Raw genomic sequence first — 72089 nt, forward strand, 5'->3', positions numbered from 1 at the left:
ATACTTGCAACAAAGATATTGACCTCTACTGGTTGAAGAACATGCTTACTACATTACATCTTTAGTTCATTTCCAAATAACATAAAAGAAAACAAAGATTCATCAAGTTTCAGTGATTATGATTATGACTCATCTGTTAGGGTTTTAGTTATTTTAATTTGGGGGAAACATATAGAGATTCAAATTATTGTTTATCGTCAAATGTACTATATTTCGGATTTGGGATAGAGTTTTTAGTAAAAATTGAAATTTGGTTGACACGGAGCTATTTTATTTTAGTTGACCTTTTGGTCAGAGTTGACCAAAAAAATCAAAGGTGGGGTATAATATGGGTAAGAGCAATGAATATAGCTGGATCACTAGGAGGAGTTTGCTATATAATGGAATGAAACGTTATGCTTGGACTCAACCTAAGTGGATGATGATTACATTATTGCCCGGTTAGTTACACAGGTTGTATGAAATTTTATAATTTGTATTATGATATCAAACAAAGGTGTTTTTCATCTTTCTAAAAAAATGTAAGTAATCTGTAGAAAATGTCAATGTATATATCCTCTGCATTATTGAATTGTGTTTTTTCTAGGGGTGAGTGAGAATAGGGTTGGAACCATTAGAATCGACTAGGAAGAGTAGGGTCTATTCAGTATTACGATTTTTTTGCTGCATCTTGATGTTATAAAAGTGTTTTTTTTGTTGCATTTATAGGCTTTCAAAATAGCTGCATTTTAATATTGTGAAAAGTGCAGTTTTTGTTGTATTCTAAACACTTTTTGTCGAATCTTTAATTATGTTTCAAGATAAAAACATAGCCTAAATCGACCTATTGATATATGAACGAGTCAAAATCTCTACCTATGTTCTATTAAACTTTCGAGTTTCTAATCTATTTGTTATCGTTTTGGTGGTATAATTCCACTAGACATGCAGGTCATTCTTATCCGGGTTGTGCAACGGCCTTTGCATTCGGAAGCATTGATCCAGCTAACATGTAAGCCTGTTTTTTTATGACATTAACGGTTACAGTAAGAAAATTGTGAAACATTTGAGTGAATAATTTACGTTTTTACAATTTTACCCCCTTTTTATAGGCGTGTAGTGAAAGTTGTTCCTATCATGATTGGTGTTGCAAGTGCTGAAAACGAAGCCATGTATACTCCTATTGTTAAAATATATCGACTTTTATGTCTGCATTTATTAGGTCATCCAAATATATATTATCTCTTTTTAATTCATGTTAGAAGATTTAATTAATATTTATTGTTATGATTAGATATAGGTTTAACTACATGCATTATGAAAAAAAAACATGGACCGATTTATAAATCGATCGAGGCATTGGACAAAATGGGGATGGAGGCTATAGAAACCGGAGATGAATTTAAAAAGTATTTGTTGGAAACTGATAATACTATTTGTGGACATCATCCCATCAATGTTTTTCTCCATGTATGTAATGTTATTCACTTAACTACTTAAGTGCTCCTTGCTTAAATTTCATGCATTCTTTTGTTAAAAGAGTACAGTACAAAGGATTAAATTTCATAATAAATCGAAAATGAAACGAAAGAATCAAGAAACCTGTGAATTGTGAATTTTATGGTGAATTATGGTTTTATTTCAGAGCCGACCCATGAGAGATTCAAATCTTTTTAGTTTGATTGTGTGATAATCAACGTGTATTATTTGACTTCGTATAACCATATTCGTTTTCATGGTAATCTTATGTCATGTTAGTTCAGAGATGACCCATGAGAGATTCAAATCTTTTAAATTGGAAGAATGTCGTGTCCTTAGACTAACAGGAAACCTAAGGTTAACAATTGGTCAACCATCTCCTGATATAGAGGAAACAAAAAACTTTGCACAATGGTTACTAGACATCGGAGAAGGTAAAGTCGGCGAGCCTAATGACAGTACAACAAAACTAGAGAGACCAAATGATCTACATGTCGAAAAATGTAATGACCCTATCACAAAGCTAATTCAGTTTGTGTATCAAGACATTTTAAACAACGAAGACCCTAACTACTTTCAACAAAGATCATTACTTGCACCAACAAATGAGGTCGTCCATGAAATGAACGACTGTCTAATCGAAAGCTTCCCTGGTGAACCAGTTGAGTACTTAAGCTCATATTCTGTATCGAAGTCTGACTATATAGATGGAAATATTGATCTAAATTTATACTTCATTGAGCTATTATACGGTCTAAAAATAGTTGGACTACCAAACCATAGCCTTATACTAAAAGTGGGTGGCAAACAAACTAACAAGGCAACAAATGGTGCCTTCAAGGAGATCTTTTCTTACTTGAAGGAAATTTATTTGTAAGTTTGATTTCAATATTTGATAAACTATTTTGAGTTCATAATTGTTATTGATTGATTTCTACACTAAACTCTACAATAATATGTAACATAAAAATATATTAAGTGACCCTAACACGCGGGCTAAAAACTAGTATATATATAAAAAGGAAGTTTTTTATATTATTTTATTTTTTCTGATTCATTTGTTTGTACATTTATCTTATTATATTTATTAAAGTTTAAATGATTTTTCGTTTTTTTCTGTAAATCTGAATAACAAATTTTATTGTATAGAAATATCATTTATAAAAATATTTACAAAAGTATAAATATATAATATACTAAATACAAAATTAAAGTTATGTTAAAAGAAGTTGAAAATCGTTCTAGTGTGAATGGAGAATGGTTCTACTGTGACATTGGTTGTTAGAAAGAGAGGTCGACATATAATTATGAAAAGACATGATTTGGTTAGGCATGTTATGTGTGATGTTCTTAAATGGGTAGGAATTTCTGCTAAAAAGGAGACACCCGTTAACTTTTTCACGGCTCCTCTTGAAGAGAGGTCTACTTTACGACCAGCTGATATTCTTGTATTCGGGTGGGCAGGGGAAAAGCACGCCTGTGTGGATCTTACAAGAGTGTCTCCTCTTGTTGGGCTCAGGGACCGTGGGTTGGTTGTGGGTCAGGCTGCGTTGAAGGCTGAATCGGCCAAGTTGTTAAACACGAGAAAACTTGTTTAAAGAATCAACATGTCTTTCTCTCATTTGCTTTTGGTACATTGGGTTTCTGGCCCCAGAGGCTGTGACTTTTTTTAGTAGGGTTCGACGTGTCGTACATGGGACATCTTCGGCTCCTAAGTCCTAAAGCTACATTTTTATTAGGAATAATTGTTATTCAAAAAGAGGTTGCGACGCAACTTGTTGCCCGTTTGCCCAAAGCTACTGTAATCGTTTTGTACTTATAATATAAAAATGAAAATCAAGGATTTATTATGAACGTAAAACAAAATTTATTTTGGATCCTATATATAAAGTTTCCTGGTTCCGTCATCGTATGGATCGAGGCCTGTACAACTTCGTCACTGGAGTTTAATTATTGTAATCTTATATTTTGGTTTTAAACTACGTTTTTATTAATTTTCATAGTTTATATTATATTTTCATACGGAGATATATTCAAGAGTAGGCAAAGAGAAAGAATTGTTATTATGTTTGGTCTGACATGTATCTTCCACTCAGCCTCTTTTATTTCTTGTTTCTGCATTCTCATATGCACACTCCACCGTCCAAACCACAATTTCCATACTCCTTGTGGGGTTTTTGGTGGGGATTTAATATTTAAAAACACCCCACTTTGGAAAGAAAATGGTACTTTGGTTGATGATGTCATAATTACTTTATAAGCTTTTCGGTCTTAATTTAACAAATAAAAATGGATCTCAACTAATTTTATAACGATTATGAGTTAGACTAAGGTGCTGTTTGATTTTTAAGAGCTAAAATGTCTGCGGTCTGCGGACCACATCTGCAGACATATGTAGCAGAAGAGGTGGACCAAATCTCTGCAGTCTGCAAGAAGAATAATGTTTGTTTTTTAACGTCTGCAAACTGCTAAAATTATCCAACAACAATTAAAAATACATAAATCTAATATTTATACAAAATAATACAAATTGTCCATAATTAAAAATAATAACATCAAAATACATCATCCAAGTTTAACATGTATGAGAATCGTTAGGCTCTTACAAACAATCTATAAAAAAAATTTCTGACATTAATCTCGTAATCAAACTGTCAAGTCCCATAAGTGTAGCCGTTGTCGAGTCTCGTCAAATCTATATAAATAAACAAATAAATACATGTTAGAATAACCCGAACAACCTAAAATAACACGTACTAACACAAACAAAAACCAAACAACATGACACAAACTAACCCAATCACGACTCAAACTATCCCAAACCCGATAATTAGAATAAACCAAACATTTTTTTAATTAATTTGTCACACCCCGACAAAAGGCGGCGGAACATGCTGGGGTGCAACGATTGCTCATAAGCGCATGACACTATTTAAAGCGACAATATTTAACAAACTCATTTCATTTCACAACATCGAAAATGTCACATAACCAAATATTCATAACTCAAATACAACAAAATATAACAAAATATAGCAAATCAAATATTGTTCATTTTTGCTAATATCCTAACGGTATTTGTGACGTTTTCTTCACCGAACTCCATAATCAACCTAGATGCAAACCTGTAACATTTCATAAAATAAAGTTTATCAACACAAAGGTTGGTGAGCAATTCATAAGTTTGAACAATAGATATATAGTATGAAAAGCCACAAAACTAGTATACAAAACCATAAATAATAGCTATAAACTTGGATAAATAGTTATCGCTAACAAGTTAGCGACACCCAACTATAAGGGGTTGCCAAATAGTTTAGGATTTTATAGTTATCGTTAATTGCATTACGTTAACGACACCTTGCCATGAGGGGTTGCCAAATGGTCTAGGATTAATAGTTCCACCATCCAAAAGAGATAAACACATAGTCAACTAAGCATAGAACACCAAATCGAGCAATTATTCAAGTAAGGTATACAACAACGTTTGTGGTTTAAGACCCAAGTATAAAACATTTAGTTTAGATAAGTTGAAATGTCACCCCAAAATAAAAGATAGAAAACGGGGTATGAAGTTACTCACATTCAAGTAACAAACTTGAAAGATTGATTATTTGGAGATTTACCGGAACGACGAGTTTAACGTATGAAGCCTAAATAAAAGAAAGTCTTGGATTTATAAAGGTTGTCTTGAAGATCTTTAAATAAAATAATTGTTGCAAAAACTAATCAATTAAAGTTCAAGGTTTAAAATGTAACTATTTAAGAATTTATAATAATAACCCTTTTAAAAAATGTAAGTTTGCTCAAAACCGGGTTAAAGTATCTAACCTTAATATTTACTTAACCAGTGTTAAGTAATAAGGTGGGGAAAATGCTAAAATGCAAGTTCCATTAGGCTAAAGATACTAAAACGGGTTTTTAATGAGTGTTCGGGTTGTCGGTTCGGGTCTTGACAAATGGTCAAACCCAAAGTCAACTTTCCAAAATATTAATTGTTATGAGATAACTCATTAAAACATACTAACACTTAACCAAGTATGTAGATCTATTGTTTAGAACTAACAACGCATGTTAAGCGAGTGTTCGGTTTTGTCGGTCCAAACTAAGTTATGAGATCAAGTTGGATCCAACTATTCCAAGTACTTAAGAAAATAATTAAAATCAGTTTGTAAACTATTTTTTTTTAAAGAAATATACAAGTCTTGATAGCTAAAAACACACTTGTGTGTCTTAAGCGAGTAAAAGTCGGTATAGTTCGGTTTGGTTTGGTCTCCATCTCACAAATAGTTCATAGATGGTTTCTACATGCCCAAATATCAGAGAACTTGTATATTGGTTTATAAATGAAGAAAACTTAAATTTTACAACAAACAAAGTTAACTACAAGTCTTTTAAGCAAAAGTTTCAGTTTAGTTCGGTTTCCATCTCCCAACGAGTTCATAGATGGATTCCATATGCTTAATATCAAAGAACTTGTAAAAATGATTTTTGAAACTCAAATCTAGCAACAAACATGTTTAAACAATTATTTTAACAAAACTAGTAAACAAAAGTTCGGTTTCCGATTTGGACTAGTTTCGGTTAAACCGAGGTTAGTCTTATACAAACCCACACCATGGAACTTGTAAATAAGATGAACAAACTAAAGGGTTAGAAGTTAGTCATAAGTGATATGTATAATAAGTTATGTGTGTGTAAATATATATCAAGAACACGAAGTCCTCCATGAAGCCTTGCCTTATGACATTCGAAACTTAACCAACCAAAGTCGGTGAAGTAACAAATAAAGGAAACAAGGGGTGTGTATTATATATATGTTGTATCACCATATTCAAGAGTTAGTAATGTTAGATGAACAAGTTAGAATGAAAGACTATAGTTAGTTTGACTTGAGAAGTCAAAACTTCAAGAATACATAAGAAATAACAACCTTGAATCTATGGAGTTTTGAGAGAGTTTTTGGAGATGTAGCAAGAGTAAAATGAAGAAGATGGGTGTGTATATATAGGGAATGAGTGAAGGGTTGGGTATAAAGATTCTTTTATGGTTTGCATAAAAATGGGTATGTTTAAATGGTCAAACAATGCATAATATAAAAAAAAATAATATTTTATATATTTTAAATGACAAGATCCAATATTTTATATATTTGAAATGTTCGGGTTACAAACGGGTCGGGTTTACATAACAAAAGTGACCCGAAATTGACGAATTTCACATTATTCCCTACTTTAGAAAATTTCGTCCCGAAATTAAGATGAAGCGACGATGCAAACAAATGTGGATACTTCTCTTTCATTGTGTCTTCTCGTTCCCAAGTAAACTCCGTGCCACGCCGTGATTCCCAACGAACTTTTACTAACCGAATACGACTACGCTTGGTTTTCTTCTCGTTGCGATCCATAATCTCAACGGGTTGTTCAACCATAATCATAGACTCATCAACATGAACTTCATCGAGGGGTATATGAAGATTACCCTCGGCTAGGCACTTTTTGAGATTCGAAACATGAAATGTAGGATGAACACCGGCAAGTTCTTGCGGTAGTTCAAGTTGATACGCTACTTTCCCAACGCGTTCAAGAATTTTAAAAGGACCAACGAAACGAGGAGCTAGTTTACCCTTCTTTCCAAAACGGACTACCCCCTTCCAAGGAGATACTTTTAGAAGGACAAGATCGTCAACATTAAATTCGATCGGTTTTCGCCGTTTGTCGGCGTAACTCTTTTGACGATTTCTAGCGGTTAGGAGATTTTTACGGATTTGATCAATGACGTCGGTGGCTTCTTGGACCATTTCGGGTCCCGTGATTTGAGCTTCACCGATTTCGTTCCAACAAATCGGGGAACGACATTTACGACCGTAAAGAGCTTGAAAAGGAGCCACATCAATGCTAGAGTGGTAGCTATTGTTGTAGGAGAACTCGATGAACGGAAGATGAGAATCCTAATTCCCACCAAAATCAAGAACACATGCTTGTAGCATATCCTCGAGTGTTTGGATTGTGCGTTCGGATTGACCGTCCGTTTGAGGATGATAAGCGGTGCTAAGATCGAGACGTGTTCCCAAAGCTTCTTGAAGTGAACGCAAAAAATGAGGGGTAAAACGGGCATCGCGGTCGGAGATGATAGACAATGGCAAACCGTGTCGGCACACGATTTCCCGAACATAGATTTGAGCAAGCTGCTCGACAGAATACTTCTCGCGGATCGGAATAAAATGAGCAGATTTGGTTAATCGATCGATGATCACCCAAACCCAACTTGATAGTTCAAACATATAATGTATCTAAAGACATAGAACAATCAATTTACAAATCAATTAAGAATTAACAATCAATTAACAAGAATTAAATTAACAAAAACCCAATACCCTAATTGAACAAATCAAATAACAAAAACCTAAAAAAAACTAATCAATTAACATATCTAATTAACAGTTACTAAACATGGAAAAGGCGTCGGAGCAGGCGGGATGGTGACAGGGTCGTCGGTGACGGGATGGTGTGCAGCGAGGTTGGTGGTCGGTGACAGGGTGGTGTGCAGCAGGGTTGGTGGTTGGCGACGTGGTGTGCAGCGGCGACTGTTGAGGAGTGGAGGCGGCGCGGTGGAGGATTGGAGGCGGCGGTGGAAGAGTGGATGCGGCAGCGGTGGAGTGGTGGAGGAGGAGAAGTTATTTGGGAGTCTCTGATGAATGAAGAAGAAGAACTATGGAATAAAATGGGGTAGAAGAGGTGAGAAGTAACAATACCAACACTTCTAGGAGAAGAGAGCGCACGGACGTTTATTAATGAAACGTCTTTGGGAAAACAAACACACTGCAGAGCCCAACGTCTGCGCGCCTTCTTCTCAGTGCAGACAAAAGAGGTGGAAAAGTGCTTTTGAGGAAAAACAAACAGCACCTAAATGTAATCTCTTCTTAAGTTCTGGTTCAATGTAGCTCATATAATTAACATGTCAGTTTAAATGTAATGATCAACAATAGAGCCTTCTGTGTTTGTTAAATTTAGTTAGTCGCAACTAGGTAGCAACTTTAGGTTGTTAAAATCTGCAAAACTAAAGTCGCTACCTAATGTCGAAAAGGAAATAACCACTGATAACCTAATGTCGTCGAAATCGATCGGGGTGGTCACTATAGGGCTTGTTTCTTGTAGTGGATTGCGAAGTTCGAGAAACCAAAATAGCTATCTATATATACGGCTACTAACCCATTTTTCAAACAATTAAAAAATAAAAAAGTTTTTATCATCATCACTTTTGTAAACAACCAATGGCTTAAAAAATCCACTATTTCCTAAAAGATAATTGATGGTCGGCTCACCCCCTAAGATTAAAAAATAATAATAACTTTTAAGCCACCCTTCCACTTAGAACTACTTCACCTACGTAAGTGGCTAAGTATAAATGAAGAGAACAAACACCTCTTTCCCTATGCAATTCCTTTTGTTCAACTGGTGTGGTGCAACTTGATCGTCCCTTGGTGCCGATTGTGGTCACACCCACACCATCTAAAGTCTTTGTTATCAAGCAAACCATAATTCAACTTCCTACAAACGTGGGTGCCTTCTCTCTTTTGCCATTTTTCAACCATAACCCTATGAAACTGGTTATCTAGGGTGCTATTGATAAGGTTTAGTACCATACAATTGTGATTCCTTTTGTCTACATTTTACCTTTTTCTGTCCTATAAAACCCTAAGCCAACCTCTTATTCTAGCTATAGCTCACCATGGAATTAATAACTTGCTACACTTATGCGCTCTTTTTCATGAGTCTCTACATTTATTGTAGTACTGTCCACTCTCGGTCACTCGACCACATTTCACTAGCACCTTCTCTTGCACCCGAACCATCCCCGTCTCCCAAAACTCTGAACCTTCCAAGGGTTTTTGATGTGAGATCGTTCGGGTCTGTTGGAGACGGTGTGACAGATGATACAGAAGGATTCAAGATGGCGTGGGATTCCGCCTGTCAAAGCGATGAACCATCAATCCTTCTTGTCCCAAGGCATTATAGTTTCTTGATACAGTCCACAATTTTCACTGGAAGTTGTGGAAATAGGGTAGTCTTTCAGGTAATCATGTGAATACATGCATGTCTTCTTTTTTGATGCATGATGTGGTTTTGAGTTTAATAATGATTCTTTTTTATGTTTATAGATTGAAGGAACAATAATGGCACCAGATGGACCAAGTTTGTGGCCTAAAGGTTTGAGCAAGAGACAATGGCTTGTGTTTTATAGGGTAAATGGAATGTCTCTACAAGGTGGTGGAGTTATTGATGGGAGAGGAGAAAAGTGGTGGGATCTTCCTTGCAAACCTCACAAAGTATGGTTCATTTTCTCTTTTCCTGTGTTTCCTATAATATATAAAAAAATAAGAACTTTATCATTAACTAATTTATAAACATACTTATTAAATTGTTTTTGCATAATTAACTAATATTAATGGATAGATTTACGTGCAAATTGCAATATAATATTTCTTAAACTTTTTATGTAGACATCTGATTTTAATCATTATGCAAATAATTGTCTGCTTTTCTAAGTTGATTATGTTAGATAACCGTGCATTACAACGTATTTATAATATATTATATATATTTTTTATAGTGCTACCCATATTTAAGAGCATGCATATAAGCCGTCAGGGCTTGAACCTAGGACCTCGCAGAAGGAAACCTAAAGAAAATTTCCTGACCACCACATAAATTGGTGTGATAGCTTGTAGATTTTACTAATAATGGTTTTGAATTTTGATTATTTGATAGGGACCAAATGGAACAACATTGGCTGGTCCTTGTGATAGCCCCGTTGTAAGTTTAACATATGTGAGCTTACTATTTAAATATACCAGTATAACTTCAAATATATAATAAAAACGCTAATTATCCTCTCAATGAATTGATCATGCAGACGATTAGGTTTTTCATGAGCACAAATGTTACGGTTAAGGGAATTAAAGTGGAAAACAGCCCCCAATTCAACTTCCGATTTGACGGGTGTAACGGAGTACACATCGAGTCACTGAATATTAAAGCTCCTTCGTTGAGCCCCAACACTGACGGAATCCATGTTGAGAACACATATGATGTGACGATATACAATTCACTTATATCCAATGGTAATCTATCTGCTCTAATAGACTAGAATATATGTCGGTCATGTATTGTTTGCATATAACTTGTTTATCATTTTTTTTTTGCAGCTTTACTCTCTTTTTAAGTGCATATTTTTCTTTTAATTCATGATATATATTTTTAAGAAAATCGTAACTATACTAATAAAGCAAACCTTTTTTAAAATACCTTTTATTTTAAAATTTTAAAACCTCATTATGTAACTTGTGTTTCAATTAAATCGTAATTTAATGTATATTTGAAACCTATTATTAACATATTTTGATTTTTTAAGTCGTTATTATGTAATACATTTCCAACCCATAAGATGTACATAAAAAATTAAAAAGTTTATATATTGATATTTTCCAACCCCGTTTACTTCATGTTGTTCTAAGTTAGGTACTAATAAACAATATTAAACATCATTTATTAAATTAAAAGAAAATATATTATTAATAATTAATTTGTTCCTGGTTGTACAATATGTAGGCGACGATTGTGTCTCAATTGGAGCCGGGAGTTATAATATTGACATAAAGAACATAACATGTGGTCCAAGCCATGGGATAAGGTAAACATTCCTCACTTTTGTGCCAAACCCATACTCATTATAAAATTAACTTTCCATGTACAACTAATTTGTCGATTTGTGTAAATAATCATGCATTTTAAAAGAAAACTATATCCAGGATATCTGCTTCTACGCTGTAAACGAATAAAAAAACACGAATAAAAAAACACGAACTATGACATGTTCGTGTTTATTCATTTAACTTTAAACGAATATGAACATCTAGTCAAGCAAATATTTGTGCCCATATTCATTCGTTTAAAAAATGAATGTGTTCGTGTTCGTTTATGTTCATTCATTTAAATCTAAACGAATAGTTAACAAACATACTTGAATAACGATAAAAGGATATATATGAACAAACGTAAACGAATAAACAAGCATAAATAAACCCACTTAAATGAAAACAAATAACAAATATAAACACTACGTAAATCATGTATCCAAAATTTCATTCAAATATGAACATAAACGAACACAAATAAATAACACACAAACCAACCTCATGTCATTTTTGTGTCATTGACTTGTTTATATCGTTTGTTGTAGCATTGGTAGCCTCGGGATACGTAACACACGAGCATGTGTGTCAAACATAACCGTCATGGACTCAGTGATAAGGCATTCTGACAATGGAGTTCGGATTTAGACATGGCAAGGAGGGTTCGGCTCAGTATCAAAAGTGAAGTTTTTCAATATCCATATGGATAGTGTTCGCAACCCGATCATGATTGACCAATACTATTGCCAAACGAAAGGAATGTGCCCAAACCAGACATCGGCTGTACATATTTCTGACATAAATTATGAGAAGATTAGGGGAACATATGATGCTAGAAGTCCAGCAATGCATTTAGGGTGCAGTAGCAGCGTCCCATGTACCAACTTGACATTTTCTGACATCGAATTGGTGCCCTCGCAGGGCCAAATTATGGCAAGTCCATTTTGTTGGAATGCGTATGGGGCTTCGCAGACCGTCACTATCCCACCAGTATTCTGCTTGTTGGAGGGTAACCCTGATTCGGTTCCTGATATCGAGATTGATCAATGTTGAATAATTAATAGCAAACTGTGAAAACTATGATTAAAGTTTGTAAACAATATATGGGTGATGTGTCAATGGGACAAGAGAAGCTCCATCCCCTTATGTTGTAATTTGCGAAATTTATAGAATATAACTGAAGTTGTACTTATCATATATGTGCACGCATCTCACCGCATTTCACATTTCTCCTAACAAGACCCTTAAGTACTATTTGGTCAATAAACATTGTTAGATAATGTCAAAGACTAACGTTCAATGAACTTAAGCCCCGATATACATCTCAATTTAAAAGATACAAAGATACTACCATGTTTTCAAAACACTCAAGACGTTAATGCATGAAGCGTTCTTGAAGGCGGTCACAAACAATATTTACCTTCAAGAAATATTTGTAGTCTTTTGTTACGATTTTACATCCAAACGACCCACGATAGTCTTACCTCAAAGTTACCACCATAAATTTGATCAACTGTGCACTTTAGAAAACCCTAGTCATTCGCAGAGTATAAGCATGCTGCCACAAACCATAGTACGCATTAATGTAAGATAGAACAAGTCAAATCAGATAAAATGATACTACTATATAGTTCGTAAAAAAAGTACAAATTATAGATCGAATTCAATCACTAGACTTATGAAGCCCTATAGAACTGGCATGCGCCTCAAGTTTGACTTGAGGCGTATGCTTTGTGAATTAATTTGCTAAATTCATATATGTACGCACTTTGCTAATGAAGCCATCTCTTTGTTCAACTATTTCCCGAATGTAGCAAACATCCTCTGAATATGCTATGTACTATGATGCGACTATGGCTCTTTAGCTTGAGCATCATCACCTGAATTGAGTATTGTCACAGAAGATATATGTAGGTTTCTCGATGCTCAACAATACCTTGATATTAGTGATGAGATTTTTCATTCAAGCAATATCCTTGGTCGCCTAAAAAGCAACATTGTATTCATACTTTGTTGTGGACTGTGTAACCACCTTTTGCTTGGAGCTTCTCCAATTGATTTCTCCACCATTAAGAGCGAACACGTATCTGATTGTGATCATAAATCATCACGCTTAGTTTGAAAGCTTGCATATGTATAACATCTCACAATAAGTTCTTTTAGCACTCCTTCATACACCAAGATCATATCCTTTGTCCTCCGAATATACTTTAGGATGTTCTAGACCTCAACTAATGAGTCATTCCTAGATTCTATTGATAATGACTTGTCATGCTTAAATCATATTATATGTCTGATCTAGCGCATAACATGTTGTACATGATGGATCCAATTTCCCATGCATATGAAAAGTTCTTCATCTTTTCATTCTGCTCGTATCTGCTAGGGCATTGAGATTTATCAAGTAGTGTGCCATGTGCCATGGATAAGAAACCTCTCTTCGCATCTTGCATCGAGAAACATTTAATCATTGGCGTAGCTTTAGTTTGGCAGGGGTGGCCCGGCCCCTTCCGTTTTTTCGCTCGATAGTGTTTTTCAGCCGAAATTTTTTATACATATTGTAAATTTACTCGTTTTCGACCGAAATTTTGAGCTCGGCCCTCTCAGTTTTTTGCTCGGTAGTGTAAATTTATCCACTTTTTGGCCGAAAATTTTTGTACATAGTGTAAATTTATCCGTTTCCGATCGAAATTTTGAGCCCGACCTCCTTTTTTTCGCTCGACACTGTAAATTTATCATTTTTCAGCCGAAAATTTTTATACATGGTATAAATTCACCCGTTTTCGACCGAAATTCTAGTCTAGGAATTTTTTATACATATTGAGTCTGGCCCCCTCGACATGTATTTTCAAGTTTCGTCACTGCATTTAAATTTAAATTTACATTTTATTCCATGCGAGATTGTTTGACAAGTGTTATCACTTCCATTAAAATTCACGCCAATGTATAACGGGTGCTTGATTCGTTAGAGTAGGGTCACTTGGTCAATGATCACATATCATGCTAATAAAAGCGAAAAACTAAAGGAAAAACTTCCCATTTTTATATGTTTTTTCTAATATGGCAATTTAAATGAGTGTTATGGGTAACACATACTTATCATGTTAAGTTTATAAATGATTCATATGTTAGGCAAAACTGAATTATTACATATTTACCATATTTTTTCTTATTCTTAAATAAATTGAAATAAATACATTACTATGTGTTTTTGATAATTAAATTGAATTTAATATAATTTTAAATTACTTCCAAATCAAATTATTTCTTTATATGTAAATCTTTTCGGCTTTATTTTCTTTTAATTAAATAAGGTGTCAAAACCAGATAATAGTTTTTCAATACAACATGGTTGTAACTTGTATCCGTGTTTGGATTTTAAGGCATGAACTGATCTCACACTTTTTTTAAAACTTGTATCATACATATACTACCAAACTTTATTTGGTTATGAACATTGACATATGTGGTGAATAATAAAATCAAATTTGAAACGTACTGAAGCGGTTAACTTTGTTTTTACTTGGCTAACGATAATTTTGTCACTTTCATTTTTATTTAAGGGCAACCTTATGAAGTTAAATTTTTTGTAACACATTGTATCAGTCGTGACCAGGATTCAATCCGGACCTATAATTATGACCCCGGTGGAAAACAAAGTTAGTTTATCTCTAACTTGGCGTTTATCCGTCATGAGTTTCATTTTCAAAATTGCGTTTGGTATCCTTAAAATTGAGTATCCTCCGGACCCACCTAATCAAATGCGATTAAAAGTCTATAACCATTTTCATCTTTCATGATATCAAAAGCATGCAAGAATGTAGTGCTTTTTAAGTGCAAGCCCACCTTAAAGTTATGTGTTTAAAAGTTATTCTCATGGTGTGCTAGCTTAATGTATTAATATGAATAAACATATGACAAACTTCCATAAGAGTTTTATGGTCACAACAGAATCTCTTTTTAGGCATGGGATTGAAATATAAATAAACATGCGCCACCATGATAAGTTAAAAAGCTCAACCAGGTTGCCCTATATTTAGGTCTTAGGGGTAAATGCACCTTCGATAATTCTAACTAGTAAGGAGAGAGAGGGACGTTTTGTACATTTGTCAATGGTTTTATATAGTTATTATTAGCTAATTTAATATTTCTAAAGATTTTATATTGTTTTATGAAAAATATATACATGGCCAGGGTTGAGTTTAAAAGTAAACAAATTGTTGATCATTGTTAGATCAAGAATTATTGTAGATCATCGAGACATTGGTTGATATTTAAGGGAGTTTATTGGTTTGGTTTCGGTTTATTCTAGTTTAATCAATTTAATTTTATTTGCTGTAACTGAAAACAGAATTTTAAGGATTTCTATACCAAAAGCTAAATTTGAATTTGGTCATGTTTTCGATTTCCATTGAATAAAAAAATAATTATTTTAGTTTTTTTTAATTAATATTTTGTTATTATATGTTATAATTGTGTTGGTTTAAAAATGTAATTGAATTCAACCTGATTACAAAGACTTTAATAACTTTTAGAATTGCTATTTTGGTCATGTGGTTCAATTCAGCATAAAAATTTTCTAAAACCAAAAACTCAATATGCTTTCAATCTTAAACAGAACCAAAACACCGAATATGCAATTCAGTTCCTCTGTAAAAGGTTTTGTTTCGATTCGATGGAATCATTTTGTAACCGTAAAATGAACACCCATATCGTTTTAATCACTTGATTAAAAAAAAAAAGAAATAATAATAATAATAATAATAATAATAATAATAATAATAACAACAACACCCTCTTCTCTCACCAAACACCTAGCAACACCCTTCCCATCCTTACCATTAATGCATTGGTGGGATTTATCATGTTCGTGAGTTAGGGTATGGCAATATGTGTAAGGCTATTTATGTGTTTCGTAAGTCAAAAGAGATGAGTAAAGATTACTAATTACATTAGACCGAGTATTACAAACGTTAACCCACTGCTACATCATATTATTATTTGTGGAAGCCAAACTCCATTACGCATGTAGTAATGGGGCGTCAAAGTAGAAGATGCACTAGGAACTACTACACTAACGATAGTAACAAATGATGGGACCAACAATAAATCCAACCAACTAAAAGACCTCACTCAAACTTTTATTCAAAAATAGATTAAACAAAAATTGTTTTTTGGTTAAAACATCGCCAATTTAAGAAATTGGTTAGTTAATCTCCCTTGAAATGCATGAGAATCATGCGACGAACACTTTTAGTAGGCTTGCCAGCAAGTCGATGTTACTTTCGGCGAAATTGCGGGGAATAAATCATATTAAGAACACGTAAAGGAGTAACTCCTTTTGTATTTAACTAGATTTTCACCCGCCGCGTTGCGCCGGGACAATTGGTAAAACCTCAATGTTGAAATCTGAGTGTTGGTCGAATTCAGTTAATATCATTTACATTTGTTACGGTATAGACATCATTGGTAAAACCTTAGCGTCTAAAAATATATATTTCTCAAATTAATATATAAACAAAATACATTATTTATAACGACGTTTGTTTGGTGGGTAAACCCGGGTGGGTAAAAACCCAAGCGATGTCGGGCCCCAGCATTGAGACTCTAAGTAGACACAAATTCGGTCGGTTTCGGCTACATTTGTTACGGTAAGAAAGGGGGAAATATATAAATTGAGTATACCAATGGGGTGGTGTCGGTCAGTAAACTTGGGCGTTAGTAAAACCGAGCATTGTCAGTCCTGGGCATTGAGATGTTGAGTCTATGAAAATTAGGTCGTTTTCCGTCACGTTCGGTATGATATTGGGATTAAAACAAACTAAAGAAAAGGAAAAAACGTCATTTGGTCAGCTTCCATTATGTTCGTTACAATGCTAGAATGAAAAAACAAAAATAAAAACATAATGTTATGGACAAGTTAGGTGCCGCCAAGTGGCCCAATGGCGACTTAGCGGCACCAAACTAATCATTTATACGTATTTAGATAATTTTCTTTTTAAGTTTTTTAAATTAGGGTAAAAAAGTTATCAAACTTAGCGGCACCAAACTTATCAAATTTTTAATATTAACTAGTAAATTACCTGTGCATTGCACGGCGAATTTGGTCGATAAAATCCAGGTATTGCAGCAAAGTCAACTCGAATTTCTTAAGTATTGACTACGTTCATTACAGTATCAAAATTTATCTAAAAAATGAATTCGTTAAATTGACATATAATAAAAAAATTAGTGGCACTCGTATAATCCTACTCTTCTAATAAAAGAAAATAATTGTGATACGTGTCACTTTGTGGTTATACATCACAACTATTTCCCCTCCAAAACTAATATCATAATTATCATAATATATGTCATAGATAGTTAATTATTCACTTTCCTTTTACACTCTATTTATATTATATCAATACATTTTTATGAAAATATATATTAACATATTATTTTACTATATATTCCCAAATACTTAGTGAAATTCAAAAATCAACAACAAATCATGTTTGTTAAATATTGAAAACAATACAATTTCAAAATGCTATCATTAACATATTATACTACGCATATTGTTGAAGATTGTAAAGAAAAACAAAACTCAAATATGTTTTCATTTTACAAAGCAATTTTTTTAATCATTGAATTATAAAATCATTGAATTATAAATAAATACTTAAAAAAGTCGATCTATTTTTTTAAATCAATCCATTTATCTATTATTATTATTATTATTTATTAATATTATTATTTTTTTATTGTAAATTGTCATATAAATATATAATTTATAAATATATGTTTTAAAATCTATCCATTTATTTTATCGGTTAATTTAGTACACTATATATATGTTAAAATGTAAGGATAATATGCTTATCATATTTAATATCATGGTTCTTTTATCAATGATTGTTTCGGGGTTTTGTAAGACTTAAATTTGATTTTTACGGGTCAAAAGTTGCTAAATAGATTGTTTGATAAAAGTAAACTACATTTGGTTCAAAATTTGTTACGGGTCAAAAATGGAAAATCTAAGTATTTTTAAAAGTTTGATAATGCAAATAGACTTAACGTCAAATTTGTTACATGTTCAAATGTTGACCTGAAAATGTCAAAAGGATGAAAATTAGAATTTTAAATATGATTCGGGTTTCAAATTTATTTTCAATGGTATTTTTAGCTAGAAATAATCAAAAGGTCCGGAATTTTGTAACTTGACTATGTTTCACTCAACTATTAGAATTTAAGAAAACATAGCGAATACTTCCGACATGCCACCTTAGGCCTATCAATACTTCTAAATTTTATCAAATTTGAAACATTTGTGTCAACATTAGTTTTTGCTTAAATGGTGATTGAAACGTTGTATGAGAAGCATGTCATGCAAAACTATGCTCAATTCAAGCAATATATTCACAACATTTAATGGGATAACATGTTGCTTTTTATGTTGTCATTATGGCAAAGCCAAGAAGCCCCCTGAAACTTATCAAAATATTTTTCATTGTGTAGCTCATAAAAATATAGTTATAGCATTCGTCGTTACAATTTAATGTTCTCCTTTCCTTCTATGGGTAATAAATTGATAAATATATCAACAAAGATAACGCTCCATCTGTATTTTGGCTGAGTGGTCAGAACTAATATTGTAAGAGAAGCCTTATTCCCAAAATGGGTTCATAACCGAAATTCCTTCAACTATACATAAATGATACCAAGAATGATATTTTCAATAGAAGGGGTGTCATCGGGTACGTTTTTTCATGTGTTTTTTTTATTAAATTCACATGCATTTTTTTATTAAAAAAATCATTTTGTGATATAAATAAAATCAATTTATGTACACACAGTATAGATGTAATACATTTTGTCATACATGTAATACATTTTTTCATATAAGTTATGTAATTATTTACTTTACTTGTGATTTGATAATTTGGATCATCTTGTGTGTCAAACGGGCTCTAAAGCCTGTATATTACAAAAACAACATATTTAAAACAATATTTATTCGGTCGATAAAACTGAGGTCGACTACTGGGGTGGCGCCGATCAGTAAATTTCGTTCGTTAGCAAAACCCGAGTGTTATATGTCCGTGTTGAGGCAGTATATCTGTTGATACATCAGTTTTTGTCTCAATCTTTTATTATTGTTTAGGTATTAGTTATAAGTCAAGGGACTAGTTATATCATTATTGTAAAGTTCAGAATGTTAGTGAATGAACATGTTTTGTGTTGCTCATTCGCTAGGGAATGTTAGCGTATGATAGCTAATGTATAGAGGCCATTCGCTAAGGATTGTTTAGCGAATGGCACAGTGAATGTGACTCATTCACTAAGGGATGTTTAGCGAATGAGTCAGAGTCTATTTATAGTCCCGTAAATCATTCTAAATTAACGATTCAATTATTTTGATTACTTGTACACTTTTACTCTGTCTAGCTACAATCTCAAAACACACACCGTGCCCTAGTTATTCATAATCGACTATATCATAGACTATATCCTACAAAAGGTTAAGATCATAATGAATACATGAATCCTCAATATATATAAGCAAATTTGGTCGATTTTCATTGCGCTCATTACGGAAAAGAACTAAAAAAGTTGCGTTACCTAGGTTTCTATTACGTTAGTTACGGTACTGTAACTAAAACATAAAAAAAACACACAAAATATAAAAACAGAGATCGACCAATAAGGTGGCATCGTTCACTAAAACTCAGCCATTGATAAAACCGACTATTTCGCTCCTGGACATTAAGGTGTTTGTTATGGTACCTCGGTTTCAGTTACGTTCGTTACTATAGAGGAACTAAAACAAAAAAGTCAACAGAATATAAAAACTGAGGTCGACCAATGGCGTGACGTCGGTCGATAAAACTTTGTCGTTAGTAAAGCCCGAGTTTTGTAAGTCCGAGCGTCGATGCGGTATATCTACACAAATTTGGTCTGTTTCTGCTACGTTCGTTATTATACCATAACTAAACAAAAAAAATCATGTTTCCAAAGGAGGTGCCATCACTTGGCCCATCGAGGGCCTAGCTGCCACACCCTAACTTAGGGTTTAAGCGTGTGACCAATAGTTGGTACATGTTTTGTAAATATATCAGAGTTTAAGGTTGTAAAGCGAAAGTTATGATTAAAATATAAATATGTTGCAAAAGACGGGAATTAACACCCGTTGGTTTGTTACAAAAGAGTTGAAGTTATAAACCATAATTTACAATATTTTAATATTAAAACTTCATGAGCCATTAGATTGTCCAACGGCTAATCTCCAAATCCAAACATCTACTCTTGGTTACCTGTAAAACATTTTAAAAAATACGTCAGCAACACATGTTGGTGAACATGCTGACGCTAAAACATTTATGAAAACATTTATTTCTTTAGTTCATACTCTAGACCAGAGTACCAATTATATCATATTAATCAAGCCCTCACAGCCTTATAGACCGGCTCAATGAGATGGGAATGTGTACCATGCGTGGAGGGGTATGCCTACCCTCTACCACATTTGAGAGGATCCAAACACATGTATAACTAACCCAATTGCCAGCATATACTAAAGTTTTAGGAATATATTATCCCAATTAACTTTGGTTTCTTGGTAAATGTCTCGATTAAAGAGCTTTAAAGTTATGAGCGTATTCACCTTTCTTTTGATCAGCGCTTTCACTGATTTTGTTCGGAAGTTACCTCGGACCTATAGTACGAGAATAACCAAGTATAAATACTAGATCAATGATCTAGATATAGACCTTTAGTCTATTTGCATATTTTTTACCTTGATAATTATTTCTTTATACTTGAACCTTAGTCCAAAACATTTATTAATAAAACACTACGTTAGTTCTTCATGAAGAAACGCATATACTGAATTTCTTCTTTGTTAAGAAACATTACAAAATCTTTGTAATTATAAAGAAATAATATTTTAACTATACTCTTGTTTAATAAAATTATATTTCACTTATTATCTCATCAAGGTATAGACTATACTCCCGACTAAGGTCTAAGCCATATATAATAAAATAATCAGGCATTACCCCAACCTTGTATCACGAGCTTATATGAAATGCCTAAGCTTGACGGGTGCAACACTTATACTTGTCGACGGTTAATTGAGAATACAAACAAACAAAGCTTCAATACTTGCACGTACTTTGAGAAATGAATCGTAGGAACGTTGGGATCAAGGCACGAATATCGAGTCAATATGAGTGTGAAGTTTGATTTGGGATGTACACGGTAGATCTCGACACCCCTATTTATAGAGTTTAAATTACGACCCATCGCGGTACGTGACAGGCTAAAAAGTGGATCCATCGCGTATCGCGATGGACCGCTCAACCGCCTCTGAATATTATATTCCATCGTGTATCGCGCTGGAACTTTGGTTTGGCCATCGCGTATCGCGATGTCGCCCAATAGGTCTGATTGGTCACCTAGAAGACCTGCCACCTAGTTGGACACGTGTCCACAATTATTTCGCCTGGTCATCGCGAAGGTTAGGTGATCGCGTATCGCGACACCGCCATCCTGGGGAAATGTGATGTACCTATCGTGTATCGCGATGGGTTATTCTTCTGACTCATCTCATATTGCGATGGTTTTGAAAACCGTAATTTCCATTTTAGTCCCTTAACTTTGAAATCTTGTCACTTGTTGGTCTCGCTTCCACTTTCCAAAAATACTAAGGCGGCTCTCAAGCAGCTCACGACGATGCAAAGTGCGCCATCAAAGCGCCACATTGTGCCCCTGGCCCGTGCGTGTGCGCATCGGTTGCTTCGCACCCTCCACTAGGACCAATGGTGCATGCATGACATATAAGAATATTAGTATGGAAACTCAACTCCTTATAAAGAGCTTCCAGTTATTTCCTACTTTCCACGTGGGATGAACTTTATCTTCCTTATTTATACCCATGTGAAGTAGTTCCATTTTCTTCCTTCTTTCCAAGTGGGATGGATTCTTATTTCCTTAACATGGAATGCTTCCATATTTTTAATCTACATATATTTCCTTATTTCTTTACCATATTTATTATTAAAATATTTTTGGATCCTTTTATTTTCAAAGTTGACATTTTTAACCTAAAATAAATATGGTATTTTTAGAGATGTTACATCCTCCCCACCTTGGAATGAATCTCGTCCTCGAGATTCGTTAAAATAGGTGCGGGTATTTCTTTCTTATCTTAGATTCCAATTCCCAAGTAAATTCCGGTCCTCTTCGGGAATTCCATCTTATTTTGCTAATTTTAGTTTTTCACCTTTAAGGTTATTAACTTTAAAATCTTCAATTTGTAGAGGTTTTTCCACAAATTTTCTTTGATTTCGACATCTCTTAAAGACATAGCTAAAATCTCATTAGCCAGACACTTACGTAGGTTGGAAACATGGAACACGTCGTGTATTCATTTCATTTCTTTGGGCAAACGTAAGCGATAAGATGTAGTGTCAATTCATTCAAGCACTTCGAATGGTCCAACAAAACATGGACTTAGTTTTCCTTTTTTTTCCGAATCACCCCTTTCCAAGGTGATACTTTCAATAACACCTTATCGCTTACTTGAAATTCCAACTGCTTACGATGAACATCAGCATAACTCTTTTGTCGATATATACCCGTCTTAAGTCGCTCACGGATATGTAACACTTTATCTGTGGTTTCTTGGACTATTTCGAGTCCAGACATTTGGTTATCTCCAGTTTCAGACCAACATACCGGCGTTCTATATTTTCGTCCATACAAAGCTTCGAATGGCGCGACTTGAATACTTGTGTGATAACTAATTTTATACGAGAATTCCATTATGGGAAGATGGTCAGCCCAACTTCCTCCTAATTCGATCACACAAGCTCGGAGCATATCTTCAAGTGCTTGAATAGCTATTTAGATTTTCCCATCGTTGAGGATGATAAGTAGTGCTAAGATTCAATTGGGTTCCTAACGCTTTTTGGAAACTATACCAAACATGAGATGTAAATCTACTATCTCGATCGGATATGATAAATAATGGCACACAATGTAAATACGATATTGTTTACGTATATTCGTTCCAATTTATCCATAGAGTAAGACTCATTGATAGGTAAGAAATGAGAATTTGGTTAACCTATCTATAATAACCCAGATTACGCTATGTTGACGAGTAGTCCTTGGAGGTTTTGTTATAAAGTCCATGGTTATCATTTCCCATTTCCAAACGGGAAGTTCGGGCTGTTGAAGAAAACCCAAGGGCTTTTGATGCTCAGCATTACTTGTAAACATGTTAGACACTTAGCTACATGCAGAGCAATGTCTTTCTTCATTCATTCCACCAGTAGTTAGGTTTAAGATTTTGGTACATCTTATCATTACCGAGGTGCATCATGTATTTTGACTTATGAGCTTCATTCATTATCTTTTCACGTAGCTCTCCGATTATTGGTACCCAGATTCTATTTCCAAGTCTGAGTATACCATCATCTCCTTTGAATAAAGAGTCAATTTTACCATTAAGCTTTTCTTTAGATATGTTATTTTTTTTCTATAGATTGCTTTTGAGCTTTCTTGATTTGTTCGATTAGATCTATCTGAATTTCTAATCTTAAAGCTCTAACTCTCTTGGGTTTCTCATGTTCTTTTCGGCTTAATGCGTAAGCCACCACATTGGTTTTACCTTCATGATAGATGATTTCACAATCATAATCATTCAAGGTTTCCATCCATCTCCTTTGACGCATGTTAAGTTATTTTCGATCAAATATGTGCTTCAAACTATTATGATCAGTGTACACGATAAAATTAACTCCAGAAAGATAGTGTCTCCATAATTTCAAAGAGAAAATTATGGCACATAACTCTAGATCGTGAGTCGTATAATTCTTTTAGTGAAAAATTGACAAAAAACAAAAGCTATTATTTTCGTTCTTTGCATTAGTACACAACCCAAACCTAAATGGGATGCATCACTAAATACAACGGAATCTTTCCTACCTTCTGTCAAGGCCAGTATAGGTGCGCTAGTAAGCTTTTGTTTGAGTAAGTCATTTGCTTTCTTATTGTTTGGTTCCCTATTCATACTTGACGTTCTTTCGAGTTAACAAAGTTAAAGGAACAACTATACGTGAGAAATTTTCAATAAATCTTTGATAGTATCTCGCCAAACCTAAGAAACTTCGAATTTCGGTTGGGGATTTTGGATTTTCCTACTTAGCAATTGCTTCAATCTTGGCAGGGTCTACTTGAATTCCTTTGCCATTAACCACATGACCAAGAAATTGTACTTCATGAAGCCATAATTCGCACTTTGAAAACTCAACGTGCAATTTCTCGTTCCTAAGTATTTCAAGTAAGATCCTAAGATGCACTTTGTGATGTTCTTGCGATTTAGAATAAATTAGTAGATCGTCAATGAATATGATGACAAATTTATCTAAATAGGGTTTGCAAATTCTGTTCATCATGTCCATGAAAGTAGCTGGGGCATTAGTGAGTCCAAATGGCATTACGGTGAACTTGTAATGTCCATACCTTATGTGAAATGCCGTTTTCAAAATGTCTTCTTCTTGAAATTTTAATTGATGATATCCCAAACATAAGTCTATTTTAGAAAAATAGCTCGCTCCTTGCAATTGATCGAATATATCGTCAATTCTTGGTAGCGGATATCGATTTTCAATAGTTACTTTGTTCAAGGCTTTATAATCAATACACATCCTCATTGATACGTCTTTCTTCTTGACGAATAATATCGGAGCTCTCCAAGGCGACAAACTTGGACGAATAAACCCTTTTTCCAGTAGTCATCCAGTTGTTTCTTCAACTCTTTCATTTCCATCGGAGATAATTGATATGGAGCTTTGGCTATTGGTGTAGTTATAGGAATCAAGTCTATTCTAAACTCGACTTCTCGGTTAGGTGGAATACCTGGTAACTCATCGGGAAAGACGTCTGAAAATTCGGCAACTATAAGTACATCTTTTGTCTCTTTTGGTTTTGGCTCTTCGGCAACATAGGCCATAAATTCTAAACAACATTGGTTTAGACATTTTTTAGATTTTATCATGGAAATTATGCTAGCTTGACCAACATCTTTGTCACCGGCAATTTGTATTGTTCGTTTATTAGGAGCTTGTAGTTCTATGGCTTTCTTATTGAAGATGATACGAGCATGGTTATCAGATAACCAGTCTATACCAAGAACTATGTCAAAACCGGCTAATGTCATGGGTAATAATTGAACGGGTATGACATAACTTGCTAACAAGATCTTTCCATTTTCTAAGGTTTCGGAAATCTTAACTGTCTCACCATTGGATGTCTTAACGCTTAAACGTATATTTAGTTTTTCTAAAGGTTCGTTTAATTGACTACAAAATTTATAATCTATAAAACTTTATTTGCACCTGAATCAAATAAAACTCTAGCATAAACTTTATTAACTAAGAATGCACCGATGATGGTGTTCGGTATGTCCGCAACCTTCTTCGTGTCGAGTACAAAGACTCGAGCATTTCCTTTCTTTCCGTCATTCTTGGTGCCACTTCCTCCGACACCTCCCCCAGTTCCTCCTACCAAAGTATTCTTTTTAGGGAAATTGAAGCTAAGATGCCCCATTTCGTTGCAATTAAAGCAAGTATTACTTCCAATAATTTGCCGTTAAATGCCCTAGTCGTTTACATGAGTCACAAACTTTTTTGTTGAAGTAGAAACTTCATATCTACATCGCCCCAAATGACGTCTTTTGCAAGTCTTGCATAGAGGAATTGTTGGAGTAAATCCTCCCTTCTTTCTCTCCACTTGTTTACCCTTGAAGCGGGTATCCTTCCTTCCTTCACCATCTCCTTTCTTGTCTTCTCCTTGTTCCGAATCAAACCATTGATCTATAACCGACCAGTTCCATGGAGGAATCGGCGATCTGTGGTAAATGAGACCTCACCATGTCTCGTATTTCTCGTGGTAACCCCCAGATGTAACGGGTCACCTTACTTGGCTCGGGAGTAACTAATTGAGGCACCAACCTACAATACTATTGGAACTTAGTATTATAGTCTTTCATATTAGTCCCAACCACCTTGTGGTTTAGGAACTTGGTTTAGATTAAGTCTGTCTCATGCATTGGACAAAATTACTTCATCGCTAATTCTTTAAATTCTTCTCACGCTAACTGATACATGGGCTCCCTCCCTTTTGCCATAATAAGAGTGTTCCACCACTCTAATGCTTCACCTTTATACATTTGAGAAGTATACTGAATATTTTCCTTCTCAGTACACTTGTTGATTATCACGACCGATTCCATCTCTTCTAACCATCTTAAAGCAGCAATGGCGCCCTTGTCGCCATAAAATTCTTTTGGGCCGTAAGTCTTGAAATCTTTAAAAAGACAACCTTCGATCCTAAGTTTCTTTTTAAAGTTTCAGTTAAAGTTTAAAAAGACAACCTTCGATCCTAAATTTCTTTTTAAAGTTCCAGTTATAGTTGGCACCAGTATTTGATCCATGATCACTTTCCTCATATTGGTGAGTAGGATTAGGATGAGTCTTGGTTTTAATGGTTTTGTTGGTTTGTATAGTCTTGTGGGATAGTTTGGTTTCACTTTTGCGAATTGAACCATCCTTCATATCTTGAACTAGGGGGTTCATAGCTTGCGTTATCATTTCTTGCATTTTTAGTATTAGAATCTCGGGAATCTCTTGAGTAGGTTCGGTTCTAGCTTGATTGCTTCTTGCATTAGAAGCTTCTTGATTTTATGAAAGATTATATTGGTTCGACATCTGAAATTATAAAGAATGGATTTAGAACCAAAATTGTTTTTATTTATATACCGGTAGATGGAGTATCTTACAAACCGGAATATATTACAACAACTAGCATATTTTACAAACGACTATAACTACTAGTCCTATTGATAGAGTATATCACACGAACTGACACAAAAATAATCGATACAAACACAAATGGGCGGGATTCCTAATCTTTCATGTAATACTTGATCATCTTCTTCATTTTACTACATTTCTGTAGTAATTTACTTCCAACTTTTTTCTTCTTACCACCCTCAGTAGCAATCTTCTTCCTTAAGTCATCGGTTTCATGCAGGGCTCGATCAAGATGTTCCTCTTGTGATTGTGGCATAACATTCGGGTATCCATACTGTGGTGGTGGATCACGGTATCCCATTATAACGAGATCATAGTGATTTCTTGGATATGGTGGTGGGGGACTCTCTTCAAATGGTATGTTGTAAAAAACTTCAGCAGTTGCTTCTTGTTCCCTTATTTCATTGGGTTGTTACCCGATGGTAGGAACAATACCGGTGTATGGTGGAAAACCTATTGGAAACCCTTGAACACAAGGATCTTGAGAATTATATGCATAAGGCATAGGAAGCATGGGATGTTGGCAACCAATATTTGGTGGACATTCGCATTTTGGAGCATCCTGAATATGAGGGATTTCTTCCTCGGTACTTATTTCTTCCAAAATTTCTTCTTCAAAATCTTCCTCAAATTCTTCCTCCGTCCAAATCTTTGCATCATCTATGTTTTGATCCACTTGTATTTTCACCTTTTCTTGAGGTTGCATCACCCTCATCTTAGGTCTACTTGATGGACCTGCTATGGAATCATTGTTGGAATCTGTTCAGTTATAAGTTGGAGTTCCAAAACGGCACCTTAGTTGGTCAGAATGACATTGCATCCAACTGGACGTGTCTTGCTCGATTCTGTACTTAATTGGCTCGCCAGCTTTCATTTCTATTGAAGGATGATAATCCGAAATATCGGACGGATGATATTCAAGATTTGGTGGATCACTCAGGAGAAAAATTGGCATTTTCTCTGTGCCAGGAAAGTAGATGGGTTGACTTCCAAATGCAACTACGGGTATGATTGGACGACATTGACTAAAGAAATCGACGTAGTAATCGTCACTTTCGTCTTCCTTAGGATACACCGGTTCCGGGCAGTTTGCCTCCCTACGTTCCTTGGCAAAGGTATCCATGTACTTCTTGAAAGATATATATTTTAAACTTTAGAATGATAATGGATAGGAGATAATACCAACCTATCTTATCCCTATAATAAAATATTGAAATCTTATCCCTTGATCGAAGCTTAGTTACAATTAAATACCTAATTCGTTAAAATCGAGGGCTTTGATACCAACCTGTCACACCCTAACTTAGGGCCTAGGCGTGTGACCAATAGTTGGTGCATGTTTTGTAAATATATCAGAATTTAAGGTGGTAAAGAGAAAGCTCTGATTAAAATATTAATATATTCCAAAAGACGGGAATTTAACACCCATTAGTTTGTTACAAAACAGTTGAAGTTATAAACCATAATTTACATTATCTTAATATTAAAAATTCATGAGCAATCAGATCGCCCAACGGCTAAACTCCAACTTCAAAATCTACTCTTGGTTACCTGTAAAACAGTTTATAAAATACGTCAACAACACATGCTTTTGAACATGCTGATGCTAAAACATTTATGAAAACCTTTATTTCATACTCGAAACAATCAGAGACCCTCTAGACCGGTGTACCAATTATATCACATTCTATAGACTGGCTCAATGAGACGGGAACTTGTACCACGCGTGGAGGAGTATGCCTACCCTCTACCATATATGAGAGGACTCAAAGACACGTATAACTAGCACAATTGCCAACAGATACTAAAGTTTTAGGGATATATTATCCCATGTAAACTTTCTTTTCTGGGTAAATGACTCGATTAAAGAGTTTTAAAGTTGTGTGCGTATTCTCATTTGTTTTAATCAGCGCTTTCACTTATTTTGTTTTGAAGTTAACTCGGACCTATTGTATGAGAATAACCAGGTATAAATACTAGATCAATGATCTAGGTATAGACCTTTAGTCTATTTTCATATTCTTTACCTTGATAATTATTTCTTTATACTTGAACCTTTAGTCCAAAACATTTATTAATTAAACAATACGTTTCTTCTTCATGAAGAAACGTATATACTAAATTTCTTCTTTGTTAAGAAACATTACAAAATCTTTGTAATTATAAAGAAATAATATTTTATCTATACTCTTGTTTTATAAAGCTATATTTCACTTATTATCTTATCAAGGTATATACTATACTCCCAACTAGGGTCTAATCCATATATAATAAAATAATTGGGCAGTACTCCTACCTTGTATAGCTAGCTTATATGAAATTCCTAAGCTTGACGCGGGCATCACTTCCACTTGTCGGCGAGTAATCGAGAATACAAACAAACAAAGCTTCAATACTTGCTCGTACTTAGAGAAACGAATCGTCAGAACGTCATGATCAAGGAACAAATATCGAGACAATATGAGTGTGTAGTTTGATTTGGGATGCACAATGCAGAGCCCGACACCCCTATTTATAGAGTTGAAATTATGACCCATAGCGGTACGCGATGGGCTAAAAAAGGGATCCATCGCGTATCGCGATGGAACTTTGGTTGGGCCATCGCGTATCATGATGCCATCTACTAGGTCTGATTGGTCACCTAGTAGACCTGCCACGTGGTTGGACACGTGCCCACCATTACTTCGCCTATCACGATGACCCAAAAGGTTAGGTGATCGCATATCGCGATACCACCCATCTTGGGGGAAATGTGATGTACCCATCGCGTATCGCGATGGGTTATTCTTCTGACCTATTGCGTATCGCAATAGGTCTTCAAAACCATAATTTCCATTTTAGTCTTATAACTTTGATATCTTGTCACTTCTTGTTCTCGCTTTCACTTTCCAAAAATACTAAGGCGAATCTAAATCGGCTCACGGCGATGAAAAGTGCGCCATCAAAGCGTCATATTGCGCCCATCGCCCGAGCCTGTGCGCGTGCGTGTCAGGTGCTTTCCACCCTCCGCTATGACTACTGGTGCATGCATGGCATATAATAATATTACTTTGGAAACTCAACTCCTTATAAAAAGCTTCCAATTATTTCTTACTTTCCATGTGTGATTGACTTTATCTTCCTTATTTAAACCCATATGAATTAGTTTCCTTTTCTTCCTTCTTTTCATGTGCGATGGATTCCTATTTCCTTAACATGGAACGCTTCCATCTTTATAATCTATATATATCTCCGTATTTCTTTACCATATTTATTATTAAAATATTATTGGGTATTTTTATTTTCATAGTTGACATTTTTAACCGAAAATAAATATGGAATTTTTCGAGATGTTACACTAGCGGCACGAGCATTATTTGTTAGACATATTAGATAACCAGTTCCAATTCTCAAAGTCATGGGCGGACCTTTTTAAGGGGCGAGAGAGGTAGGAGTGTTCAAAGAAATCTCATCCAATCCGTATATCAAAAATCCGAAAATTCGAATTCAGAATCGGATTTTCTGATTCGGATATTGATTTTGAAAATTTTCTGATAGTTTGGATATCTAATGCTAGACTGTCGCTATCTAGTAAAAACAATTAATATTAGTTCCTATTCACCTAAGCAAGATAGGGTAACTAGGGTGTCGAACACAAGTAGTATATGGTCTGTGTAACCATGTAACTAATTTATAATATTATAAAGTAATGAATTTTAGTGCTGATCACACAAGCAAATAAGTTTGATTTTAATAATAATAAAGCAAATAGCAACTTTCAAATAATTCACAAAGACAAATCACACCCGGGTTTCAAGTAAGCAAATATACAGTAATCTCATGTTCACTTAACAGATAAATTGTCAAAGATCAAATCAGATTGACTAACTAGGCAAAACTCAAGCATCAACAATCGCTAACACACGGCACTGGTTATCAAACAGTCCCTGCCAATGTGACTCAACTAAGGGCAATTGTATGCTTCATCATATTTAAACTAGTCAAAACAACCCTATAATCAATTATTATAGCAATTGGCAAACTAATCGTTCCGATCGAAATAAACCTAAACCGACTGAGTGCACAGTAATACCAAACATCAATACTCAAAGATTAATCATAAACAATTACAAAATCATTCATTCTAAAACACTTGAGAAAACTGAAAAATACAAACTCTACATCCCGGGTATGGCTCGAAGGAGACTAGCCACTCATGGTGATGATTAGGTCTTCACTCGATGTTTGGTAGGACATCAAATAGGGTAAATGGATGAATGAATATGGCTTGACCTTTCTCTCTCGCGTAACCTCCTGCCGTCCAAATAATGATCACCTCATAATAATAATGATCCTCTCTCCCTCTGTGCGTTTTCTCTCTGGCTTCCAAAACCAAACCCTTACGTCACACCTTTCTTTAATGGGCCATAGCTATTAGATAAACATTTTAATCAAGTCCAGTTGACTTTTTATTTGAGCCCACTAAATGAATTGATATTTATTCATCCTTCCTGTAATGCAACGAGGGAAAAGAATAATATTTGACATCATAATTTTTACTCATAAAATTAGATACATGTCATAACAATTGGCTTCAAGTGTTATCTCGTAACATAATAATAATAACATTATTATTATTATTATTATTATTCAACCCCAAATCACGCGTCCATCGAACTCGATCTTCCCGAGACTCACAAGTGTGCTCGTAAATGTCTTCAATTAGTAACTTTAATGCTCATGACCTAAAACACAAATGCAAACTTGAAGTACCATTGTTCTAACGAAAAACTAATAAAAAGCTATACAATTAAAGCAATAATATACAAGATTTATACCCGACCATCACATCCCCACACTTTGCCCTCAAGGAAACTCTAAAGCAAACATCAACTCTATCATAGGTATGTATATTATCGCCATTAATACTAGTAAGGTGTAAGGTCATACCCAGTTTCCCAGACTGACACTTTCTAGATTGACATCCCACAAATAAGGTTAAGTGCTATAATAAAAACAATAGAGCCGCCCAGACTAGTGTACTTTGTTTCCGGTTAAGACACACATGCTCATACCCCTCATAATATAATATCCCTCCTCACGGTTTTATATCTGGACTAGCAAAAGATGTGCTATTATCACTCTGCTCTCAATACCCAATACGAACAACTGTCCATCCATAAACTGCTTTGACACAAATGCAAATCAAGAGGACTTAAAAAGGGTTGTAACGGGGCTAGGTGTAAGGGTATGGAAGGGAAAATTTTAAGTAGATCAACCGATCCGACCCAGCTTATTACAAAACAACTAAATAACCAATAATAACAAAAACACTGATTTCATCTTTCTTTCTTTTTTTTTTCAAACACAAACGAACTACTTATTACATAGCTGAATATAAACAGACATCTTTTTGGTTTTTTTAAGCATAATAAACGTGATGCTTAATACTGGACAAATACAAATACAAAAACAAATATAGATACAAAGAATCCTATTAAGCCAGATCGTCTCATAATATAATATCGAGGTTAATCGAATGAAAGAATAGGTCCAAGAAAATGTTTTCTAAGGGAACCAACCCCCCCGCCCCTCTCATTACCCACGCTCATATGTATAATGTATGAGGCCCAACCCCAGCACCCACACTCATCCAGACCATGCTTAACCTAATTGCCTCTATCACTTTTTCATTTATGCCAACTACGATCCCGATCCATGAAATAACCAAATCACTCTCGATGAAAGCACTCAAATGAAATGTGTGTACTATATATTATATATGTATCATATATATGTGGTCAAACTTACACACGCACCGGAGGAATTAGGTTGCCGATATAACCATGTGTACCTATCCCCATGACTCGTTATCCCCACCTAAACGACCCTATTTTCAACTTTTCGTTATGAAAACATTTGTGAGTAAGACTATCGAGAAGCTGACAAACCAACCAAGACCAGAAACCTATACTTGGCATTAATGGAAATAATTAACAGTTAACAGCTTTGGTTTCCGAACACTCTTCGAGGTACTATCGAGTTAAAATTTTCAAATTTCCCTCATCCCCGCACTTGAGGTTTACATTTTCCTCAATGTTAAAATATTTAAGCAATTAATGAACATTTGAGGGACGTGGTTAAAACTGACTTTTTGACTGTTAAGCAATTTAAAAAAAACTCGGGGCTCAAATGTGATGGCTCTACTAGAAATTATACAATTACACTTTTAACATTTAAACTAATAAAAACAAAATAAATTATGAAATTGAAATCACCTGATATCAATGAGACTGGAAAAGGACCAGTCGGCTCGCGAACTCTCATAAACACTCGTATACTCTCGTCTCGACCAAGTACCAAACTGACAACCGAATCTGCAAAATCTCGAGACGTGTAGAAGCAAGCTTCTCATAAGTGTAAGACATAGGTCTTTTACGAGTTATGAAAATGATTTTCTGATAAATTTTATTAAATCAATTACCGAGCCGAATTAAGTCGTTTCATAATAAATTTTGTTAAACAAGTTAAAACGTTAAAGACCTAACTCACTTTCGTAGGAATCACGATAGCATTTAGCGTATGCAACAAGCCCTTTAAACCTCCCGGTAGCCCGGGAGGACGAGTGGGGTCTCGTGAGGGTTTATAGTGAACAACACCCACAAAGTTCGGTTACAACATAATATACACGAACCTGGAAACACATGTAATTGACCATCAAGTGTCTTCATAAACTGGTGAGGTTACAATGAAACTCACCGATTCCTTACCCATGTTATAAATATCCTCCATCTCCAAGTATGGCTTCAACCTATAGCCATTCACCACTTTCCTTACGTGGTCATCAAAATCTTCAATATCGTATTGCCCGTGATTTCTAACTCGAACAATCAAATACGGACCCATCCACTTACTTTTGAGTTTACCCGGAAAAAGCTTTATCCTCGTGTTGTAGAGCCAAACTCTTTGACCAACTTCAAAATTCTTCAACCGGATTTTAGCATCATGAAATTTCTTCATCTTTGCCTTGTAAGCGGACGCACAATCGTATGCCTCGTCTCTCAACTCCTCAATCCCTCACAAAGCCAACTTCCTCACCTTCCCTGCATCATCATAATCCATATTAACCTGTTTAGTAACCCAAAACGCTCTTTGTGAAATTTCAACCGGTAAATGGCAATCCTTTCCATACACAAGTCTATAAGGAGTGGTTCCAATTGGCGTTTTATATGCGGTTTCGTAGGCCCATAAAGCATCGGTCAACTTGGTTGACCAATCCTTTCGGTCCGCCCGAACGGTTTTTCTAGTAAAATCTGTTTAATTTGCCTATTGGAAACCTCCACTTGTCTACTCGTTTGTGGATGTTAAGGAGTTGCAATCCTATGATCAACACCATTTCGTTTAAGAAATTTCCCGAATTTGAAGTTCTAAAAGTGAGATCCCCCATCACATATGATGGTTTGGGGGACTCCAAATCTAGAAAATATGTTACTTTGAACAAAATTGCAAACGACTATGTGATCATTCGTCCTAGTGGCTATTGCCTCAACCCATTTAGACATATAGTCAACGGCCACTAGGATGTACAAATTACCGTGCGAATTCGGGAACGGGCCCATTAAATCGATCCCCCAAACATCAAAAATGTCAACAACTAGGATCGGGTTCAAGGGCATCTCGTCCCTCTTAGAAATGCTCCCGAGATGTTGACACTTTAAACAGTGTGTCGCGAACTCGTGAGCATCCTTAAACACCGATGGCCAAAAGAAACCACTCGTTAAAACTTTTCTTCGGTTTTCTGGCCACTAAAATGACCACCACACGCAGACGAATGTGCGTGTTCCAACACTGATCTGACATCCTCCTCGGGTATGCATCGTCTGATCATCTGATCTACACCAATCTTGAACAAGTCTGGATCGTCCCAAATGTATTGTTTAGCTTGGGACATCAATTGTTTCTTCTTTCTCCTTTGCCAATGCTCCGGTAAGTCACCAGAAACTTTAAAATTAACAATATGATCAAACCAAGGATTTTGTGAGACTGCCAAGATGTGCTCGTCCGGGAAAGACTCGTTAATGGGCCCGTCTGTCTTCCCATCTTTCACAATAATCCGGGACAAGTGATCTGCAACAAAATTTTCACTCCCTTTCTTGTCCTAAATCTCTAGATCAAAATCCTGCAGCAGCAAAACCCATCTAATGAGCCTCGGTTTTGCATCCTCTTATCCATGAGGTACCTAACTGCAGAGTGGTCAGATAAATGATTGTTTTACATCCCCAAATATATGACCTGAATTTATCAAGAGCATATACTACTACTAGTAACTCTTTCTCGGTTTTTGTGTAATTCAATTGAGCATCCAAGAGAGTTTTACTTGCATAGTATATGGCAACGGGGTTTCTTGTAAACCCGTTGTCCCAAAACATCCCCGACTGGATAATCACTTGCATCACACATTATTTCAAAAGGTAAACTCCAATCGGGTGATTGCAAGAACGGGGCTTCAACCAACTTCAACTTTAAAGTGTCAAAGGCCTTAGCACATTTATCATTAAAGTCAAATGGGGCATCCTTAAGTAATAAATTACCTAAGGTTTTGTAATATAACTAAAACCCTTAATAAACCGTCTGTAAAAACCCGGCATGCCCAAAAAATGATCTGATGCCTTTGACATTCGTAGGATGGGGTAAGGTGGAAATAACTTGAACCTTATCTCGGTCCACCTCAATCCCACGACTCGAAACAACATGGCCCAAAACAATCCCCTCTTGGACCATGAAGTGGCTCTTTTCCCAACTAAGAACCAAATTCATTTCAACACATCTTTTCAAAACTCTTTCGAGTTGATTTAAACATGACTCAAAAGATGTGCCGAAATTCGAAAAATCATCCATGAAAATTTCCAAAGACTCCCCCACCATATCTGAAAAGATACTCATATTGCACCTTTGAAAGGTGCAGGGGGCGTTACATAGCCCGAATGGCATTCTCCTAAACGCGAATGTGCCACACGGGCATGTAAACGTGGTCTTCTCCTGATCTTCAGGATGAATAGCCATCTGGTTATACCCGGAATAACCGTCTAAAAAGCAATAAAATATCTGACTAGATAGCTTTTCAACAATTTGATCGATAAACAGAAGCGGAAAGTGATCTTTCGATGTTTCCGCGTTCAGTTTTTGATAATCAATACAAATGCGCCACCCGGTTACCGGCCGGGTGGCTACCTCATTACCTGAGTCGTCCTTGACGACTTGGATACCTGCCTTTTTCGGTACTGTCTTAGTCGGGCTCACCTACGTGCTTTCTGAGATAGCAAAAATAATCCCAGCGTCCAACCATTTCAGCACTTCCTTCTTCACCACTTCCCTCATATTCAGGTTCAACCTCCGCTGAGCATCGTGTGCGGGTTTGACAGCCGGATCTATTAAAATTTTGTGCATCACAATTGAGGAACTGATTCCCTTTCAAATCTGCTATCGTCCACCCGATTGCTTCCTTGTTTGCAACCAACACCGCCATCAAAGCATTTTCCTGTTCAAAAGATAAGTTAGAAGCTATAATAACAAGCAAAGTATTATTCTTACCAAGAAGAGCATATTTTAAATGCTTTGGGAGCTCTTTCACTCGACTTTCTATGCTTCCAACATAGATGGTTTCAACCCGGTATCAATCTTCTCGGGTGGTGCTTCCACCTGAACTGACCATGGTGGGCGGTCTCCTCGCACAGCTGCGATCTCCATATGTTTCTCCTCCTCTTCCAGCAACTTGTCTGATTCCACCTATAACCTGTTAAACAAAAAACACGTCTCCGTTCTGCCATCCGTACTGACGATAGATTCGTATAGGGGGATGCACTCATCAATGACATCGGCCATGAAGCACTCTTGATTGACCGGAGAATTATCTCCACGTGTGAAAACATTAATCCTCAACTTACGGTTACCGAATGCCATGTCAACAATATCATTTCTACAATTAATGTTGGCATTTGCGGTGGCCAAAAATAGTCTACCGAGGATAACCGTAGGTTGTTTGGTCCTTTCACCCGAAACATAATCGAGGACCAAAAAGTCAACTGGAAAATAAAAGTCTTCCACCTTAACAATAACATCAGTCAATACTCCTCGGGGAAGTTTCGGTGTCTGGTCAGCCAGGACAACCGTGGTAGCGGCTGCCCGAAGCGGACTAAAGTCATACTGATCGTATAGACTTCCCGGGAGAATACTGATACTAGCTCCAAGATCTAGAAGCGCCCGAGTCATTTTAAAATCGCCCACTTGAATGGGTATAATGGGCGTTCCCGGATATTGTAGCTTGGGTGGAAGAGCACCCGAAAGAATTGCCCTCACGTTATCGGTAAAATCACTCTGTTTAGGAATCTTATGACTCCTTTTCGGTGTGCACAACTCTTTCAGATACTTAGCATAGGCGGGAATTTGTTTTATGACATCTAAAAGAGGAATATTAATTTTCACTTGTTTAAACGTTTCCCATAATTCCTCTTGTTGTGGGCCTTTTTTTGATGCCATCTTCGTCTTCAATGGCGCCAACAAAGAATCGGGATAGGGGACGGTTTTCACCTTCTCCTTAGAATTGTTGGTGTCATCCTTCAAAAATGGCTTGTTAATTTTAGTTTCACTTTCATTAGGTTCATTTAATTTAACCAGTTCCGGCTCGTCATCACTGAAGAGATTTTCATCAATCTCTTCCACCACCCCTCAACCAGTGGTGGTGGAATCCCAACCTTGTTATCATACTTTTTACCATTACATAAAATACTTACATGGTTAACGTGCTTTTTCGAACTCGAGCTGTAGTGGTTCGGGTTGACCGTGGTGTCACTCAGGAGTGGGCCCGCGTTCTTCTGTCACTTTTCCACATCTGCTGCGAGCTGACCAATCTTCTCCAACATCGTTTCTGAAGATTTATCTCGCAACTCGAACTGTTGTTTCGTTTCAGCCTTGTGATCAGTCACGACTTTCAACAACGCATCCAACTTTGAGTGCACCGACTCATCCGAATTTCCCAAAGACCCTTTCTGTTGGTCCTGATTACCCGAAGAATTTCCACCTCAATTCTGGTTATACGAACCTTGCTGCTGCTGATAACCGCCTTGGCGGTAATTACCCTACGACCTGTTCTGGCTCGTTCCCTGAAAGTTCGGGTTCAACTATATAGACGCGTTCCTGTAAAGAAAGTTCGGGTGATTCCTCAGGCCGGGGTGATAAGTGTTTGAATTGAACCCTTAGCCCTTGGAATCCCCGTAAGCATAAATAACCTCTTCGGTATCATCCTCCTCTTCATCATAAAACTCAGGGCAATTTTCTGCTTTATGCCCAAGTTCACCACAATCAACACAAACCGGGAATTTAACTCAACTTTCCCGACTTCTTTCTTCTTACCCTTTCTTAACCCAGCCAGTTCACGTTCTAACTCAGCAATTCTTTCAGATTCACTCGTGACTGACTTAACTGACCTGGAGGAAGTACCACGTATTCGTCTCTCGGTTGCTGCTTCTCCCTTTGAATCTTCACACATAAATTCCAAAAACTCCTAATCATCCACTTCAGGCTGATTCAGTAGCTGCCCATTACACGAGGCCTTTAGATGCTTTCAGTCCTCGTATGTCAAAACATCAACAAAGCACTTTACCAGTTCCCATAGTTCGATCTGGTGGTGTGGGCATTTTCTGATCATATCCTTATACCTGGTAAAAGCTTCATGGAATAATTCGCCCGATAACTGTGAAAAATTACGAATTTCCATTCGGGCCTCGCTCGTCTTCGACTGCGAATAATACTCCTTCGAAAATACTTGTTGCATCTCGGCCCAATTTCTGATACTGTTCGTCGGCAGCGAGTTAAACCAGAGTTTTGCTTTGTCTTTTAATGAAAACTGAAATAACCGCAACCGAACCTCGTCTTGATCAAAAGTACCATCACCAATAGACCCGCAAATAGCCGAAAATCGGTCAAGTGAGAATACGGGTCCTTCGAAGCCATCCCATGAAAATGGGAAACAATATTAATATATGATGGTCGGGACTTAAAAGTCTGTCGTCCTGGCACCGTTCCTGTGTAACCAACGGGGATGCTCCATCTGAGATAGCCGGTCTGAACCGACTGTTAACACCCTGAACCGGGGCTACATAATTCCTCCTTAGCCCCCTGCGGTTCACCACACCGCCCCGGTTAACCTGAATACCACGAACTCTTTCGGGCCATTCTGCCCGATTCACCCTATCTCGACCCTTTCCGTTTCTGTTAACTGCTTCAGCCCATCTTCGATTAACTAGCTCTTCTACCTCTTCATCCCAATTATCATCACCCACGTCTTCCGGCTCAACATCCTCGTTCTCAGGCTCAACTGCCCGATTTCCCCTAACCCACCGATCTACCTCGTTCTAAATCTCAAAATCCTCGTTCCCATTATTATTTTCCCCCTCTTCTTCATCTTCTGTCGGAATACTCGGTTGAACATCATTGATATTTATCAGAACACTGCGGTTGGGATTATTATTTGGAACTGAAGGTCCGGCTTGGTCAAAATTGAGGTTTAGGTATCGGTTTAGGTTTAGGTTTCGGTTTCGGGTTCTGGAAGCACGAGCTGAGTGATTTTGGTCATTTTGGGTATTGAAATTTGGTGGTGGAGGTATGTTATCTGGGTGAAACGTGTTATTTTGTGGGAGTGGGTCTTGGTGTTGGTTCTCGTTCTGGTTCTGGTTTCGTTCTGGTAATGGTTCTGGTTTTCATTTTGGTTATGGTTCTGATCTTCCATCTCTGAATTTCTGTTCTGAACTCGATTCTGCCGAGCAAACCTCTCAATTTCGGGCTCGAAAATTAACGGTGACTGTCTGCCCGAGTGGCGGGTGTGCATAAACCTGTTATCTGCACAAACAACACAACCCGCGTAAAATATAAAAAAAAATAAAATTTAAATGAATAACTGAAAACAAAAATTAAGACTAAAATTAAAATTAAACACAAATATCAATTAACACGAAAAAATCTAAGCGCACTAACTCCCCGGCAACGACGCCATTTTGATGCTAGACTGTCGCTATTTAGTCAAAAACAGTTAATATCAATTCCTATTCACCTAAGAAAGCTAGGGTAAGTAGGGTGTCGAATACAAGGAGTATGTGGTCAATGTTACCGTGTAACTAATTTATAATAATATGAAGAAATGAGTTTTAGTGCTGATCCTACAAGCAAATAAGTTTGATTTTAATAATAATAAAGCAAATAGCAACTTTCAAATAATTAACAAAGACAAATCACACCCGGGTTTCAAGTATGCAAATATACAGTAATCTCATGTTCACTTAACAGATAAATTGTCATAGATCAAATCAGATTGACTAACTAGGTAAACCTTAGACATCAACAATCGCTAACATACGGCACTGGTTATCAAACACTTCCTGCCAGTGTGACTCAACTAAGGGCAATTGTATGCTTCATCATATTTAAACTAGTTAAAACAACCCTATAAGCAATTATTATAGCAACTGGCAAACTAATCGTTCTGATCGAAATGAACGTAAATCGACTGAGTGCACAGTAATACCAAACATCAATACTCAAAGATTAATCATAAAAAATTACAAAATTATTCGTTCTAAAACACATGAGAAAACTGAAAAATACAAACTCTATATCCCGGGTATGACTAGACGGAGACTAGCCACTCATGGTGATGATTAGGTCTTCATTCGATGTTTGGTAGGACATCAAATAGGGTGAATGGATGAATGAATATGGCTTGACCTTTCTCTCTCGCGCAACCTCCTGCCGTCCAAATAATGATCACCTAATAATAATAATGATCCTCTCTCCCTCTGTGCGTTTTTTCTCCGGCGTCCAAAACCGAACCCTTACGTCACACCTTTCTTTAATGGGCCATAGCTATTAGATAAACATTTTAATCAAGTCCAATTGAAGCCCACTAAATGAATTGATATTTATTCATCCTTCTTGTATTAAAACAACAAGGGAAAAGAATAATATCTGACATCATAATTTTTACTCATAAAATTAGATACATGTCATAATAATTGGCTTCAAGTGTTATCTCGTAACATATTATTATTATTATTATTATTATTATTATTATTCAACCCCAAATCAAGCGTCCATCAAACCCGATCCTCCCGAGGCTCACAAGTGTGCTCGTAAATGTCTTCAATTAGTATCTTTAATGCCCATGAGACCAAACGCAAACTTGAAGTACCATTGTTCTAACGAAAAACTAATTAAAAGCTATACAATTAAAGCAAATGATATACAATATTTATACCCGACCATCAATATCTGAAGTATCCGAAATGTTTTTTTAATTATTAAATAATAAATATTATTTTTAAAATTCGGATAATTTTTGGATACTTCAGATAATTTTTTTGATATTTTGTATAATATACGGATAAGTTTCGGATATTACGGATAATTTTCGGATATTTCAGATAATTTTGATATAATTTTTATTTTTTCGGATATTTCCGATAGCCGGTTCACTCTCCGATCGGATATTCAAAATTGCGGATTCAGATAGTGAAATCCAATATCCGAAAGGCCCGGATACTCAAAGTTCAGATATCCGAAAGTCTAGATATCAGAATTTGAACACCTTATGAAGAAGGTGTCACCCTCCTTTTTTTTTCCGATAGAGATATAAATATAGTTAATTTACTTTGAATAATTTCTGTCTAAGAAACAAAAAAATTATAAGATACTTTAAATAAGTTTCGAGACCCACATATTTAAGTATGTTAGCTTTACCCCGAGATTATGAATTCAAGTACCACTACTGATCTAAGTACATAATTGCTATGATCTTTTTCCTAACAATACAAGTATACAACCAATGATAGGAAAAAATAGGTGAAAAGTTTTAAAATATGGTATAAAATTAAGTGTATACAAATAACTTTAATTTCACACAATAAGTCTTGTTGCAACTTGATTATCCTAAACTAATGAGAACCAGATAACCAGAATCTCTTTATCAAACACTAGCAACCATTACTGAACCATAAATAAAGTCACCATAATCAAATAACTAGTAATCAAAAGTACCTGTCAGTTGTAATAGAGTCAAACAGCCACCAATAGTGCTTTGAAACCTAACAGAAGCATTACCAACAAACCACCAATAGTGCTTTGTTTTTTTTCCCATATTGTTTGGTTTAATTAAACATAAACAAACTAATTGCTAAATTACTAGCTAATTTTCTATATTGTTTTGGTCCAATTAAACCTAAATAGACTAATTGCTATTATGCGCTTAGGCCCTAGAAAGATTGAGATAGTCACCCCTAGGATAAATGATATGACAAAGGAACAGATAAACTAGGAAGCACCCCAGGTTTGAAATAGTAAGCTATTGTCTTCAATTTAAAAATGAAAATTATATCTATCTATACTATTAAAACAAAACCATTCTCTCACATGTCAATTAATTAGAGTAATTAACTAAGATATCAACTAATAATATTATCATTTATAGAATTACTAACAAAGTTACAAATGTAACTTTAAATGTTGTATTAAATGAGTCTTTTAAATATTTATGAATTATAAAATTTTATGTATCATTATTTAATATATCAATCTATCCATAAGGTATGTTATTACGTTTATTATTAAATTTAATTATTTTTGTTGTATTTTATTAAATTGCAACAGTGATTTTAGGGATATCAAATCAGGGGCTGCCACATGAGTTCCTTTTTATAAGTATTCCCGATGTCACTTTATGTATTTACTAGCTTTTGAGCCCAAGTATTATATGAGATTTGTAAAATGAAAAAAGAATAATAAAGTCTATTACTTGAAATAAAGACACAAAATTAAAGGTGAAAATAAAATAAAATATATAGTACAAACAATAAGAAGTTTAGAATCTCAAATTTACAGTAATATGGAAAACCTAGAAACAAATTAAAAATTGCTATGATTTCGATGATGTTATGAGTTCGAAGAAGCAGTAAAAGCGGATTCAAACGATTTCATAACAATAATAAAAAAAATATTGCGATGAAAAGTTTTTTATATGATCCTATTTTTTTTGTTGAAATTGATTATATGATAAATATTTATGAATTAAAAAAACCAGAATTCATGGTTTCCAAAAAAGAAACTCAGAAATATATTTTTTCATCAAAAAACATAGGTATTAAATTGCTGTAAATGGTCATTAATGTGTGCTTAATATCTTGAAATATATTGAAAATGTTTTAACTCATGGGTTAAACAATTTTCGTCCATGACCGATGGATAGAATGGATTAGGGCATGAGAGATTTAAAGATTAGGAGAGAATTTTTATGCTAGGATTAAGTGTGGTTAGGACAACTAAGCATCAATATTTTTGTTTATTAGTAAAGTAAGATTAGATTTCTTTGAAACTATAGAGTCATACAAAATGTAAGTTGCTGCAGTGATAAAGTTGTTTTATTAGAATTTGTTGGTCCCAGTTTCGAACATGTCCTTGTCCGAATTTTAGTTGTTTTTTAAAGGTATATGTATATATTGATTTCATACTACATCAAGAAATGAAAAAATAAGGTGGTTCATTGATAAAGTTGTTGTGTTGCATTATGTTTCATGCGGGTTTAAACCTTGTGAGGGCCAATTTTTAGTTTTTTTTCTTTTTTATAAAATATAAGTGTTTCATTTGTATTGTTAGTTTTATAAGACACCAACGCAACGCGTCGATGTCAACCTCTAGCCATATATTAAAGCACATTGAATTGCTACGATAAGGTTTCCATCTATGCGCATTCAGTTCTTTCAATTATTAGTTACAACATATAGTCCCCCTGTGTTCTTTATTTTTTGTTTGCCACGTTTTTGGCCAGCCGTTGTCAGCTTGTATATATAAAACGAAACCTAATTTGCTATGATTAAAGAATATGCTTTTGTAATTTTTATACCTTGAGTTTATAGATTATTTTAGTTTACCACCCAAAGTTACTGTTATAAGAGTCTTTGAATTGCTTTATAAGCCCTTCAGAATTTTAAGTTGTTTTAAATTGAGTCATAAAACTTTATTTTGCTAAACTATGTTTGCTTTGCAATTTGACACCAAAGTTTAACATTTGTTTTTCTTCCCTCATAGATTTTTGTTATTATTCACATATATATGTTATTGACTTTTTTTTATAACGTTAGATATGATACTTGTTACGACATGTTTATATTTAAAGATATCACATGTTTAAACGAAGTTGTATTCGCAATAGAGTATCTTTTTTGTATCGTAAGCATACAGAGTGTCAGTGTCGTATCGATACCTTAATGAGTTGAACCGATACCGAGCAAATTTTTTTATATTTAGATATTTTTTTGTCGAATTGATAATCGTTAGGATGTGTTTGTTTATCCGTATTTTAATATTAGGGTCCATTACCAAGCTCCCCGCGGAACACGCGTCAAGTTTAAACGATGTGTTTCGCTTTAATATTCGGGTCTGTTGCCAAGCTTCTCACGCAACGCGCGTAAGAAACATCTAGTTAGAGGTTTATCTAAAATCTAAATCATAGTTCGAAACTCATGAACATGATTTTGATTCATACAAGGAGCATAGTATCAACAACGAAAAACTCTAACTATGCAAACACCTATAGATCAGGTATCTAACACAAAGAACGTGAAATTAAATATCTGTTTAGATCAAACGAAGAACCTGAATGCGTCCGATGAAGAAAAGTCTAGAATTAGGGTTAACTCAGTGAAATTGAATTATGTTTAGCAAATATAAGATCTGCCCGTTTTACACTTTGGGTCGAAATTGAAATGGGCCGAAAACTAAGTATGATTATTAACTACAAAGTGACAAGTGTCCATATTTTTATATTTTTTATTAGAATTAGAATATGAATCTATATACCAACTCATTTGACATATTTATATAAATGTGTAATATAAGTTGTATTCGTTTTAAATTGAATACATGTTCAGATTGATGGTCTTTACACATAAAAATATGTGGGTTATATATATTAAACTCATCTGTTGAGTCAAAGATTTGACCAAAGTGAGATATATGGAAGATTGGAATCTTCTCAACCTCCTCAGAATTAGCTAAGTATGGATCCGGGCACACCTTAGACTTTCGAGCAAGCTTTTACTTAGCCGGGTACAATATTTTGTTTATCGGACAAGGTTTACTTCAAGTAGTCTTCTTTAGTGGATATCCGAGCAAGGTTTGCAAATTACTGCATTTCCAGGCAAGGTTCACTAATCTATGTAAATCCGAGAAAGGTTCACTTTATCAAGCAAGTCTGTTCTTCATAGCCAAGTAAGGTTCTCTCCCGAGTAAGCTTTTGGCTAACCAAGTCCATGAAGCCAAGTGATTGGAAGACCAGACAAGGTATTCATTAATAATTGTGGTCTGAGCAAGCTTGATGTATAAATGGAATATCTCTAAGTAACATCGGGCAAGGTTCAACTCAAGCAAGAAACTGTACTCCCGAGTACACTTTGCTAATAAGTTATTTTATAGCAAAGAGTTGAAATGGACCATCAAAGAACAAGGTTGCTCGTAAGGGCTTGTCGGGCAAAGTCTGGCAAAGTCAAGAAGACTGAAGTCTACCCGGTGAGTATTTTACTTTGTAAAATACTCTTCAAGTAAAGTCTACCCGGAAACTGATCCCGAGCACACTTCTATGTTACCAAGTCTAAGGAAGGCAGAGCATATAGTCTAATCGGAGAAGTTTACTTATTCAGAGCCTACTCGGAAGACTTGTTTTACACTTAGAATGTTTTCTGATTATGTAATTTGAATATGTATGTACGTTTGGGGTTTCTAGAAGGAATGACAACTGTCCTAGGTTGGCAGGCCTATAAAAGGAATAATTAGGGCACGCCTCCACAGAAAACACACAACACACGGACTTAGGCAGACAGACACATTAATTAAGAAGAGAATATTGTGTGTGTGACGGCTGTCTTAGTACGGATAAACCTTCAAGAAACCCTAAATCGATTATCCACTATATATGATTGATATTATATAAATGGAAATCTTTTGAGTGAATCTTGTTGGTATTGATTACTATTGAATACTGTTTTAGCAACCGTATGTTTGTTATTGATTCCGCCCTTAACAAACAGATATCTTTCTAAATATAGCAACCCGTCATTAACTCCCTTGTCAACACATCAATCTGTGTGAGTTATGACATGATTAAGTAAGATCCAGCTGAAATCGAGGGACCTGACATCATCAACCCGATACTATTGACATTTCACTTTTTACCTTATGAAACATAATTTTCACTTTATAAATGAAGGGATAAAATGCATGTGGAAGTCATTCAACTATATATATAAACTAGTGTTTCCACCCCCGCGTTGCGTGGGGTTGTGAAACCATTTTGCACGGGGTTATGATCATCACTGCAGTGCAAGTTGTAAGGGTGGTAGTCATTATTTACAAAATAATGGTGTGTTCAGCCAAGTCACCATCTGCTATGAATTTACATCATTATAACTGAAAAGGTAGGTCCCAGCAGAGCCCAGTTGGACCCGCAAGACTCACCTTGAAGAGGAACGTCTGCGCAGAAACCAACTGGATCCGCAGGACCAACCATGCTCAGAGACGTGACGTCCTTACGCGCAGTACGCAAGCTGGTCCCGCAGGAAATGCCTCCCAATGGTGAAGGACTCCGCCTGTCCCCGCAGCCTCGGATACAAGCCATCAGGGAAGGCCACCCGCGCATCAAGGCTACACGCACAAGGTACTTAGCTCTCAATCACTCAGTGTCACCTGAAGGAATGAGCAAAGCCGGGAACAATCCCGCACAAGGGCGGGAGGGGGAATACTCCCGCCCAAATAAGCCAGTCCGTACGATACAGGAAGATCTTCTGTACTGTACCTGACGAGGTATGGGAAAAAGATCTGACTAAAGAGACGACAGCTTACTGACACAGTATGGCGAGCAGCATGCTCCTGTACTGTGTCACTATTAGCCGCTGCCTACTCACCAACTACCGCCATACCACGTGCGTAGCCGGCAGTTGGTGGAAAAGGAATAGTACACAGCAGGCCTGGTCACTATCAGCCGCTGCCTACCCACCCACTACCAGCAGGGCACGTGCGTAGGCCACTGTTGGTGGAACAGGAACACTGTTGCAGCCGGCCATACCTCCTTGGAAACCTACCTTCGGCTATAAATACCCCAAATGGTATGACCATCTGATCTTATCATATCTTATCTTATATCATCATATTATACCTGATATCTGCTCTAGCAATCTCTTAATATACACTTATATTTAAAGAGCAATCTAGTCTGATTCTCACGCCGGAGGGTGGTCACAAGGAGGAACCCCCCCTTCTCAGTGACAAGCTCACGGTGTCTGTTTTGCAGGTTATCAGAAGAACCATCTTCTCAGGGTCTAACCCATCGTGGGAAACATCTATCTAACCCCCAGGTTACCAGTAATCTGCCCGGGGTTCGGTTAGTGTTTCTTCATTGGCGCCATCCGTGCATAAAGCTAGAACTTTATTCTTCTCCAGTTTTTTCAAACTTCTAAGATGGTTAAAGAAACTCCGGTAACCACAACCCCAGCTACTGGGGGGAATACCGGCAACACAGTTTTTACAAACACTACCCCGGCTACCCAAGCCGGGGCAAGTGAAGTAAATTTTACGAACACTACCCCAGTTACCCAAGCTGGGGCAAGTGCAGTAAATAATCGCTCACTGGGAATCACCGATACCCAGTTAGAGAAACGAACAAGACTCCCCCGCCAAACACTCGACGAAGTTAAGGCATGGGCGGAGGCGCGTCAGAGGGAATTCCAGGCTGAGTTGGACGCACGCTTGCGTTCCGTCCAACAGGCTGACGAATTCGAAGATTACTTCGATGACTCGGAGGAATCCGACTCCGACGCGAACCCTCGCCATAGGGCAAAAGGGAAGCGTAAGGAAACGGATTCCCAACCGAGAAGGCATTTTGGACAAGCCTTCAAACCAAAAAGCACAGGAGGAAGTCCACGAGACTTCTCCAAAACATTCAGACCAAACGTTGCAAATGCGGGAACGTCCAAATTTGCAAGGGAGATTGCGGAAGCAATCGCCCCTAAAAGTGCCAAACAAATGTCCAGCATAGGCACATATGATGGTATATCTGATCCAGACGATCATTTGAACAGGTTCATAGCGGGGGCAACCGTCAGTAGTTGGACGGAACCTACGTGGTGTTACATGTTCCAAATGACGCTAGTGGGGGCTGCTAGAGCGTGGTTCGATCGTCTACCGGTCAACCACATCTACGACTGGGCTGACTTCCAACAGAAGTTTAGCCAACACTTCAGCCAGCAAAGAAAGTATACCGAGGAGCAATGGACAATCCTCAAGTGCATTCGAGAAAAAGATGAATCTTTGCTGGACTTCATCACTCGCTTCAACTCGAAGAAACTAAGTCTGGGTAACATTAGCGAAGATCTTGTTCGCGCTGCCTTTATTCAGGGCGCGAACGACCCAGAGCTCATCCGCACCTTAACGGGTAAAGATGGCATGCCATCCACATGGGATGCCATCATGACAGCAGCTAAACGCTTTGCGGAAACGGAGAAGCAACTGGGTAGAGATCTCCCACAGAGCACAAACCTCTACACCCAGAAAATAAGGGAAGACAACGTCCTTACCGCTCGATTAAACAAAAAGCGAAAGCTAGGCATTTGGCAGTCAATGGTCAACTTTGACACCTCATTCGGCTTGCAAAATCGGTTAGGCGGAAGAGATAATGTACAGTCAAACAAGAACTCCAGATGGACGCCGCTTACCAAAAGCGTCACCGAGATATTTGCCACCGAGGAGCTCCCATGGCCAAAGCCTCAAATAATCCGACATCGCCACAATGCTGATCGGAGCAAATACTGTGACTATCACAGGACAAAAGGCCACAACACCGAAGAATGCATAGACGTGAAGGACATGGTCGAAGCATTCGTCAGAGATGGGACGCTCGCGCATCTCGTGGCGCAATGAACGCTGAGCAGGCTGATGCGTGTAGAACCCCAGCTGGGGAAAACACGAGTAAAATTCCAGCTTCAATATGGAGACTACATGCTGCGTAAAGAACGAGATCCCGAACCAGGTGCGTATCGGCTCGATGGCACTCCCATCCCAACAACATGGAAGGGAGCTCATTTACACAGTTTGCATGTAAATCAATTCCAAATTTGTAAAGAAAAGGCCAAGTTGCCACTTCTAATGGAAACGATTCTCCTTAAAACATTGACGCTGATGATTTTACATTTTTACGAACTATCAACACTAATGCCGGTTTTCACCGCATACATAAGTGTGAGTCGTTGCGTGGGGAAGGCGGCAAAACCCGCATAAACCCAAAAAACGACAAACCCTCACGCAGGTCAGTTGAAGGGGAAAAGTTCAGTCCCATTAAATGAAAGTGCCGGTCTATCCGCATGAATCATGAAAAAGGGAACTGAACACTAACCTATTGACAACCGCGCGTCGAACGGTTAATTTATTCAACACGGATATGCCGGTTTTCACCGCATAAATACGTGGAAAGTCGTTGCGTGAGGAAGGCGGCTAAACCCGCATAAACCCAAAAAACGACAAACCTTCACGCAGGTCAGTCGAAGGGGAAAAGTTCAGTCCTCCCATTAAATGAAAGTGCCGGTCTATCCGCATGAATCATGAAAAAGGGAACTGAACACTAACCTATTGACAACCGCGCGTCGAACGGTTCAAAACAGAATTTCTAACAAAAGGATGAGGAAAACCTACACGCAGGTCAGATGGTAAAGTTTAGCCATCCTACTACGTGCAAGTGACGGTCCTACCCGCACAATCACGGAAGAGGAAGCAAAACTTCACACCTATCTACCACGTTCAAAGGTTAACTTATCCTCAAAAGATGAGGAAAACCTACACGCAGGTCAGATGGTAAAGTTTAGCCATCCTACTACGTGCAAGTGACGGTCCTACCCGCACAATCACGGAAGAGGAAGCAAAACTTCACACTTATCTACCACGTTCAAAGGTTAACTTATCCTCAAAAGATGAGGAAAACCTACACGCAGGTCAGATGGTAAAGTTTAGCCATCATACTACGTGCAAGTGACGGTCCTACCCGCACAATCACGGAAGAGGAAGCAAACCTTCACACCTATCTACCACGTTCAAAGGTTAACTTATTCTAAACACTTGAAAAATTGCTAATTTAAACTAAAGTATGCAAGTCATACAACGTTTACAAAGCAAGGAACCCAACGAAAGTAGCGGTCTTACCCACACAAAGATTTATATTTCATAAGTATTCATTACAAGAATGGCCGGGTAACTACCCGCCTACAAGAAAATAAATCTATACAAGCTAAATCTATCCTAGCAGCGGGAAGGGATCTTCAGGATCAGGCTTCAGGGCCACTTCCACTTGGACCAGCCCCATCAGTAGAGCGTGGCAGTTCAAGGAAAGCCTTAAGGATAGCTAGCCCATCATCAGCAGCAGCAACTTCATTCACCTTCTCCACCACCGGATGCGGGAAGGCGGCGTACTGATTCACTGCTTGGTCGTAAACAGCTTCAGTATCAACATTGTACAAAGGGAAGTTGGATGGCGGGACGCCTTTCTCAACGAACCCTAGACCAAGCAGGAAGCCGACCTTTTCCCCATCCTCGTGAGAAGCGTTGAGGGCTGCGCTCATAGCATCGTCGTAAGATGTCTCTGAGAAGACCCGATGCACAACCTACAAAGAAAAATACAAGTGTCAGAACCTTTTCTATTTATAAAAGCGTGAAGACATGAAGTTAGACTTACCTGAGACAACGCTTCTCGAAGAAGCCATTCCTTGGCAACCAGAGCTTCTTGGAGGGCGGCTTGAGCTTGGGTACAGGCGCGTTCGGCTTCACTTTTATTAAGGTTGGCAAGCAACACTTCCTTTGCAGCAGCCTCTTCGACGCCCTTTAGCTTCCGCTCAGTGTGGTCTAGCACGCCCCTCTGGTCCAGGATCTCTTGAAGCTTCTTCGCGTCCTCCATCGCCAACGCATCATGAGCCTGCTGGAGAGCCTCTAATTTGGCTTTAAGTTATTCATTCTCCACGCGCAGAGGCTCAGCAACAGCTTCAGCCTTGGTGGCTCTCTCGGTTGCGTTCCTCGCAGTTTCCTTAGCCAGCCGAAGCTGTTCATTAACAGCTTGGGCAGCCTTGGAACGGGCCTCAAGTCGAGCCTGAACTTCAACCTCGAGGGCCTTGAAGGCCTTCTCCTTTTCCACAGCCAATGCGGAAAGCCTTTGGTTCTCCTCCCGGACAGCCCGCGCCTGAGCTACTTCTTTAGCGCGAGCCGCTTTCAACTTGTCGTTTTCACGACAAAGCAGCTATACGCGCGGCTGAAAAATCGAGCCCACGCGCCTGAAAAAGCGTCTGGAATGACCATGTACTGTCACGTCACCATAACTTCCTGCACGATCTGACACAGTCAGAAGAAACCGTCGCACGACGTTTCAGAGTTTTGGACTGTTCTTCTTTCCACCAACTCTTCGAATTTCACAATTCAAAATTCAAAAAGATCGAAAAGTAGGCGGGAAAATACCCCTTACCTTGGCAAACAAGTAACCGTAAGACGGCTGCGGGTACAGTGTTAAGGCAAAACCCTTCACATACCTAGCACCCGCAGGGAATTGAAGCCAAGTAAACCTTGGCAAACAAGTAACCGTAAGACGGCTGCGGGTACAGTGTTAAGGCAAAACCCTTCACATACCTAGCACCCGCAGGGAATTGAAGCCAAGTAAACCTTGGCAAACAAGTAACCGTAAGACGGCTGCGGGTACAGTGTTAAGGCAAAACCCTTCACATACCTAGCACCCGCAGGGAATTGAAGCCAAGTATTCCTCGGCAACCAAGTAACTATAAGACGGGTGCGGGTACAGTGTAAAGGCAAAACCCTTCATATACCTAGCACCCGCAGGGAATTGACGCCAGGAATACCTTGGAAGTAAAGTAACCGTAAGACGAGCGCAGGTACAGTGTTAAGGCAAAACCCTTCACATACCTAGCGCTCCGCTGGGAATTGAAACCAAGAAGGATCTTCTGGGCAATGCTTGCGGAAACGGAAATAACATCCCCGCATAGCGGGAACGTCGAGAACTACGTTGTTTGAAGCTCCAGGATGGAATTGGTGGTTTTAACATAATTGATCACTATGTTCAAAACTACCAAAACCTCACGGAGAATCCACACAAGTGGGACTCAACGCTCCTGACTTGCGAGGAGGTTACAGCCTACCCGCATCATACCCAAAGACCAAGCAGGAAACTCGGGAATTTCTGCAAGTGACAAGGACTTCAGCGGGAGGAATCCCCATGGAAAACCTTAAAAAACCCTTTTCAAAAACCCTTTGCTTAAGTCCGAAAGTTCACCTCACTTTATTAAACACTCATGAGAAGAACATTGGACTGGGGGGACTTGAAGAGGTAGGTCCCATGTGACACCCGGTAAATTCCCAATCCCTTAAACTAAGTAATCAACCTAATAATTAGGTGATTGTGAATATTAAGCGCGCCATATTAGTCAGCGCGTGCATTTGTTATGTGCGCCCTGCGCGAGCGCGCCATGTTAGTCAGCGCGTGCAGTTGTTACATGCAACCTGCGCGAGCGCACCATGTTAAGAACCAGCGTGAGCATGTGTTATATGCGCCATGCGTGAACGTTTTGGCCTTATGTTTTTCATGAAACTTTATGTTGCCTAAATGGGTTGACCGTCACGCATGAGGCTAAGGCGGGTGCATCCCAAAACCAATTATGCGCGTGCGGGAGGGGAACTAACCTACCCGCATGGCGGGAACGTTGAGAGCTAGTTTGTCTGAAGCTCCAAGATGGAATTGACTTCAACATGACTGATCACTATGTTGAAATACCAAGACCACCTGGAGAATCTACAAATGAAACTCAAATGTCCCTAACTGCGAGAAGGTTACGTATCTACCCGCAGCAAAGAAATGTCCTACACGCAGAAAGCTATGCGCACAAAGTTATACGCGCAGAACACTTAGTCTATTCTCCAGTTATAAGGAGATTACTCCCGCCCGAAAGGAAACAGTAGCGTGTTTCAGAGATTTTCCACTTTTTACTGTACACTGACAAAAGTACCTGAAAAAGCACACTGTAACATGAAAAGTCAACTGTCAGCCACCCTATTCTCACCAACCCCAGACCTGCATGTTCTGTCCAAATCAAATCAAAATCTTTTATCCACCACTCCACTCTTAAGTAAATAATAATAACTTCCATCATCATTACATTTAGATATGAAAAGATTTCAATCCCCTAAAGCAAGGGACTATGTTCCCTTGAGTTTGCCTATAAATATGTAACCTAAATCATCACTCAAAACACACTTCAAAGAACTGCAAACTTGCACTAATCATCTCCCAAGCATCCATTATTTTCGATTCCGTTCCAGTTACTAGGTAAGCCGAGGTTATAAACTTGAGATCTACTTTCCAAACCTTATATTCTCCTATTTCTTATATACTTCTTGCTATTTCATCGTATTCTAGACCTTCAAATTCAAAGACCAACACCAAGAAAACCCGAATCTCGACTAAATCCCTTAACAAGAACCACAGGTGAGTCTCACAGCCCCTATTTTCACTGTTTTCACTGTTTTTAAACTACTTTCGGGGCGAGGGACACGTACTTAAATAATGTTTTATCATGGTATACTTACAAGCTATGCAAACGATTACGTGTTTAAGTTATGTTTCATGATGAGCAATGCGAACAGTTATCTATGGTATTTCAATGTTAGTGCACCAGATTCGAGTAAGTGATCACTCTACCATTGGAACTCTAAGGGTAGGGACTGCTGGTTTGATCCGCCCACTCGTAGGGGTCGCACCTCTTACACAGACGAGTGCCTAGTATGGTCATGGGGCAGTACTATGGGTTTGAGCCCGCTCGTAGAGGTCGCTCCTCTTACGCAGACGAGCGCCTTGTTTTCCGGCACAACGTCCGCGCGTAACCCGCGGGACGGTATTACAGTATTATTCGCTCGTAGTGGCAGCGCCACTTACTCAGACGAGCACAGTTTTCCAGAAGTGTCCGCGCGTAACCCGCGGGACGGTATTACATTATTTTAGCTCGTAGTGGCAGCGCCACTTACACAGACGAGCACAGTTCCCAGAAATGTTCGCGCGTAAACCGCGCAACGAGTTTATCAGAATATGTTGATAGATCTATGTTTTACCAAGCATGTGTTTAATAATGCTATCAGAATTATGTTTCAGAATGATTTGTATCGAGATTATGATGCAATACGATTTATCAAGTTACTAAAACTTGTGAACTCACTCAGTTTATACTGATTCAAATATTTTTACGTGTCTTTCAGGAGATAACTAGGTAGCGCATGGAGTCACACTTAGAGCACCTCACGCTGAACATCTAAAACTAGCTTTTTGGAAGATTTTAGTTCTATCCCTTCGATGCGCGTGGTTGTACCCGCCGCGCAAAGGGGATATGGCGTGGAAATCTTCAACAGTTTTTATACTTGGATGTTTTTATGTAATCTTTAAACAATGTAATGTATTTGTATTAAACATTTCATGCGCAATGAAAATCTTTGAATGTTTTGCAATGGCCCGTGCTTAATTATCAATCCCCACTCGTGCACGCCCGGCTGTTTCCGCCGCTCAGGGCCGGGTGTGACAGATTGGTATCAGAGCACTGGTTATAGCGAACTAGGAAAAGAAGTTTTAACCTAGACTATAACCGTTGGGGAATCGCATGAAATATTTTTCAAAGAAAATATTTTCAAAAGAAACTATACACACACTTAGGAACACGGGTCACACTGTCTAGTAAATAATGATAACATAATGTACTCAGAGTACATGCGCTAAGTCTAATATATTTTCACCCTGTTTAAGCAAGAATGCCTCCAACCAGAGCCAAGGGAATTACCATGACGCCCGAGGAACTCGCGGAAATAATCGCGCAAGCGATCGCAACACATGAGGCCAGCAAGGCCGAATCAAGTCAGGGTCGTCAGAACGAGACCCCAGAACCCGAATCAGGAGCCTTGGACAAAGGATGCTCCTATAAGACATTCATGGCCTGTAAGCCTTGGCCATTCAAGGGAACCGAAGGGGCCATTGGGCTCTACAACTGGATTGACAAGATGGAGACAGTTCTCTCCATTAGCGGATGTAGTGAGAACCAGAAGGTCCTTTACGCGACCTGCATGTTCCAAGAGGCAGCTTCGTCTTGGTGGAAGCTTCAAACGAAAACTTTGGGGCGAGAAGTTGCTCTCCACAAGACCTGGGAGGAACTGAAGGAAATGATGATGAGAAAGTTCTGCTCTCGCGCAGAAATCCAGAGTCTGCAGCAGGAATTCTGGAACCACACCATGGTAGGAACGGATATCGACGCCTACAACAACCGGTTCAATGAGCTTTGCCAGTTGGTGCCAGACATGGCAAACACGGAGGAAAAGAAGATCGAGAGGTATATTTTTGGGTTACCTCCTGTTGTTAGGGTTCCGCTCAACGCCGCAGCGCCTCCAACCTTTGATGAGGCGGTAGCGCGGGCCATCACCCTTACAAGGGATACGGTCCGTGCGGGTATGTTAACTACGCGCGGAATCGAGCAGCGAACCTCTGATCCCAAGAGGAAGTGGAACTCTCACCACCGAGGGTCCGACTCCAAGCAGCCACCGTTCAAGAAGCAGGAAAGCGCAAGGGTTTACGCGATCCAAGCCGCGGAGCCATCAAGGAAAGGATACAGTGGCCCTTACCCATGGTGCAACAAATGCAAGTTTCACCACGAGGGTGAATGCGCGAGCGTCACGTGCGCCAAATGTGGCAGACCAGGGCACAAGACGATGAATTGCCGTGTCAGAGACGCTGGAGCAAGCGACAACTGCTACGCATGCGGGAAGCCAGGGCATTTTAGTCGGGATTGCCCGCAAAAGGGGAACCAAGCTCGCGGGAGAGCTTTTGTGATCGGCGCAGGCGAAGCTAAAGAAGAGCCGAATGTGGTAACCGGTACGTTTTTGCTTAACGGCCATTTTGCATCTGTCTTATTTGATACTGGCGCTGACCTGAGCTTTATATCTGCTGAGTTTAAAAACTCCCTAGGCTTAGCAACCAGTAGGCTAGACACGCCTTATACTATAGAACTAGCCAATGGTAGGCAGTTATGCGCGAACGAAAGAACTGAACAATGTGTAATAGTCATGGGAGGTCACGGGTTCAATATTAACTTGTTGCCAATAGACTTGGGAAGTTTTGACATTGTGGTAGGTATGGATTGGTTAGTCGAGAACCGCGCGGAAGTTATTTGCCATGAGAAGCAGGTTCGGATCCCACTGTTGAACGGAGAAACCTTGGTAATTCAAGGGGAAAGAAGGGGAGTTGCGACGAAACTGATTTCGTGCCTAAAGGCGCGAAAGTGCCTAAGGAAAGGGTGCTACGCCTTCCTGGCGCATGTCGTAGAGAAGAAAGGAGACGAGCGAAGAATTGAAGACTTACCAGTAGTGCGCGAATTTCCAGAAGTTTTTCCTGAAGATTTGCCCGGATTACCGCCGCCGCGACAAGTCGAGTTTCGTATTGATTTGGTCCCAGGAGCTGCGCCAGTAGCTCGAGCGCCTTATCGATTAGCTCCATCTGAGATGCAAGAGCTATCCAATCAGTTACAGGAACTATTGGATAAGGGTTTCATACGCCCAAGCTTTTCACCTTGGGGAGCTCCAGTACTGTTTGTTAAGAAGAAGGATGGTTCGTTCAGAATGTGTATTGACTACAGGGAGCTGAACAAGCTGACAGTCAAGAATCGGTACCCCTTACCGAGGATTGACGACTTATTTGACCAGTTGCAGGGATCCAGTTATTATTCGAAGATAGATCTACGGTCAGGATACCACCAACTTAGGGTCCATGAGGAAGATGTGCCGAAAACAGCCTTCCGAACTAGATACGGCCATTATGAGTTCTTAGTGATGCCTTTCGGGCTAACTAATGCGCCGGCTGTATTCATGGATCTGATGAACCGCGTATGCAAACCATATTTGGACAAGTTTGTGATTGTGTTTATAGATGATATTCTGATTTACTCTCGGACCAAGGCCGAGCATGAGCAACACTTGAGATCGATTTTGGAATTGTTGAGGAAAGAAAAGTTGTATGCGAAGTTTTCCAAGTGCGAGTTTTGGCTTAGAGAAGTTCACTTTCTCGGTCACGTTGTAAACGAGAAAGGAATTCACGTTGATCCTTCCAAAGTCAAGGCCATCGAAAACTGGGAAGCGCCAAAAACCCCAACTGAGGTGAGGCAATTCCTAGGACTAGCTGGCTACTATCGACGCTTCATTGAGAACTTCTCCAAGATAGCTCTACCTCTGACCGCGCTAACTCAGAAAGACAAGAAGTTTGTTTGGGGCGAAAGTCAGGAAACAACATTTCAATTGTTGAAACAGAAATTATGTAGTGCGCCAATTTTGTCTTTACCCGAGGGGACGGATGACATCGTCGTTTACTGCGACGCTTCACATCAGGGACTCGGATGTGTCCTTATGCAGCGAGACAAAGTCATAGCGTATGCCTCACGCCAACTCAAGACCAATGAGAAGAACTACACAACGTATGACTTAGAACTTGGAGCGGTTGTCTTCGCGCTAAAGATTTGGTGCCATTACCTCTATGGTACAAAGTGTATAATCTTTACGGATCACAAGAGCCTTCAACATATATTTGATCAAAAGGATTTAAACATGAGGCAACGAAGATGGGTGGAGTTGTTGAATGATTATGATTGTGAAATTAAGTACCACCCTGGAAAGGCGAATGTGGTAGCAGACGCGCTAAGTAGGAAGGAGCGAATAAAAACGCTACGAGTCAAGGCTCTAAGGTTGACCATTCACGCAGATCTCTCTACCCGAATCCGAGACGCTCAGCAAGAAGCCTTGAAACCAGAGTTTGTTAAAAACGAATGCCTTGGGGGTATGGTTAAAAGTTTGGAACTGAAAGAGAACGGCAATCTATATTTCGCTAACCGCATATGGGTCCCTCTCAAGGGAGGATTGCGCGAGCAAGTATTAAACGAAGCTCACAAGACGCGGTATTCCGTACATCCTGGCGCAGACAAGATGTACCAAGATGTTAAAACGCTGTATTGGTGGCCCAATCTTAAAGGCGCCATCGCGGCGTATGTCAGTAAGTGCCTGACGTGTTCGAAGGTGAAGGCTGAATACCAGAAACCGTCAGGGTTGCTTCAGCAGCCAGAAATTCCCATGTGGAAGTGGGAACAAATCTCTATGGACTTCATCACCAAACTGCCAAGGACACCTGGGGGCTATGACACAATATGGGTTATTGTGGATCGGCTAACTAAGTCAGCGCACTTCCTGCCGATCAAGGAAACCGATAAGATGGAAAAGTTAGCCAGATTGTATATTCGAGAAGTAGTTTCAAAACATGGAGTCCCAGTGTCCATCATTTCTGATAGAGATAGTCGGTTCACATCAAGGTTTTGGAGATCGTTACAAGGAGCTCTAGGTACTCGCCTTGATATGAGTACAGCTTATCATCCTCAAACGGATGGGCAAAGCGAGCGAACAATCCAGACATTGGAAGATATGCTACGCGCGTGCGCAATCGATTTCGAAGGTAGCTGGGATACTCATCTTCCATTGGTTGAATTTTCTTACAACAATAGCTATCACACAAGCATTAAGGCTGCGCCGTTCGAAGCTTTGTATGGGCGCAAGTGTAGATCCCCACTATGCTGGGCTGAAGTAGGTGACAAGCAAATGACTGGTCCAGAATTGATCCAGGAAACAACAGACAAGATTTTTCAGATAAGGGATCGCCTTAAGACAGCGCGCGACAGACAGAAGAGCTACGCAGATGTGCGAAGGAAACCATTGGAATTTCAAGTAGGGGATAAAGTACTTTTGAAAGTCTCTCCATGGAAAGGAGTCCCCCCGTTTCGGCAAGCGAGGAAAGTTGAATCCACGCTACATTGGACCATTTGAGATCCTGGAAAGGATCGGTCCGGTTGCTTATAAGCTCCGTTTACCCGCCGAACTCAGTGGAGTTCATAATACGTTCCATGTGTCCAACCTCAAAAAGTGCTTATCTGACGAAACGTTGATTTTGCCGTTGGAAGAGATTCACATCGACAAACAGCTGCACTTCGTAGAAGAACCTATAGCAGTAACCGATTGGAAAGAACAAAAGTTGCGCAGAAGCAGAATCAAGTTAGTAAAGGTTCAATGGAATTCGAGGCGTGGGCCTGAATTCACTTGGGAAAGAGAAGACCAAATGCACATGAAATACCCACACCTCTTTCAGAACATGGCTTCTGCCAGCAACGTCTCCTAAATTTCGGGACGAAATTCGTTTAACGAGGGGAGAATGTGACACCCGGTAAATTCCCAATCCCTTAAACTAAGTAATCAACCTAATAATTAGGTGATTGTGAATATTAAGCGCGCCATATTAGTCAGCGCGTGCATTTGTTATGTGCGCCCTGCGCGAGCGCGCCATGTTAGTCAGCGCGTGCAGTTGTTACATGCAACCTGCGCGAGCGCACCATGTTAAGAACCAGCGTGAGCATGTGTTATATGCGCCATGCGTGAACGTTTTGGCCTTATGTTTTTCATGAAACTTTATGTTGCCTAAATGGGTTGACCGTCACGCATGAGGCTAAGGCGGGTGCATCCCAAAACCAATTATGCGCGTGCGGGAGGGGAACTAACCTACCCGCATGGCGGGAACGTTGAGAGCTAGTTTGTCTGAAGCTCCAAGATGGAATTGACTTCAACATGACTGATCACTATGTTGAAATACCAAGACCACCTGGAGAATCTACAAATGAAACTCAAATGTCCCTAACTGCGAGAAGGTTACGTATCTACCCGCAGCAAAGAAATGTCCTACACGCAGAAAGCTATGCGCACAAAGTTATACGCGCAGAACACTTAGTCTATTCTCCAGTTATAAGGAGATTACTCCCGCCCGAAAGGAAACAGTAGCGTGTTTCAGAGATTTTCCACTTTTTACTGTACACTGACAAAAGTACCTGAAAAAGCACACTGTAACATGAAAAGTCAACTGTCAGCCACCCTATTCTCACCAACCCCAGACCTGCATGTTCTGTCCAAATCAAATCAAAATCTTTTATCCACCACTCCACTCTTAAGTAAATAATAATAACTTCCATCATCATTACATTTAGATATGAAAAGATTTCAATCCCCTAAAGCAAGGGACTATGTTCCCTTGAGTTTGCCTATAAATATGTAACCTAAATCATCACTCAAAACACACTTCAAAGAACTGCAAACTTGCACTAATCATCTCCCAAGCATCCATTATTTTCGATTCCGTTCCAGTTACTAGGTAAGCCGAGGTTATAAACTTGAGATCTACTTTCCAAACCTTATATTCTCCTATTTCTTATATACTTCTTGCTATTTCATCGTATTCTAGACCTTCAAATTCAAAGACCAACACCAAGAAAACCCGAATCTCGACTAAATCCCTTAACAAGAACCACAGGTGAGTCTCACAGCCCCTATTTTCACTGTTTTCACTGTTTTTAAACTACTTTCGGGGCGAGGGACACGTACTTAAATAATGTTTTATCATGGTATACTTACAAGCTATGCAAACGATTACGTGTTTAAGTTATGTTTCATGATGAGCAATGCGAACAGTTATCTATGGTATTTCAATGTTAGTGCACCAGATTCGAGTAAGTGATCACTCTACCATTGGAACTCTAAGGGTAGGGACTGCTGGTTTGATCCGCCCACTCGTAGGGGTCGCACCTCTTACACAGACGAGTGCCTAGTATGGTCATGGGGCAGTACTATGGGTTTGAGCCCGCTCGTAGAGGTCGCTCCTCTTACGCAGACGAGCGCCTTGTTTTCCGGCACAACGTCCGCGCGTAACCCGCGGGACGGTATTACAGTATTATTTGCTCGTAGTGGCAGCGCCACTTACTCAGACGAGCACAGTTTTCCAGAAGTGTCCGCGCGTAACCCGCGGGACGGTATTACATTATTTTAGCTCGTAGTGGCAGCGCCACTTACACAGACGAGCACAGTTCCCAGAAATGTTCGCGCGTAAACCGCGCAACGAGTTTATCAGAATATGTTGATAGATCTATGTTTTACCAAGCATGTGTTTAATAATGCTATCAGAATTATGTTTCAGAATGATTTGTATCGAGATTATGATGCAATACGATTTATCAAGTTACTAAAACTTGTGAACTCACTCAGTTTATACTGATTCAAATATTTTTACGTGTCTTTCAGGAGATAACTAGGTAGCGCATGGAGTCACACTTAGAGCACCTCACGCTGAACATCTAAAACTAGCTTTTTGGAAGATTTTAGTTCTATCCCTTCGATGCGCGTGGTTGTACCCGCCGCGCAAAGGGGATATGGCGTGGAAATCTTCAACAGTTTTTATACTTGGATGTTTTTATGTAATCTTTAAACAATGTAATGTATTTGTATTAAACATTTCATGCGCAATGAAAATCTTTGAATGTTTTGCAATGGCCCGTGCTTAATTATCAATCCCCACTCGTGCACGCCCGGCTGTTTCCGCCGCTCAGGGCCGGGTGTGACATCCCAGCAGAGCCCAGTTGGACCCGCAAGACTCACCTTGAAGAGGAACGTCTGCGCAGAAACCAACTGGATCCGCAGGACCAACCATGCTCAGAGACGTGACGTCCTTACGCGCAGTACGCAAGCTGGTCCCGCAGGAAATGCCTCCCAATGGTGAAGGACTCCGCCTGTCCCCGCAGCCTCGGATACAAGCCATCAGGGAAGGCCACCCGCGCAGCAAGGCTACACGCACAAGGCACTTAGCTCTCAATCACTCAGTGTCACCTGAAGGAATGAGCAAAGCCGGGAACAATCCCGCACAAGGGCGGGAGGGGGAATACTCCCGCCCAAATAAGCCAGTCCGTACGATACAGGAAGATCTTCTGTACTGTACCTGACGAGGTATGGGAAAAAGATCTGACTAAAGAGACGACAGCTTACTGACACAGTATGGCGAGCAGCATGCTCCTGTACTGTGTCACTATTAGCCGCTGCCTACTCACCAACTACCGCCATACCACGTGCGTAGCCGGCAGTTGGTGGAAAAGGAATAGTACACAGCAGGCCTGGTCACTATCAGCCGCTGCCTACCCACCAACTACCAGCAGGGCACGTGCGTAGGCCACTGTTGGTGGAACATGAACACTGTTGCAGCCGGCCATACCTCCTTAGAAACCTACCTTCGGCTATAAATACCCCAAATGGTATGACCATCTGATCTTATCATATCTTATCTTATATCATCATATTATACCTGATATCTGCTCTAGCAATCTCTTAATATACACTTATATTTAAAGAGCAATCTAGTCTGATTCTCACGCCGGAGGGTGGTCACAAGGAGGAACCCCCCCCCCTTCTCAGTGACAAGCTCACGGTGTCTGTTTTGCAGGTTATCAGAAGAACCATCTTCTCAGGGTCTAACCCCTCGTGGGAAACATCTATCTAACCCCCAGGTTACCAGTAATCTGCCCGGGGTTCGGTTAGTGTTTCTTCATTACCAGTAATCTATCTAACCCCCAGGTTCTCAGTGATCATCACTGCAGTGCAAGTTGTAAGGGTGGTAGTCATTATTTACAAAATAATGGTGTGTTCAGCCAAGTCACCATCTGCTATGAATTTACATCATTATAACCAAATTGATTTTTCAAATTAAATTATGAGTTTGATAGCTTACGATTCCTTCCAACAGCTTAAGTAAAGCTTGTGATACCCTCACCAAGAAAAATCTTTGCCAATGTTGAAACTCTCAGCCTCTAAAATAAGAAAAAGGAAATTTTTTCATTGAAAATGAAAGTCAGGAATCATTCGATCACCGCAAATAATGCAAATAATATATAAGTTAATGATGCTATCAACCTCATCGTTGTAATTAATCCCCTTCTGTGTTGCTTGTACATTAAACTCATCGACCTTCAAAACCAAAGTAATCCTTCCATTATAGAGGTATGAAGTTATCAAAAATAAATATATATTCACATATTGTAGTACCGTATGTAGCTTAAGCAATATAGAATTCAGCATCATCACCAACATAACAGCCAGGCTCAAATCTTGTTGCATCAGCTTGTGCTTTTACAGTCCAAGTCTTCCCTATTTGACCAAAAACAGTTGGTAAACTGTGAAAGAAAGTAAAAACAAAAAGACAACTTGATGATTCATACCTGCTCCCGTTGGCCCGTTAAAGCTCATTGTTTTTTTGTAGATTCACATTATGGTTATCATCCTTCGTGTTGAATCTTTCCGGATTTGCCCAACCTAGTCTATAATAAAGAAGTTTAATTACCTATACGAATGATAAAAGAAGACAATATGTAATGACTAATAAGTAATAACTAACCTTCTCTGCAAAGAAAGCATGGTATATCCTCTTGAAATAACTAACCCTTTCCTGTAATGGTTAACCTAGTCAAGATTAACATAAAATATGCGCAAGTGCAGATTAAATTTTAAAAAGTTTAAACCTTTTTGGCTTTGATGCAATTCTATAACAATCCCATGATCTGTTGTTGACCAAGATATGCTGAACATTAGTTGCATGATGAATGTGATAGGCTTGCAGTGATTTGCTGCAGCACGGGCAGCGCATGCTCTTTATCATCATCCAAGCCCAAAAACAAAGTTCAGTCCCGCGAAAATACCAACGCTCTCTGTTTGTGTCTGGGTGTACGATTAGGGCCCAGGATTTCAGCCATTCTTGGACCAGAATCACGGGATCTTCGAGATTAACGCCAAACAATTGAATCACCTTAAACGTATCAATAAAAGGGTGAATGCCTAATGTCAATCTAATCGCCAGACGAAAACAACTACTAAAACAACCCTAAGCAAAGAAGCAACATTTTGGATAAACAAAAGCCTAGTCACAACACACTTAAACAAAAGAGTGAAAGACATAAGTAAAATGTAACTTAAAACATCAAACTGGTTACACACACCTAAACAACAAAAATATTTAATTACATAAGCCAGCATAAATAAAAACTGTAAACAAAACAAAAGGCAAAATTCCGCCACTAACCTTTTTTACAAAAATGTAAACACGGAATCAAAGACCTAGAGCATAAGTATGGTGGCCCCTTCTTACGACACGGTGGTGGTGGGTGTAGACGTGGAGGCCATTGACGATTCATTATTATTATTATGGATGTGACTATGCAACAATTCAATTTATAATGGATTTGTACAACAACGATTAGAGTCAGATTGTAAAAGGGTTAAAAAAAGATGAAGAATAGAACGTGGCAGTCGGAGAGGTCGCCAGTCTCGCTTTCTCTTCTCTCAAATTTATTCCGTAGGAAAATGTGAAGAAGCTGCAATATTGAGACACGTATAAGACCACGTAGTAAGGGGTAAAAAGGAGTAACCTATGCAAAGGATGTTGTACGGATAAAATGAACAGTATGTTATGAGTCGGCCACCGACATTCAAAATTAATATATATAAATAAATACATTCAAAATTATGTTTTATACCAAGGACACTCATTGAAACAATTATATGGGTCATCTTAGGCTGAGGGGTGTGGGGGGCTTTAATGGGGGCTCCAACCAATAATATTATGACGTGTGGCAGAGAGAGAAACTGGATAAGGGGGGTGTTGGAGCCCTCGTTGGAGCCCCTGGCCCTGGTGTGGAGGGGCTCCAGCGAATTTTTTTTTTAATTTTTTATAAATATATTCAAACAATGTATTATTAAAAAAACTCATAAATTATTAAAAAAAACACACATTAATAAAAAAAACACATTAATATCTAAAAATAAAATAAAAATTAAAGTACTAAAAAAACTTTCTTCTTATTCTTCGGCTTGGTCTTATTCGATCAACCTCTTTCGGATACGTTCCTTTTGCTTTTCTATTAGCATTTGATCGACCGGATTTAGGTTACTGAAGTCTCTAGGAGACGGTTGTGTGTTGGATGGTTGAAAGCCGGATGATTCTTGCGGCTCCGAATAAAACATCGGTTGGTGGGGTGACGACCATAAATCGTCGTCAAGATAATCTGAATCAAGGTTTGGGAACCAATTTCCAGCCATTTTTTTTAAAAAAAGTTGAGAAGATGAATTGATTTTGGGTGAATGTTTGAAGTTTTGGTATAAAAATGGGTGAAATGGAGTATAATTATATAGGAAAATATTTTTTTTTTAATATTTAAGAGCCCAACGGCTCTTTTCTAAACCCAATGCAAGATTCTCTCTCTCTTCAGCCGCTAACCAGCTCACGCCTCTCTTTTTTTTCCGTTAGCGCCCCCGCTAGAGCCCCGGTGGTGTGATGTTAGCGCCTGGGGGCGCGAGCGGAGGGGCTCTAGCGCCCCCGTTGAAGCCCCACACCCCTCAGCCTTAGCAGTCATCTATGTATCACTATTTATGTCATTTTTGACAAAATATGGGTCTGAAAGTTAAGTTAGTACAAGTGTCATGTCTTTTAACAAATTAGCACAACACGAATAATAATTTATACGTGAATTATCAATTTTACATATTTATTAAATCCTATGCATTTCGAAAATGGGACTAAAGGGTAACAGGAAATTCATAATTATATAAATCAACTTGATAAAGTTTCATCATAAATTGGGCTGGGCCAGCTCTGGATCATTGGGTTTTGAAGATCGAAGAAAGCCCACATTTAGATCTATTATATATCAGTTGGTTGATATAAAGTTTTTGTACACGTCTTGGGTTACCATTGGATTAAATGGTCCTACATTATGGAGGTAAGAAAAGGTCATGCAAGAAGGAATCCCCACGTTCACAGTCACCACTAGTGATGCACAGAAGGGCTACCCGTTTTACAATTTACAGGTAAAACTGAATGGCCCTTGTTCGACATGGTTAAAACTGGCTTGGCCAAAACTCAGTTCGGTTCTGAACCAATTTCCAAGGTGCAAAGCAGTGACGGATTCAGGATTTTTTGTTAGTGAGTGTAAAGAATGGGTTGCCCAGAACATGCCAATTATGTAAAAATAGGTCGGTAAAAACAAGTAAAAAAATGATAATGTATTTAGCTAAATTCTAAAGACGGCATAAAATCCTTACAATTGGCATTGGTCATTTACTAATACCCTTACTCCGAATAGTTTAAAATAGATTACGTCTGACTGAATAAAACTATTACAGTTATGCACTATCATAAGACTTGAGGAATTCCACTAATTATATCAAGCAACCATACTAAAATAGTAAAACACCGAGATAAAAATTGATTTGATGATATAGTAGGCTCGTTTCACGAGTAATCACGACTACCCAAGGTCAAAGAATAGAAGAAAAGATTTAAGATTGATTACTTAGAAACTACAACAAAATAGTATACAAATATTAAGAACTAAATAAACTATGAAGAAAACAACGATACATATTAATGTTAAGGGGAGCATGAATTAAAATGATGTTTCCATTTTTTTTAAGAAAAAAACATCTAGTTTTGCATTACATGGGATTGTGTGAGTGGGGGTCTATACCCCCCTGGCTTTCACTTCTATCTGCCACTGGTGCCAAGCTCGAACACCATCAAACCGGTCTGGGCATAAGCGGGACCAGTTAACCAGTTTCGGTTAAAAAACCCATTCTTTATAAAATCTGAAAAAAATATGGAAAAGTACATAAAATTTAGAAAAAAAAAAACTAAAATGATACACAAACATTTAAAAAAACTAAAAATACTTGTTTTTTTATTGATTTTTAATATATTCAACATTTGTCTGATAATTGCTCTAAAATATTTATGGATAACTTTAAAAATGAACATATAAAATCTTGTGACATGAAATTCGTTCGTTGCTTCTCTTCATTAATGTTTATTCTGGGGTGGGGCTTCGGCTTCTTCATTTAATGTTTATTTTCAGGGTGCATCTTCGTTTTCATGTTTCGGTTAAAGACTATTTGATCGTACCAATTCATCATACATTTGTTCTTTATCGGATAGTGGTTGTGCGACACCGATTGCCACTTCTTCCTCGTGTAGTTCTTTAAGCAAATGCACAATTCCATGGTGTCAGATTTAGCCTCGTCCTTCGTATAGATAAAATCCAACCGCTCAAAGAAAAAGCACTTTCTGGAACAATCGTAGAAGTTGTGACGGTTAGTAAATCACCGGCCATAGCGGCAAGCACGGGGAATTAGGATTTTCTTTACAGTAAAAACAAAATTCGTAATTAATCAAATCTAGGGATAAAGGTTAAATTTGGATAATATATGACATATCGCTTATAATTTAAATAAAATATTAAAATAGATTTAAATAGAAAATTAAATTAGAAATTCTCAAGCCATATTAATAAAAAGTTGTAGCAAGCAAATTCTTAATTTGACGATCCTATGTTATAACCATGGCCAACTGAAATGATTGAAATGAAATGTTGTGTGATCTATCCTTTACACAATTATTGGTCCCTCCCATTCATGATCATAGCAAGTGTTCACGTGCATGGATTGTGTGGGAGTGTCGGTCAAGATATTAACACTAGATAAGGTAAATCAGATATTTGTGAAAAGTTTCGGACAATTTCCAGTTTTCTTTTAATACATATCAGATCGGGTTTAAATAAAAGGCACTATCTATAATAAGTTTCAGCATTGCCAAAGGATAAAATATGTTGGTAGGCTGGTAGCGGTTTTAATATACTAACGGGTTATTTGGTAATCTAGTGTTGTGCCTTTAAAAAGTCTGACCAATTAAAAAGTAATTTTCTAGATCAATCAGCATACATGGTCTTAAAACTTTATTCACTAAGAGACTTTATGAACCATTAACTTTTAAATGAACCAAATACACTTACATCTAATCGATTAAGAAGTTAGCTCCTCATAAAATCATTAAGAACTATCAAACAACTCATAAAACTTCATCGAAAGAAAACGTCAGGAACCTCGTAAGTAGGGACGACAAAAAAGAAAACTCGAATAAGACAAAAATCTAGAAACCAAAATAGTTGCAACTGATAAAGGAATATGGTTCAGGTACAAGACCGCATGTGAGATTAATTATATTAAACTAACTAGTTCAACTAATCATACTTTATTAGTTGGTCTAAACAAAATATTAATATGGGGTAAGGTTTAAATACCAAGTACAACAAAAATGAAAAGTCTGAGATGAAATCTAATTCATTGATCTTACATATGGATGATGGAAATTAAAATTAAAAATTGAAGAAAAGAGAATGGAGGTAATAACACAATTAAGATGATTTTTTAACTCCACATGCAAGACACATGTCAATTCCTCAGTCATTTTAAAACGTCTATAATTTTTTCATACGACATTATTTTTGGAAATTTTGTTTACCATAATAACAATATCTATATCTATCTACATATGCTAATAAAGTAAAATAATTGTGACATGTGTCAGTTTGTGGTTAATCCTCACAATTTTTTCCCTCCAAAACTGATGTATGTCATATATCAATAATTATTCACTTTCCTTTTACACTTTGTTTATATTATATCTATAACATGATAAAATTATTCATTTTTCTTTAAACTATATTTATATTATATCTATACACTTTTATAAAAAAGACATTTACATGTTATACTTCTATAAACTAATAGAATATATTTCACAATATACTTGGTGAAATCCAAAAATCACCAACAAACTTTGAAAAGAATATTATTTTAAATGTTATCATTAACATATTATATTATGTTTATCGTTGAAGATTGATTGTAAATAAATATAAAAAATTCTAATATACATTCAATTTACAAAGTTATTTTTTTAATCACTAAATTATAAATATATGTTTAAAAGTTGATCCATTTTTAAAAAATAAATCCATTTATCTATTGGTTTTTTGTACATTATCATATAAATTTATATAAATTTATGTATAGTTAGAGATGAGGGTCTCTCTGGAAGCCACCTCTCTATCCATGTGGATAAAGGTACGGTGTGCCTACATCCCACTCTCCCCAGACCCTACTTATAGCTATACTATTGGTGGGACTTCACTGGGTATGATTGATTGATTGAGATTTATATGATTTAAATCTATCTATTTATATTTTCGTTTAATTTAGTAAACTATACATATATGTGCTAAATTGTAAATATAGTATATACCAATCACTTTCAAATATAATAAAGTTTACCATATTTAGCTTCTTAAGTGTCACACCCATATCTTAGGCCTGGGAGTGCGACCAATAGTTGGTACCATAATTGTAAATAAATCAGAGTTGCGGATTTATGCGGAAGACTTTATAAAATATAAGGATTTAAAGTTATAAATATTCACATTACAAAAGACGAGACAAAAGTCTCGTTTAAGTATACTTGTTTATAAGTTTTACAAACCACAATTTAATAATTAAGTTTAACAAAATATTCGAGCCATCGGAATCATGAGCACTTTGTTCTTCAAGCTCTATTCTTGATTACCTGCAAAATGTTAGAAATACGTCAGCAACAAACGCTGGTGAATATGCTGACGCTTAAAATATTTTCTTTACTCAATTACCCCTCGAGACCACGTAAGTCTCGGCCCATCTTGGCTTAGGAATAATTAAGTTAAAACAATATCATTATAAACTCGAGTCTCTACACTAGGTCACCCCAGCAAAACCCACAGCGTTTCGACATAACTTAAGTTACAATAAATATACACATGGTCAGTCTAACTCGAACGTACTTAGATTCGGCCCATCGTGGCTGGAGGTCGTGACCAAGCGTGGTGCGATGTTCCCACTGCATTTTACCACATATGTAAGGATCCAGACAAACGTATACTATAGCCTGAGGGCTAGGCTTATACTCTTATTTACAATGTTTTTAGAGACACTTAGTCTCATGTAAAATTTTATACATAACACGTTTGACTCATTTGTAAACAAGTTTGTAAAAGTTGGGGCGTATTCACCTTTTAAATAGGATCGGCTTCAAACACCGTCCGTGGGTCTTTCCCTTGCTATCTCGCACCTATAGTACGAGTATAACTTTTGTTAGTCGGATATACAATCCGGCTTAAGACCTTTAGTCTTATTTATCTCGATGAACCTTTAGTTCAAAATCTCTTTTACTTTAAAACCTTTAGTTAAAAATTAATCTTTATAAACCTTAAGTTTATTTATAAAACCCTACGTTTTTTCTTCTTTAAGAAACGCATTCTTTTCTTTTTCTTTATTATTTAAGAATACTCATTATTGCTTAAATAATATTTATAACAAAGAATTATATATAATCACACATATATACATATACATTTATATTTCTTTCTTTTCTTTTCTTTGTTATTTACTTTCTTTTTATTTTTGAAGCATCGAGTATAATTTCGACTTAGGGTATTAAGCCTAATATTTTATTATTATTTTATTTGGGCATTATGCCTACCTTTCTTTGGCTTATACTCGAGCAGCACTTCGACACCATTTTCTTTATCAACCTTCCTTAATTAATACTCCACTTTGGCACGTTTATCGAGATACACCAATACTTTACGGCACACACTTCAAAATGATTATCGGAACATCGGAACGACACCACCTTCTTGTTTGGAATATCGTCGTGGAGTGGTACGAATATCAAAGTATGGAACGAAAATCGAGGTTCGTCGTTGTGGCACGTTTTACGAGGATATTCTAGAGAGAGAGAGAGGATATTCTAGAGAGAGATGAGAGTTGTGATTTTTGGTGTGAGTTGGAATGAAGGCCGATTGCCTCAATTTATTGGCTGATCCCGGGCCCCGTCGCGGTATGCGACGGCCCTTGGCTTAGCCCATCGCGTACCGCGACGTAGGCTTGGCTAGTCATATAGTAGGCCTGCCACGTGTCGCCATGTGGCAGGCGTTGTGCCACGTGTTGACACGTGGCAACACGCGTCTGACGTGGTGACACGTGGCGGACGTTGTGACATGTGTGGACACGTGGCACTCCACGTGCCTCCGTTGTCAGACAACCCATCGCGGTACGCGATGGGTGTCCCTTCTGATCCATCGCGTATCTCGATGCGTCAGAAAAACCATAATTTTCATTTTAGCCCTTGCAGTTTGGATTTTGACAGGATTGGTCCCTTGACTTTGGATTTTGGCATTTTTGGCTCGAAATTTCCGTGATGTTACATCCTCCCCACCTTGAAATAAATATCGTCCTCGAGATTGCTTCACGAAAATAAGTGTGGGTATTTCTTCTTCATTTCCGATTCGAGTTCCCAAGTATACTCGGGCCCTCTTCGTGAGTCCCATTTAACTTTCACAATTTTCAAAGTTCGTCTTTTGAGTTTCTTTGTTTTCGAATATTCTATTTGTATTGGTTTTTCAATGAATTTTAAGTTCTCGTTAATTTCTACATCTTTTAATGGCATCGAAAGAGATTCATCGGCTAAACATTTACTCAGATTCGAAACATGGAATACGTCGTGTATCCCTTGCATTTCCTCGGGCAGTCGAAAACGATATGCATCAGTGCCGATGCGTTCGAGTACCTCGAGGGATCCAACGAATCGAGGACTTACTTTCTTGCCGAAGAGAACGACGTCTTTCCATGGGGAGACTTTTAATAGAACTTTGTCACCAACATTGAATTTTAACGGCTTTCGACAGACATCGGCGTAACTGTTTTGGCGGTCACGTGCCGTCTTAAGCCGTTCTCGGATTTGAAGAACTTTGTCGGTAGTTTCTTGCGACTTGAATACTTGTGTGATAACTATTGTTATACGAGAATTCCATTAGGGGTAAGTGGTCGTCCCAACTTCCACCTAAGTCAATCACACAAACTCGGAGCATATCTTCCAACGTTTGAATTGTCCTTTCGCTTTGCCCAACGGTTTGTGGATGATAGGCGGTGTTAAGGTTTAGTTTCGTACCAAGCGCTTGTTGGAAGCTATTCTAGAAATGAGATGTAAAACGGCTGTATCGATCAGAGATTATAGATAGCGGTACTCCATGCAAAGCAATGATGTTGTTTATATAAATACGCGCTAATCTATCCATTGAGTACGATTCGTTGATTGGAATGAAGTGAGCGGATTTGGTTAATCTATCGAT

At 37.9% G+C, this 72089-nt stretch overlaps 3 protein-coding genes and 1 pseudogene across 3 annotated transcripts; 3 read left to right on the plus strand and 1 right to left on the minus strand.

Moving 5' to 3' along the window:
* Positions 1-1744: 1744 nt before the first annotated feature.
* LOC143573759 (uncharacterized) lies at positions 1745-2335 on the plus strand. Its single transcript, XM_077058557.1, has one exon. It carries the CDS (start codon positions 1745-1747, stop codon positions 2333-2335), a length of 591 nt encoding a protein of 196 aa, XP_076914672.1.
* A 6587-nt stretch (positions 2336-8922) lies between these two features.
* Positions 8923-12638, plus strand: LOC143573767 (polygalacturonase At1g48100-like). Its single transcript, XM_077058565.1, has 6 exons — positions 8923-9534; positions 9620-9787; positions 10230-10274; positions 10375-10582; positions 11070-11151; positions 11701-12638. The coding sequence occupies exons 1-6, from the start codon at positions 9190-9192 to the stop codon at positions 11798-11800; spliced, it is 948 nt and encodes a 315-aa protein (XP_076914680.1). The 5' UTR covers positions 8923-9189; the 3' UTR covers positions 11801-12638.
* LOC143573760 (polygalacturonase At1g48100 pseudogene) lies at positions 11855-12205 on the plus strand (annotated as a pseudogene).
* A 6455-nt stretch (positions 12639-19093) lies between the features above and the next one.
* Positions 19094-25361, minus strand: LOC143573761 (uncharacterized). The gene is made up of 2 exons (XM_077058558.1): positions 24909-25361; positions 19094-19111 (listed from the first exon to the last, which is right to left on the minus strand). The coding sequence occupies exons 1-2, from the start codon at positions 25359-25361 to the stop codon at positions 19094-19096; spliced, it is 471 nt and encodes a 156-aa protein (XP_076914673.1).
* Positions 25362-72089: the final 46728 nt, after the last annotated feature.

This window comes from Bidens hawaiensis, unplaced genomic scaffold (genome assembly GCF_021521415.1).
Source record: "Bidens hawaiensis isolate Kalapana, Puna unplaced genomic scaffold, B.hawaiensis_p1.1 tig00026629_1, whole genome shotgun sequence".
Lineage (NCBI taxonomy): Eukaryota > Viridiplantae > Streptophyta > Magnoliopsida > Asterales > Asteraceae > Bidens > Bidens hawaiensis.

Excerpts from the sequence above, each read along its gene's own strand:
- LOC143573759 (XM_077058557.1), top strand. The coding sequence starts at position 1,745 with ATGACCCATGAGAGATTCAAATCTTTTAAATTGGAAGAATGTCGTGTC.
- LOC143573767 (XM_077058565.1), top strand. The coding sequence starts at position 9,190 with ATGGAATTAATAACTTGCTACACTTATGCGCTCTTTTTCATGAGTCTC. Across the intron at positions 9,788-10,229 it reads TTCCTTGCAAACCTCACAAA|GGACCAAATGGAACAACATT; the intron begins GTATGGTTCATT and ends ATTATTTGATAG. Across the intron at positions 10,275-10,374 it reads GTCCTTGTGATAGCCCCGTT|ACGATTAGGTTTTTCATGAG; the intron begins GTAAGTTTAACA and ends TTGATCATGCAG.
- LOC143573761 (XM_077058558.1), bottom strand. The coding sequence starts at position 25,361 with ATGACATTAGCCGGTTTTGACATAGTTCTTGGTATAGACTGGTTATCT.